Source organism: Macaca nemestrina, chromosome 12, assembly GCF_043159975.1.
Source record: "Macaca nemestrina isolate mMacNem1 chromosome 12, mMacNem.hap1, whole genome shotgun sequence".
NCBI classification, from domain to species: Eukaryota; Metazoa; Chordata; class Mammalia; order Primates; family Cercopithecidae; genus Macaca; species Macaca nemestrina.
In genome coordinates, this window is record NC_092136.1 from 127,797,340 (window position 1) to 127,869,428 (window position 72,089).

At 40.9% G+C, this 72,089-nt stretch overlaps 1 long non-coding RNA gene across 7 annotated transcripts; it reads right to left on the reverse strand.

Moving 5' to 3' along the window:
- Positions 1-23,330: 23,330 nt before the first annotated feature.
- LOC112425664 (uncharacterized) lies at positions 23,331-49,107 on the reverse strand. Of its 7 annotated transcripts, none has more exons than XR_011611159.1 (5): positions 48,714-49,107; positions 38,934-39,033; positions 34,822-34,969; positions 30,351-33,677; positions 23,331-29,472 (listed from the first exon to the last, which is right to left on the reverse strand). It is a non-coding gene; the product is annotated as an uncharacterized lncRNA (long non-coding RNA). The 7 variants fall into 7 exon arrangements; XR_011611161.1 differs by having other exon boundaries at positions 30,351-30,505; positions 31,275-34,969; XR_011611163.1 differs by having other exon boundaries at positions 30,351-30,508; positions 31,275-34,969.
- Positions 49,108-72,089: the final 22,982 nt, after the last annotated feature.

Below are 72,089 nucleotides of genomic sequence, written 5' to 3' on the forward strand. Positions count from 1 at the left end.
AAATTATGAGAATTAATATGTCATGTTTTTGTTACACCCTTTTAATAAGATTTAATATCAAATTTATTTCTTTCCCAAATGAACAGAGCCATTATGGTCCAAAAAAAACCAAAAAAACAAAAAAACAAAAAAAAACCAAAAACACCAACAGGTATTTTGTGAAATTTAAAAAGTAATCTTAAAATTCTTTTGAAAATCTAATGTCAAGAATGACAAAGCCACTCCTTAAGAAGAAATAAGATTGGCCTTCTGGATACCAAGGTACAAAGCCAGGTGTAAAACAAAATCATTAAGATAATTGGCCAAGGAACAGACGATGGAACAGAAGTGCAGAACACACATATAAACACTTAAATATGACCAAAATTATATTACAGATCAGTGAGAAAGTTTGGATAATTCAATAAATGGGGCTAAGGTAAATGCTTTTTTATAAAGGAGAAAACAAAATTGGATATCTAATTGATACCATACATTAAAATAGATTCCATGTTTCTTAAAAGTTTAAATTTGAGAGTTGGAGCTTAAAATCTTTTAACATTAGAGAATACTCTTACTACTACAGGACTGAAGATAATTTTTAAGACACATAATCTGGAAATCTATATGGCAATACTAATATGTTTGTCTACATTAAAATTTAAACATATTCATCAAAGAGGCCACGAGTAGAGTGGAACGATAAGCTATAAACTTGGAAATTTTTAAAATACATATAACCAAAAAGAGACTTTTTTCCAAAATAGATTACATTGAACCATATGAAATTGCCTCCTTTGTCTATCTAAAATAATAGAATATTGTTATTTCTTACGGTTCAACCTAACGAAAGAATTTCTATGAATCATTCAGAATAAAGATAAATAGACCAATAGAAAAATAAGCAAAAGAGATAAACTAGCTCTTCTCAGAAGAAGAAATAAAGAGCTAACAAATATTTTAATAGATGCCAATTTCACTAGAATCATAGAATTGTAAAATAAACCATAATTACATATAATTTCACATCCACTAAATTGACAAAATGTATACAATCTGACATTGTCCGGAATCCCAATGTGTTCTAAGCATTGTCAATGATGTGGGGCAAAAAACATTGCATTCACTCTGGTTTTCCTTCTCGGAATCATGCAGGATTAAGTGCACCCTGTCACCCTCTCAGTGTCCTCTCTTTTCATTACAACAACACACAGTTGAGAGTTTTCCTGGGTAAGCTATTTACCCTTGTGAATTTGAGTCATGTCCACATTTGCACTGTAAACTTTCATCCCTGGCACTCCTCAATCCTTCATGCAAATCTGTGACTCCAGTGACTATCATTCTTCTTCAGCTGGAAGAACTTCCTTTGATATTTCTTTCAGTACAGGGCTGCTGGTGATGAATTTTCTCAACACTTTTTGTTTGTTTGTTTGACGACACCTTTATTTGCCTTTTTTCTGAATGATAGTTTTGATTGATATGGAATTGTTACATGACAAGTTTTTTTTTTCTTCCAACACTCTAAATGTGGATCACTATCCTTTGGCTTGCATTATTTCTGATGAGAATTCCGCAGTCATTCTTGTGGGTTTTCCCCTATAGGTAATGTGTCTTTTTCTCTGGCTTCTTTTAAAATATTCTCTTTATCATTGGTGTGTCTTTCATTCACACAAATTTTTGGTCTGTTCATTTTGTTTTTGAGCAAGCTAACATTTTACATTTTTATATTATTACTATTTATCTATCAACTCAATAATTTTGGAGAAGCAGGGAATCTCAAAGTATTTACTTATTAAGCCACCTTTCCTGAAGTTGTAAGTACACTTGTGTTGTCACCAATTCCATACTACTTTAAGTATTACTGCTTTATATAAATCTTAATATTTGATAGAGTTGGTGAATTCTGGTTGTTCCCCTTTTTCAAAAATCTTCTTTAATTATTTTATCAAATTATTTAAAAAGAAATATTAATACAAAAAGACTTAGGCTGAATGTTTTTGGAATCATACTATATTTATAAATTAATATATGGATTTTATATGTTTGAGATATTTAATCTTTATTCCCAGAAACATGGTGAGATTCCCTGCTTCCGCTCCAAAATTATTGAGTTGATAGATAAATCATAACAACAGAAAAATGTAAAATGTTAGCTTGCTCAAAAACAAAATGAACAAACCAAAATGTTGATTCCAGGTTAATCTAGAATGGTTAAAAACACATTTATGTGGATTCATACCCAAATGCTTTTTGTTGCTGTAGCAAACTAGATCACATAGTAAATGTCTATGGTTGTCCAGTGGTTTGTCACAGAGCCCTTCCCACAATCTTGTTCTTTTTAATAATTTTACCAGTTTATCAGAAATCAAAAATAATTTCAGGTTTATCAAAAAACATAAAAGATGTGTGTCTGCTGAGGAATAACTAATATACCAAATTACAAATCACTATCACAATGGTGAATATCTTGGTTTCAGGAAAAAGAGATCTGGACTTGGGCAATTCTTTTCAGTAAATGCTTGGTACCATTTAGAGGACAAAAAGGCTATTTTATCTAGTAAATACTATTTTCACTCCGAAGATCCAGCCCTCCAGAGAGGTGGAGAATCAACGTTAGTCATTGTTGGGGTTTCCTTCCATCTCTTGGGTTACGCTGAGGCTCTGGGGTCTTGTTTAGGACCAGGGTGACATTAAGACCCCCTTGCGCATCCATCCATAGATTTATTCCTGAGTTCCCATTATTCCTGCAGGCATATTCCTTTTAGGTTTGTGTGCTGTAACTTCTCTGCCAACTTACGGCACTGAATGTGTATCTGGAAAGAGCTTCTTTAGTTAATTTGTGTGTCTGCTAGAATTTTATTCACCTTCATTTTTAAAGTATATTTTTGCTAAGCTGAGAATTCTGAATAGCAAGGTTTTTGTTTTTATTTTTCCTTTCAGCACCTTAAAGGTCTTATTTTATTGTCATCTGGGTTTTATTGTTCAATTGGCATGTTCACCATTATCCTTATGCTTGTTCCTTTACAGGTAATGCACATATTTGTAATCTGTCTGCTTTCGAAATTTTCTCTTGGTCTTTGCTTTACAGAAGTTATAATACCATGGCACAGAATATTATGAATAGGGCTTCCTGAGTTTCTTGAATCTCTTTCTTGATGCCTTTAGTCAATTTGGAAAATTCTCTGCCAATATTTCTTCAAATATTGCTTCTGTTTCATACTCCTCCCCCTCTCCTTCTGGGACTCCGAGAGCAGATATGTCAGTCTTTTTTTTTTCTTTTTCCACCATGACTCACATATCTCTTATGCTCTTTTCTTCAGTTGCCACCCTGTCTTCTTGCTGGCATTCAAATTGCGTACTTTCTACTATTCTGTCTTCCAGTTTAAAGTTCTTCTGGTTTTGCTGTGTCTAATTTTCCATCAGATCCATCTATTGAATTCTTTATTTATTATGTCTTTCAATTCTAGAATTTACATTTGATTTGTATTCATGGATTGAAGTTTTTACTGAAATTCTCCATTTTACCCTCCTTTTTTAAACACAACCATCATAATATTTTACAGTCCCTGTCTAATAGGTTCAGTCCTGAATCTTTGGGGGTATATTTCTATGGCTTTAGATGGTGTTTTCTTCCTCTAAAGAGGGCTATGTTGTTTTGTTTTGTTTTTGTTGTCATTTGTTTGCTGGTTTGTTTTTCTTGTAGGCAGGTAGGGTACATAGAATCACTGTAACCCTTTTTATAATGGTAGGCAAATACACTGTGAGGTGTGCAGATCAACTCAGTAGAGACTAAGCTGATTTAAGACTTCATATTAAATTTAGCAAGGCTAAGCCTATTTCTAGCTCACCTCTTTCTGATGGTGTTAATCAGGGCTTTTAACCAAGAGCTTGTGTGTTCACCAGGTCTCCTCTTCTGGTTAGATTTGTCTTCTCTCATTAGCAGAGTGGAATCCTCTTCTTTTTAGAGGTTGCTGACTTAGCTCTTAGGGTTCCATCCCACACGGCTTTGTAATTCAGTGTCCACATCAAAGACTAGTCTAGATGTGTGTTTTAGGCACCTTAAGTCTTCCATCTTGTCACTGTAGCCCAAAGCTTCGATAATTACTCTGCCTCCAGTCATACATCACTTCCCTGACTCAAGCCTAGGGTTGCTAGGGGAAAAAATACAGAATACACAGTTAAATTTGAATTTTAGGTAAACAACAAGTTTATCTGCACCAGAATCAGAAACTACTTCCCAAAGTAGCTGAAGATGATGAGCTCACCTCCCTGCAATTCCTCCTCTCCAGAACCTTCTTCTCTGACAGCTTTGTTGCATCCACTGCTCCCTACCTTTAATTTTTTTTTATTTTAATCTGGCTTTTTATGTTATAATTTATTAGAAACATTGCTTTGCCATTCATTATTCCATCTTACTGGAAGTTAAAATTCACCCTTACATTTTTAACTTACATACTCATATACACATTCTTTTCCTAACAAGATGTTTTTTGATGTCTCTGTCCTTCTCTGACAATAACAGAAAAATTAGCATGCTTCATATTCCCCCTCCCCTATCACATCCTTGTTGCCTAGCAGTATGGGGTTTAAGCCCATGGAACCCCTGGGACTCCCTTCAAGAAGTAGAGTTTATATTAGCAGTTCACACACGCTGTTCCATTGTGATATGGGTGAAATTTCCAACCTAATTCATGAGCCAGAGAGCAGCTGACAGTGACTGTCCTCCCATTCCTATGCTTAAGTCATAAACAGCAAATAGAGCTATTTTTGTTCATTCTTATTTCATAAGCTTTTTGTCCCATCCCTGCTGTTAAATCATAAGCAATGCTCTGGCATCCACAATGCATAGGGCAATCGCAATCCCCAGAACCCCAAATGAGTTTTAAAAATCCAAAGAAATGTTCCCACCCCACCCCAAGCTATCACACACAGCAGACTTCAGACTTCAGCCCAGTCACTGCTCATTATTTTCTCATTGATTTCTAAACTCTCTTTATACACGTTTATTCTGCTTTCTCTCTTTCTCATTAAGCTATTTTAATTTTATCTGTTACTGCTAAGTGTTAGCAACGCAGAAGGTTTCTCGAATTACAAAATAACACTACTTTTTTTTTTTTTTTTTTTTGAGACAGAGTCACTCTTGTCTTCCAGGCTGGAATGCAATGGTGCAACTTCTGCCATTGTTGCAATGGCAACCTTTGCAACCTCTGTTGCAACCTCTGCCACCCTGGTTCAAGTGATTCTCTTGCCTCAGCCCCTTGAGTAGCTGGGACTACAGGTGCCTGCCACCACACCTGGCTAATTTTTGTATTTTTAGTAGAGACAGGGTTTCACCATGTTGGCCAAGCTGGCCTCGAACTCCTGGCCTCAGGGGATCCGCCCACCTCCACCTCCCAGAGTGGTGGGATTACAGGCGTTGAGATACTGCGCCCGGCCTAAAATAACACTACATCTTTTTGTTGTTCTTCGGAAAAAAATATTTTATTACAGGAATAAACTATTTTAAAGAGAAAGTGGATCATTTAAACAGATACAGCTATTTATGGGCAGTGCCAAGATCAGAGCTGAATCTTCTGACTTCTAACTCCTAGTCTATTGTACCATGTAATAGGGCTGAAAATAACACTACATATTGACTGTAAGTTCAATAGAGTTTTCTTTACTTTCTTTTATTCCTTTACTGACTTGAAAGACATATATTCTACTTCTATTTTGTTGGAGTTTACATTTTTAAAATTAACAATTGGATCTTCTACTTTTACTAACAAAAATAAATTATTTTTTATCTTCTCTGTGAAGAAAGTAGTGACTTTAGAGTATATTAATGTTCCCCCTAAACCCTCTCTTTGTATCTCCTAAGCTGTATCTGTCTAATGTTTTATTTCAATCCTGATTTTAAGCAGAAACCATTATTTTTACATTCTATATGAGTTTAGATTGATTAATGTTTTACCAATATTTTTATCTACCATTTCTCTATGAAATCCATTTTTTTCTCTTCCTAATTTACTTTCTTCTTGCTGTAGTATAACTTTAATCATTTTTTAACTGAAACTTTATGAATTTTTAGATGTCTAAAAATTTTTTCATCTTTTTCTCATGTTTAAGGCTCAATTAGGTAGGTATACAATTTTAGTTTCAAAGCTATTAACACATTAAATATATCCTTTCCTTTTTTTCTATCATTCAGAGTTCTTTAGGAGAAGTTTTATATTCTCCCTTTATAGGTAATATTTCTTTTCTCCATTGTAGTTTTTAATACTTTGTTTATCTTTGATATTCTTATATTTTATTGTAATGCCTACAATGTGGACTTGTGAAAATTTGTCTCCATACTTTGGGCACTTTTCAAATGTGAATATTCATGTCTTCAAATCTGGAAAATTCTCTTTATTTAGCTTTTCAAATATTGCTTCTTGCCTATTCCCTGTGCACTCTTTCTGGAATATCTATGAAAGAGTGCTGGATTTTCTGTTCTATGTGTTCCCTAACTTCTGTTTCATTTAGAAAAACTTTTTGATATGGATTTTGGATGATCCCTTCATGTCTATCATTTAAGTCTCTAATTCTTTTTCAATATGTAAAAAGTCTCCATTTTCTAACCTATCTATTGAGTTTTCACTTTCGATGACAACATTTTCCAACTTTAATATCTTTTTTGGTCCTTTTCTATGTTTGTTTATCCCTTCTTATAATATTCCTCTTGTTTTATGAATTATATTTCTTCCAGTAATTTTGATTTATTATAAAGTCACATATCTCTAGGTCTTTGAATGTAAATTATTCTGTTTATTGGATCAGTAGACTGTATTTTCAGGTACAGTCATTCCCTGTTATTTGTGTATTCATTAACTCACTAAAATTTATTTGTAACTCCAGAGTCAATCAATATTAAAGGCAGTTTTGCCACAATCCATAAACATGTACCTGTGGCAAGCAGAGAGAAATGGGAGTCGCCTGACATCTGTGCTTCCAGCTGAAGTCACAAAGGGTGTGACGCTCTGCCTTCTTGTTTGAACTTGCCTACTGCCAACAAATGTCCTTTTCACAGAGTATTTAGTTCCATGCTCTTTGCGTTTTGTGCTTCTTGTTAGTAATTACTCTGTTTTAAATGGCCCTTAGTCTGTGCTGAGGTGCTGTCAGTGTTCCTAAGTCAAGAAAGCGGTGATGTGTCTTATGAAGAAATATGTGGGTTAGAAAAACTTCCTTCAGGCATGAGTTAGAGTGCTATTGGCCATGTGTTTAATGTTAAAGAGTTAAGAGTGTATATTAAGTAAGGTGTCTTTAAATAGAAACATACATAAAACAAGGTTATGTATTGTTTAGTTGACAAAAAAAAAATGTGACCAGCAGCTCAGAGTAACAAATCCTGTATTTCCCCTGTGGGCAATAATTCAGTATTCAGTAATGTGGTGTTTGTGGCTACTTCATAGAAAATAACTAGCATGACAAGTGGATGAAGAAACTGTGGTATATATATACAATGGAATACTACTCAGCCTTAAAAAGGAATGAATTCATGGCATTTGCAGCAACCTAGATGGGATTGGAGACTATTATTCTAAGTGAAGTAACTCAGGAATGGAAAACCAAACATCTTATGTTCTCACTCATAAGTGGGAGCTAAGCTATGAGGTTGTAAAGGCATAAGAATGATACAATGGGCCGGGCGCGGTGGCTCATGTCTGTAAACCCAGCACTCTGGGAGGCCAAGGTGGGTGGATCACGAGGTCAGGAGATCGAGACCATCCTGGGTAACACAGTGAAACCCCGTCTCTACTAAAAATAAAAAATAAATAAATAAATAAATAAATCAGCCAGGTGTGGTGGCAGGCGCCTATAGTCCCAGCTACTTGGGAGGCCGAGACAGGAGAATCACTTGAACCCAGGAGGCGGAGGTTGCAGTGAGCCAAGATTGCACCACTCCACTCCAGCCTGGGTGACAGAGTGAGACTCCATCTCAAAAAAAAAGAATGATACAATGGACTTTGGGGACAGGGTGGGAAGGGAATGAGGGGTAAAAGACCGTAAATTTGGTTCAGTGTATACTACTCAGGTGATGAGCACACCAAAATCTCACAAATCACCGCTAGAGAACTTACTCATATAACAAAATACCACCCGTTGCCCGAAAACTTATGGAAATTAAAAATAGCTATATTTAAGACTGTAAAAAGAACATAACTAGCATGAATAAAAATAATCAACTGTGTTAGATTTCTCTATATGCATTAAGGATTTTTTGCCTAAGTGTTTATCTTCTATTGGTACCATCTGCCATAAGGGTCATGTAGAGTCCCAGATAGTGACATTCCTTAGGGGACAGTTTTACAGTTTCCCTGGGCTGGGTCCTTTGTATTTCAGGAGACCTGGACCAGTATTGAGGTGAGTTTCTCAGCTCAGACTTTCCCCACCTCAATATTGTTGTGAATTGGGGCCCTAAATCTTCTCATAATACAGAAAACAGATTCTGATCTCCCATGAGTGGTTCTATTTCCATCTGTGGTCTAGAATGGGTGGCTCGCATCTTAGCTAAGGTTTCAGCCCAGTTCTTAAAGATATTTCCATCTCAGTTTACAGACAAGCCAATGTTTTGCCTTCTCCTGGTTTTATTCAGAGTTCCAGATTCAGAATTCCTGACACATGAGAGATCTGTGCTTCAGCTTTCATTCTGGATGGAGGTTTACACTCTGGCCCTTAGTAGTATGCGGTCCGTCTGGCTTTTCCCCATGGCTGTGTAGCGCCAGCTCCCTCCCATCACTATCACAGTGGATTTTTTCTTCTTAACATGGAATTGTCCATTTATGCTTGTAAGGCCAGTTACATTATCTATTTAAAACTTTAAGAAATCTGGCAATGCCATAGCTTTGGAACAGAGTCAGAGAGATTTCTATATCTGCTTAGTCTAAAATCTTTAACAAAAGTCCTGTAAGGCACTTAAAAAATTCCGTAATCAGAGATCAATTATCTGTCTTATATATCTTCCAAAGTACCATGCCAAAAGCTCATATCCTTTCAGGTCATGATAGCTAATACTTTTGAGGACTTATTATGTGCCAGACACCATTCTAAGCACTTTATGTTCTTATTTAGCTTTACAGTAATACCATGAGGTGAACTTTACTCTTGTACTCCATTTTGCAGATGGGAAAGCTGAGGCACAAAAGGTTGAAAACCTCCCCAAGCTTACATAGTTAATAAGGAGTGGTTGTAAAACAACCCAGGCTTTTAAACTGCTAAGCTATCCTGAAAATATATTTTCAGGTTATTTTTCTCTCTTTCTGTAGTATCAGTCACCCCATCTGTCCTCCTGTCTTTTACTCATCTATTGAGACCCATCTCCCTGCCGCACATGTCACATCCTCTGCAACTTAAAACAGATACCCTCTCCCTTCTCTGGATGCCATAGTTCTGTGTTCTATTCATCATTTTACATTGTTATTATCTACTTATAAGTTTGTTTTCCCCATTAAATTTTGAATTCTTCTAAGGCATGGAGTTAGTTTCATCTCCTTTGATTGGCAGTGGTCATACGGTGTATGGCCACAGAGTAAGTCTTTGGCAAATCTTAATTGGACAAATAAAGTTCTAGAGAAGCAGCTTGCTCAGCCATTTTTACAACCATATTGAATTATTTTAACAGTTCAGATACAAGTTTGTATATGACTGTCAACATAATAATATTATATCACAGTTAAATGTGCTAGGAAACACACAGATTTTTGGAATCAGGCTGATTCCAAATTGACACATTGATTTTTGCTCCATTTCTGAGAGGCATGGATTTGGGTAAATCAAACTCCTGACAGAGTATCAGTTTCCCATCTGCAACACGCGCCTCATATGACTCCTTACATGTGGGAGTCAATCTGTGAGACGGTCCCCAATGGCCCCCACCTTCTGATAGTCATAACCCAGGTACTTCCCCTCCCTTCAGTGTTGGGAGGACTTAGTGACTTGCTTCTAATGAACAGACTACTGTAGCAATGATAGGAAGTCACTTCCAATATTTGTTTATACGAAAACCATGCCTTCAATCTTAGGTTCTCTCTCAAAACTCTCTTAGAGCACTTCAGTTTGGGGGAAGCCAGCTACCCTGCCCACTTGGCATGCAGTTGAGGGCTGCTAACAGCCATGTGTGTGATCTTGGAAGTGGATGCTGTCTGAGTTGAGCCTTGAAATGACTGCAACCCTGGCCAACATTTTAGTCACAACCTTTTAACAAGACCCCATGTCCGAACGATGAGGCTAAGCCAGAGTCCTGATCCAAGGAAACCCACGGAAAAGAAGTGTTTGTTGTTTTCATTCAACAGCTAAGGTAACAATCAATAACTAATAGACTATGCCAGTGGTATGCTTATTCAAAACCTATATGCTAAGCCTTTGAGAGAGAAAAAGCAAAACAAAACAGAAAGAAGCAGGCCTTGGGAAACTTACAAAATTAGAAAAGAATACAAACACCAATTTATGTCAATTTAGAAACATACTTATTACAACTTGCTTGTAGCTCATCAGTTAGCGAGGTGCCACCCCACCCTATGTGTGGGGTTTTAAGAGGAAATGGCAGATGTTTCTGTTAAGATTTCCAGGAGAGGCTGAACTAAAGAGAATGCCTAGCTTCATAGGACAGGATGGTTATCCACTCATTGAAGGACTGATTACCTCGGAGGGTTGCCCAGTAGGTCATCTGAGGTCCTTATTGAATCTCTCTTAATTTTATTTCCACTTTTAAACTTGCATGAATAGTTCTGATGATAATTACCAAATGTTGATATGTATGGAAAATCAGCATTCCACAAATATCCAACTTGGGCAGCTTTCATACACGTGTGGCTGCTTGAAATTCAGCAAATTTCATTAGAATCACATGTTTGCTTAGAGAAATAGTAGCCAAAAGCTGTGCTGGAAACACACACACAAACACACACACACAAGCAGATGCAAAAAAGAAGAAATCTTAGGTTGAACGTGTGCAAATTGCAAGCTCCAAGCTGGATCTTCTGAGGTCCCTCTCTGCCACTCTCTTAGGGTGTAAAATTTTGGATCGATCCCTTAATACTCTGCCTCCATAGTTACTGTATTAATGCTTTCACCTACTGTAAGGTGTCTCACTCCCTACATTTGATTTTTTTGTGCACCAATGCTAGCAAGCACTTTGCTCAATTGCCAAAATATTGTTGTTGATATTGTTAAGGAAATATATTTAATTTCTATCAACTGCTACTATATATAGAGTCTACCTCCATATCCCTTTCCCAATTATCCATTATCCACTAGCCTTTAGGATGTCATTAGGACATTCAACCTTTGTTCCTTGCAATTTCAATTCAAGTTTATTGTTTTAGTTTTGGGTTTTTCTTCTCAACTGGCATCCTGCCCGCATCTGTAACAACCTCAAGATATTGAACAAGAACGATATTTATGATTCATATTGCAAGCTAAAGTTCTTTACTCTTAATACTCTGACCTTAAAATCCCTTGGCCTTCATCTATGCTCTCTTTGTGCCTAGAACCATTTTCAGGACCAGCATTTGACATCTTAATGTGGCAAAAGAGAATTCCTGATTTTCTATAATACCAATCCTCACCCACTTCAAATCCACTCTGTAGTCTTTCTCATCTCCATAAACAGGACCTGCAGTTGTTTGAGCCAAAAGTTTAGAAGTTATCCTCGATGCCTCTGTTACTTTTATCCTCCAATGCTAGTGCATTTCTTGTGATCTCTTATTACATGATTGCCTCTATCTAGTCACTCAGGTGTTGACTTAACTGCTCTTTGAGACCTTTCTTTCCCAATTGGTATATGGTAACCCCAACCACCTTCAGTCACATCACTCTTGTTATATCATCATCACCACCTGATATTTCTCTACTAATTTTTTCCATATTGTCTGTTTCTTTCTGCCTCCTGCCATTGCTATAGATCACAGCTCCGTGAGGACAAGGAGCTTGCATGTTGTATTGACTATTAGGATCACGATAGTGAGGTGCAGTCGATGAGCAAAACTCACATGCATTCATGCTTTTGGAATTCACCTTAATCTCAGGCCTCCCGCCTTCTGATCACAATAAGTCCACAGCAGTTTCTCTCCCTTCATTGTGATCTGTTGTCCTTCAATGAATCCCTGATTTCCCATTTTCCTGCCCACTTCTGGTCCTGAAGTCGCCTTGTCAATGCTTCTCTCTTTCAAACGCTGGAATCCTCATGTGCTTGGCAGTTCTTCTTACTTCTAGTGCTATCTTCTGCCTCCTGTTTTCTCTTTTCCCACTCCCCAGCAGCCAAGAGTAGCTCAAGAAATTCACAGCATGGTGCTGATTTGATCCATAATAAGCACATGTTATCTAAGGACCCTTCTTCGTTATGCTTTGTCAGCTCTTGTTACTAACAAATGAACTATCTTCAGACCTTCCTCTCACGGTTATCCAGAAAGAGGATATTTATGGTTCTGGCCTCAATTGTCTTACTATGAATTCATTCATTGACACCTGGCTATTTTGTTTTACGAAAGCCCTTGACTATTTTGGGTTCCTCTAACCTTTGAGTTCTGGCTAAGTCTTGCCTGATAATTTTCTCTAATGTTCTGGTTTGAGTCCACTTTCCTTCCTTTTTTCCCCTTGGATATTGTGCTCACCCCGATGGCTTCAATTACTTTCATTAGAACAATTCCAAAATCTATATGTGTCACTCGGACTCTCATCCTTAATCTCAATACTAAGCCTACAACTCCTCATTATTTTATTAGGAATGTTCCTCGGATATCTTAAATATGTCAGACTTCACTCCAGACTTACAGTCCTTATTTCAAAGATACCTCTCCTTTTTCTTCTTTTTTTTTTTTTTTGTTGTTGTTAACGATTCCCTCAAATTCTTGTTCAACTAAGTACAAAACTTGGGAGCCATCATTTACATCACTTTTTTTTTTTTTCTTTTAGCCTCCTAATCCATCATGTTTTCAGGTAAGCCTGGAACACACAGGTTGTAAAGTGCCAATCTTAGAATAATATCAGACTTGTATATAATGGTTACATGTTCATAATGCAATGACAAAAATAAGACAGTCCAGTGGGTTAAACACAAAACTAAAAACTAATATTAACCTAGAGGATTGCCCTTTGTAGCAAGATTATGTCCTGTCTGCCTTTTCATGTGTTAACACCATCTTGTTTTCATAAAGCAGAATTGATAGTAGTGTTCATTTGTTTTAATGTCCTCATGGGACAAAATTACACAGTTATTTAAAAAAATAATCAGTTAAATCTAAAAATCAGGTGAACTCTGCTGTAAATTTCTCATTCTTGGTTTCTCTCATTGGTCCTTTCTTTCCATTCCCACTGCCATCACCCAGCTCAGGCTTTTATTACCATTTTTCTTAATAATTACACAACTTTCTAACCAGTATCTTGGTTTCCATGGCTTTGCTCTTTTCCAGTATCCTGCAAATAGAACACTATCAGAAGAAACATCTAAAACGTAACTTTGGTCATATTACTCTCTTTCACAACATCCACTGCCGCCACCATCAGAGCCGCCGCCACCAACGGCAATCTCTTGCCTACGACGATTCAAGGTTCAGCTAAATGCAAGAGCTGGCACTGAGGGCTCTCCATGGTCTCTGTGCTTTGTCCATCCTGACATAGTTACTCCCTGGCTCACTACCTTGTGTTAGTGTCTTCATAACATTATCACTGTCAGGAATACTCATGTGTTAGTCGCTGTGTACCATCTGTCTCTGTTGTACACATATACCAGAATACAGGTTACTTGACAATAGGAATTTATCATTGTTCACTATTGATCTCCAAGGCCTACACCACAATTTAGGTCTGCTATAATTGTTGAAAAATATAAACAGAAAAAAAGAAAGAATGAAATCTCTCTCACTCCCAGTACCTCTCCTTAAGTCAGTGGTTTTAAACCAGGGACAATTTTGCCCTCAGGGTAACAGAGTATATAGGTCTTCCTTTCTACTGCAGCAAATGAAGACAGACCAATGTTCCAGGGAAATTAGCACCGACATGTTCTTTGTTATGATCCACTCTAGAGGACAAAAAAGTATCATGTGCTACTCTTATGCCATAGGGAAACCGCATTCTAGTCTCCCCATCAGTAGTTGTTGAAAGTTGGATGAGCTGTGAGCAGAAACATACAAAAACGGTGAATGTGAATACAGAGAAAAGGGCGGTCAGAGACGAGGCTGTTACTCTGGAAAACCAACCAGTCCTTCCGCAAAAGAACTCATAATGAATCAATTGTCAGTTTAGCTGAACTCTTTGTGAATGGAATGCTTTCTGTTGAATGAATGAATGCAGTTCTGTAATGTGCAAAGTCTGAGTCAAAATGGGCTGTGATATGAGCATGATTTAACTGATTGATGACTTCACGCGTTTTCCCTCTGGTCACCCACAGTCGTTTTGGTTTTAGTCTGCAGCTCAGTAACAGCCAGGTTATAGGAGAAATCCAGTCATTTATGATATGACTAGATAATTGTCCATTGACTATTTTCCACACCGATAAGCTCTGCTAATCAGAGGACTAGCATCTCCAGGCCAGTGACAATCTTTTCATTTACAGTTTTCTTCCAACGAGAGAAATGGGGCTGGCTTGTAGAATCCTGTAATTGAGAAGGAATGTCTACAAAAAGTCATTTCACCGTGTTAGCCAGGATGGTCTCCATCTCCTGACCTCGTGATCCGCCCGTCTCGGCCTCCCAAAGCACTCCAGCCTGGGCGGCAGAGCGAGACTCCGTCTCAAAAAAAAAAAAAAAAAAAAAAAAGTCGTTTCATTTTGTTCTGTTGTCATTTTGTGATTGTACCAAATTCACTAAGAAATAGAATGATTAGAAATATGATTACAACTTTCAAAAAGGGACACTCTTTGATGTCTCTTAGTAAGGTGTTTCTAGTCTCTCAAGTCTTACAGTCAGAAAGCTTTATGTTGTTTTGTTCTGTTTTCTTCCCAACATTAGACTCACGAGTCCCTCTTCTAATTTGTTCTTCCTTATTCCATCCGCTTATTTAGGAAAGTGATACATAGTACAAAATTACACGCAGGTCTTGTTTAGGGAATAAGTTTTATGTAATCAAAGATATCCAGCAGTTTTACTGTAACCTTTTTTTCAACATAGAATTTCATTCGTCAAACCTTCCAGGGATAAGACAATGAGGCAGAAAGGTTGTCCTATTATTCTTAACACATGTTTGTACCTATAAACTTAGGATTAAACTTGTCCTTACTTGTCATCAAACTAGAAGCCTAAATGTCAAGTAAAATTGAGTTATCTCAAATACCCCAGCCATTACAGAATACGGTTATTAGTCTGGGTCAAGGCTGTGACATGTCTTCTAAAATCATGCCGCTAGAGGGAGTAAAACCCAGCAGTCTGCAAACCATCCTGGGCCAAAAGAGCAAGGTTGTCTGTTTCACCTTTCTCTTTAAACAAATGATCCTCAGCTTGGTTGCCCCAGAAAAACACCAGCATCTGGTGAGTGGTGTTTATTCTGAGGTTACTCTTTCTAAAAATAGTTTTCTGAAAACTCTCCCTGGTCGGCTGGGAAGCACACAGGCGGAGTGGCGAGTCAGTGAGTGGGAGGCCGTCTTGCAGTGGGGGCACCTTAGAGGCTGGCTGTGTGGGCCAAGAATGCACTCGAAGAGCAGGAACAGGGTTTACAAGGGAGGCTGCCGGTGTCCACGAGAACGTGGCAGGCCAGACACACCCATCCCTGGAGAAGCAGAAGGTCGGCTAGGAGTTACAAACATCCCTGCTGAGCCCCAGACGTGAGGAGCAACAGGGCAGGAGGGAGGCCCCTATCTTGAAGCTGTTGGGCACCTACGCAGGTGGCACAGGGAGGGGCAGGGTGTTGGCTCCGAGTGAGAGATTTGCTTCAGCCAGATGGTGGCCGAGGAAGGAGGCCTCAGCAACCCCGTCTGGTCTTCCAGACACCACCACAGGAGTGTGTGTGTTGTGGGGGTCTGTCTGTCCATCCACAAGCACATGCCAGAAAGAAGAGGATGGAGGAGGTCAAGATTGTGGGGGTTTATCCTTATTTTCCTTTTCTAAGTTTCATCTTTATCCATGCTTCTAATCACATGGAGACCATTACCACTGGAGGAGTCATTTTCATTTTTCTTTAGATTCCATTTTAAAATCCCCTAAAGACCTGAAGTAAAGAACGGCAGTAGTGGCATTTCTGTTCCTCTGAAGGGTATTCTAAACGGTAATTTTGGATAGCCCCAAAATGCACAAAGTAGGGAACTGCATGCCCTTCCTGCTCGGGGAGCCCAGCCCTGCCTCCAGCAGCTCCAGCTTCCTTTCCTCTCTATCATGGTGCTGCCTTATGATGAGCAAGAAGTTAGACCCGACTGGTCCTTGGCGAGCTGGGGCTTCTAAGAGAAGAGGGGCTGGCTCCCCCATGTGAATCCTGGATTATGGCACACAGGGAACGGGAGAAGCTGATGCACAAAACATGCCATACCCCGCTGCTTTCCTCTCACTCAGACCTCAAGTCAGGTCGGAAGCAGCTCTTCCAGACCTCCCCCAAGGCAAGTTGCGAGGATAAGGCTTTCATGTGTTTCCCTGATAAATGTATGGGAGAATACAGCCTCCTTGGATATTGGAGACGTCCCCTATCTGGAATTGCAGTGTTATTGCTGAACTGTGTAGTTTCTGAGCCTTTGTGTTAAGGCAGAAAAAATAGCAAACTTGGTATTGAAAGAATTCTGAGTTCTCATTCTTGCTCTGTTAACAGCAAACTCTGGTTTCAGACAATTCATTGAACTCTTCAGGCCTCAGTTTCTTTGTTTATAAAATAAAAATGTTAGGCAAGACTTTCTGTGAGGGCCTTTCTGGTTCAAAATGTCCATGATATCTGTCTGGTGAATGTACATGGGGTTTTATTGTTGTTCGTTTTTTGTTTTTTCTTTAACTATGTCTAGCCTACTACCCCACCTAAAAGTCAATAGAGAGAGCTCTGGGGTAAAGTGCATGCCAACCTCAGAGTGCATAGCCATACTGTGTAGGAGGAAGCAAATTTAGAAGGAAACAGGCTTCATTTATTCTGCCTGATATGGTTATCTCTCTGAGACTTGTGCCCATGCAAGCGAGATGAGAGTGCGGAGGAAGGCGGGGGGGACACACTGTCAAATGTCAAATGTTTAGCAAAGACTTTGAACGCTGACAATTGAGTCTTCCGGTAACTTTTGTCTCTACTTTTGCAAAAATGGAAGAGAGGGGGAAAGAAAAAGAGCGATAGGGAGAGATAGGGAGAGAGAGGACAGAAATGATTAAATATGAGACCATGGTCCTGTAGGTTTCTTGCAAAAATTAGGCAAATAATATCTAAATTACTCGCAAGGAATTTCAGCCTCATTTCTTTGGCTGACTTTCAGAAAATCCCTGATAATAGCTCTGAACTAACACTGAATTCCAGGCCATCATGATACTCTTCCCAGCACATAGACGTGGGGCCACCGTACCTGTCCATGTGCTGGGAAGAGGCACAAATGTCCAAACCTACTGAGAATCGTGCCAGTGTAGGATGAGAACATTCCTAAAGCCTCTGCCCTTGTGGGCCACATATCTGTTTGAGGAAAATAAAACATGTGCATACACTAATGAACAATAAAGTGGAACAGTGCAAGGTACGATACGGGGCAATGTTTTATAAAGGTCAAGTACACATAGGTAGGAAACGCACCTGGGAAGTCTCATGAGCAGGGTGGGAATTAAATGTTAGGGTGGCTGTGAGTTTATATATAATACAGAAGGGGTGTATTTTGAAGAAGAAATCATGAAAAAAAAATCACATTTAGTTGTCTGCCACTTCCTCATCTGCATGTTTTTCCAATCAAGGACATGAAATCTATCATTCTGTGCTTCACATCTCCACGTAGTAACTAGAAGACACAGAAAATTCTTATTCACTTTGAATTCTGATAATTTGGTGCAGGAAATGGGTGATGGCAAAACTGATTGTGTATGAAGAGCCCTCATTCTGTCGGTGAAGCCTGGGTATGCCCAACTACTAATAACAAGTGGCTAGGCAGCTATGACAGCCTTTCTTTGTGAATATAATGCTAAATGTATCTAAGCGAATTTAGGACCACCTGCTCTGAATTTTTTTTTAATCCTTCAAATACAGCATGGAGTTAGATGGCTTATCCATCAAGATTTCAATCTCAAAGGGCAATACTGTGTGGCAAAAGAAGAATTGGCTCCTGGAGGACCTCTGGAGCCCCAGGCATGGAGCAGTGTTGGCATCAGAAAAGAGAGCCTGTCAGCAAAGGAGGCGCTGGAGGATTTCTGGAAGAAGGGGCCTCATTCGAGACCACCAAGGGACTGCTGACTGTTCTTGTTCATGACGCCTCTCTTCAAGGAAATTGACCCTCCCAGAGTGCCTGATGGAGGAAAAGGTTCTTAACCATTTCCTCTGGAAATCACCACTGAATGGATGCCAGACAATTCTAGAATTTCCACTCTCTGGCTTTTCGGGCCTCTTGGATGGGTGAGCAGTGATGTGCAGATCTGATGGGAAAAATGGCAGGGACCACAGCTACTCTCCTAAACCCTCATTCGTTGCCCACCAGACAATTCTCCTGTTTCTGATCCTGTAAGGTCACAAGGATTTCTCATTTTAGGTAGGCCAGAAAAGAAGCCACTGATGGAATGCTGCAAGCGGGGGTTTACCATGCAGTATGATTTCTGGGACCCCTTCTTCCCTGTTGAAAATATTTCACAGCCCCCCAGGACTTCCCCCAAAGGACAAGGGCAGAAACCAAAGAAAATGTGCTGTTCCAATTTTGTCCAGGCTGCCTGTGGAATGAGGAACCCATGAGAAAGTTATTGAGACGTCAGTTTTCTATTCCTCTCCTTATCTGGCCTCATTACCTCCCCAACCCCAGAGAGAAAAAATAAATAATTCGCAAACAAAGGACGAGGGTGTGGTGGATTGAGAGCAGGTTTGCTTGGCAACAGGAGGGCTCTGTAGAGGGGTCTCTTGGGAGGTGGGCAGGAGGGAGTGGCTGCTCCAGAGCCCACAGCTCCATCCAGAAAGGTGGAAGTAACACAGGCACCATGAAGGCTTCCGGAGGCAGGGGATGAGCCCTCCCACCGCAAGGACCACAGAAGCCAGGGCTGGACTCCTGGCCGGGGAAACTCCAGTCCCATGGACTCTATCCCACTCCTTTGTCTCTTTCTCCCTCCTGCGCCTGCCCCGCCTGCCCCTTGCTCTGTCTTCATCCTGAGGAGCCAGCTGCAGCATGTAGGAGAGAAGGGCCCTGTCACGGCTGTCTCTAGTGTGTTATTGTTAGTGTTACGTTACAAATCCCGTTTCCATGCCAGGGTCCCTCGGGGGTCATAACCAGGAGAGGCCATGACCCTGTCAATAAACAGAACCCCAATCCTTAATGTAACCATTTTGCATTCACTGGGCCGGCTCCATGGGTTTGTATACCAGATTCTGCTCCTAGGCAGGATCACTTGAGAGAGGCTCCCATGGAAGTCAAGGTAGAGGGCACGTGGAGGTAGACCAGATGCTACTCCTGCTGGCAGGTGGAAGTCAGGCATAGGTTAGCTTGTGCTCCTCCAGAGCCCCCAGCTTTTCAGACCAAGGTGCCTTAGGGGTTCAACTATCACTCTGAAGTCTCTCTTGCTGCTTCCTTGGTGAAGTTTCTTTTCCCTTAGAAGACCCTGAGCAATAGAGAGACCTTTGCTGATCTGTCAGAGGTTTAGTGATGGGGATTGTAAGTAAGACCATTGAGCAAAAAGGAAGCAGGGCAGGGAATGACCTGGCACACATTACTCAACCAGGAGATGTGGTTGACTTCAGCCCACTCGCAATTTTTTTTCTTTTTTTTTGCAGATTAATCTGCCCAATATAGTGTGTTTTCCTTCCCAATGCAGAGCCAGCTGATGAATGATGGGTAGGACCAAGCAAAAAAAAAAAAAAAAAAAAAAAGGAGAAGAAGAACAGAAATAGAGTCTGCTCACTCATTCAACAAATATTTCTTCAGTACACAGTTCTGCACATGGATACCAGACAAGGAAAAGAATTATAGGGCAGTTTGATTGGCGCTATGTGTTGGGAAGCAATTTCTCTTTTTTCTGTCTTGCATCCAACACCCAGGTATTTCAGAAGCTCTTGATGCCAATACTTGGCCTTCATAGCTATGACTCTCCATAGATCCCGTCTGCTTGGCCTAAAGAGAAAATATTCCTGGGTGTCTGTTGCAGGGACTGAAATATTCACATTTGGAAAGAGATAGTAGTGTTAGACTTTGCCCATCAAACACAGCCTCAAAGTTAGCTACCATTGCCTGGCTTGTTTCTAAAACCACCAAGTGCTTATTTGAGTGTTTGGGGGGAGAATAAGAGAGTTGGGCTAAGTGAGGTACTATTATTTCTGCTGAATTAATTAGACTCAATTACAGAGCTAGATGGGGCCTTGCAGCTCTAGGGACCAGTCCTTGTTTCTTAAATATGGTAGCCAAAGCCTGGAAGGAGAAAGACGTTTGTCCATAGTCACAAACACAGTTCCTGATCCTGGAAAAATGTGACCTAGGTGGAGAAAGAAACAACCAAAAACAGAAAAAAAAAAAATGGAGGCAAAATAGAGGAGCCAGTGACCAAAGGCAAGTTTCACTTCTTTATCCTGGGTCTGCTCAGGAATCTAGCATCAGACAGTAAGAGCCAACATGGAGACAAGTCAGGCCAGTGACCTCAGAGGCATGTGACCACTAGAAAGAAGCCCCCGATGGCATGAAGCTTCGTTCTCTGACATACTCTAAGCATCTAGCACAGCACCTGCCTACAGGAGGTGCTCAGAAACTAGGGAATTGACAAAACTGCCTTGCAGATCTTTGTGGCTGAAGATGAGGAGTGAGGGAAGAGAAAGAAGACTACTTAATTAGGCCCTCAGCCCCTATTTCCAAAACAGCTCTGAGAGTGTCTGTTTCAGAGTTAGAGTTCCCACAACTGCCATTGTTAGCAGGAGGGATCTATAAAAAACCAATGGTTTGGACCAGGGGCTCCCACTCTGAAAGTCTGTGACTACCAGGGGCAGTGGAGTTCTTTCACAATTCGCCTAACATTGTTGTCTTAGAAATAATACTGCTTATACAAAAGCAGCAGGACTATTTCCCAAATAAATGTAAACGAGGCTGGAATTAATAAAGATAAATTCATTTTTTTTAAATTACAAAATATATAAAATCCTTTTGCTATTAAGTGTCAATGAACCATCATGAGTATAAAAATTATCGTATGTTTTATGATTGTATTGATATTTGGAAGGGATTTCCCTGCTCATAATGTTTGGAAATCGCTGCTCTGGACCTGTCCCTTAATTTCATAGATAACGCCTTATAAACTTCTTCCAGAGGGGAAGAAGGATGTGGCCAAAGCCACTCAGCTCTCTAGTAGCAGAGCTGGGTATCAAATTCAGGTCATCTCTGTCCTTTCCTCTACATGACATGCCCTGCAGTGGCATTTTCTAACACCTTGATCCAAAAGGACCACTCAGTTCAACTCAATTTATTTCCAAACTGGTGATGTTGGTAGCCTAAATGGTGTGCCAGGCACTGCATCCTCTACATGCATTATCGTCACCACCCTTACATCAACTCAGTGAAGCAAATCCTATTATCATTTCTATTTTAAATGCTAAAGAAAAACAGGGGGCCTCAAAGAGTTACACAGTTTTTACCAGGCCACGTGATTAGCAAGTTGTACAGCAAAGCTCAAATTCTCTGGCTCCACCCAGGCTCTCATGCACTTTACTGCACATAACTTAAGGAACACATTTATAACAATCACTGGTGTCCACTGAAATAAAATTTAAGGGCATTAAAGGCAGCCCTCGTCAGTGGCAGCGATGACCCCACAATGACTGCTGTGGGCAGGGAATGGCAGGAGGCAAGAGGTCCTAAGAAATGCCCCTTGGGAGGTCATTTCTCAAGTGGAGAATGTGGACCTCAAGACCAGAATCACCTGAGTGTTTCCTGAGGATGTCATATGTTAGGTTTCATCCAGAGCAGCTCAAACAGGATCTCTTGAGTGGATCTGGAGTATCTGCAGTTACTACAAAAACCCCAGATGCCTTTGAGCACACCCTAGTTTGAGAACGAGAGGGCTCAGAGACCCCAGGAAGGGTGCCAGTGTGAGGAGATGATGAAGCAAGAAGTAAAAGTCAACAGCAGGCCCAGCTGTAGTGCGGAGGAGCCTAGCTGAGCCTCAGACACACGACTGATACTTCACACGGGGCCATTCCCCACAGCCCGGCTTTCTCAGAGGGAGGAGGGGTGCCTTTCGTGGTTCTGGGTGTGCAGAAGGTTTGCGTGTGTTTGTTTAGAACAAAGCCTATACTTAACTGGCACAAGTGAAACAGATTTTATAAATAGATGTGAGCATGAATGGTTTTTATGATTAGCTTGTTTTTAATCACCATGCTTGACCGGTGTCTGTGTTCAACTAAGTAAATATTTCTATGGTGATAGTATACACAATACAATGGCCATTATTTAATGTTAATACAAGTACCATATGGGAGGTCTTATCATGCGAGAGCCCCAAAGCATAATAAAAGCAGATAGGAATAGATAGGCAAGGGTGGGCCTTGCTGTACAGTCTGCTTGATAAAACATCTGCTCTTGCAAATGTTGGCCATGCAAGTATTTATGCAAGATGGTTCTCCTGGAGGATTTTGGGGACAAGATCAGAAAGCCATGGATTCCAGGTTTTTTCTGTTACTCATTTGGTGACCTTGGATAAGTCTCTATACTAATTGTTTAAACATGTGCGCCTCAATTTCTCAATTCTTAGGTCTTTGCCTGCCTCTCCAGAGACTAATGAAGATTAATTAACACCTGGCAGAATCCTTGAGTTCTATATTTAGAACAAAGAAACAGGGAAGGGTGGTGCTGAAATAGTGCCTCATTATTTTAACATCTAAAAGGGAGACAATTCAGTACATTTTTCACTTACAACTGGAAATTTGAGAAAAGTTGAAGCTTCCTGAGATTAGTAAAGCAGCCTTGTCATGAACAAAGCCTCTTAGGAAATGTACTAGGTTGCAAACTTTGCCAGCTGACTTTTCACTCAGGAGGAACAACTAAGATGATAAAGGGCATGAAACTAGAATGATTGTCTCCTGAAAAAGGGCAAATGGGAAGGTTACAGCTTTTAGTGTCCTGGAAAGGGACATTTGCCTTTTCATAAAAGCGTTACTACTCTGATTTGCCTTTCATTTTTTAACTTGATGATACTACAATATTTAGTGCAATCCAGTGCTTCTAGCCTGTTTATATATTATCTGGCATCATCTTTGGCACTTGCTATGAATAGATAAGAGTGTTCTATTCTACGCCTTAGTCTTTTGCATCTATATGTTCCAATGAAAAATATCAACAAGAACTTTTAGTATTTGTTTTACACTTCCTGTCTGTAATACGTGTTTGCATTCATGATGTCATTATAGGAGGTGAGTACTATCACCACCCCCAATTTAAAGCTGAAATGACCTCCAAGAGGGGATTTATCTAAGTACGGGGTTTAGTCAGTTAGAACTGGAGCTCAAACCCAAGACCTGTGCTCTCTGAGCGCAATGCTTAAGGAGACTCTGCTCATTTGTGAATTAGAAACTGGAATTTGGCCCTAGGAAGAGGAGCCCTCCTGGGTGGTCAGGCTTACTATGAGGAACTCTGAATTGGATTTGAGGGTGTGGGCTAGTGCATGTTTTCCTTCTGGAAGTGCTGGCCTCTCGCAAGCATCCCATCCTCTCCCTGACCACTCTGGCAAATTAACAGAGGGTTACTTTGTTTCATTTACTATCAGGGCGCAAGTTAGACATAGGTGAGAAGAGACAGTGCCTGACAAATGCTTAAGGAAAGAGATGTGAATTCCCACTGTGTTTTCTAAGGTCATAAGATTCTTTCCAGTTGATTTACTACAGTGACCATAAATCTAGAAATGATATGTTCTTAAATATATTTGGAAGGGCCACTGGGGAATGGCTGTTTGGTGTAGTGCATGGCATGTGGGCTGAGAAGGGAATTATACATATCTAGGTGGGTAGATGTCTAGGTTAACCAATTGTTCTGCCTCATTCCCTGGCTTAAATATACTAGCGAAAACTGAGAGAAGGGCAGGCAGGTGTCCACGTTCCAGGCAACATCATGGTCCAGGCCCTGTTCTGAAGGCGTGTGCCTCATTCTTAGTCCAGAGCCTGCAGTCAAGAAAATCACCCTGTCTGACCCAAGGAAACAGCTCAGCCTGGTCAGAAACAGGGACTCCTTTAAGTGGCTGTGAGAATCATGTGTGCTTGTATGTTCACATGCTTGTGGCTCATTTAGTCCCAGAAGGAAAGAGGGGGTGGCAACGCAGGGTATTAACAGGATAGGCTGAACAGCACGACCGATCTGTTGCTGATTTCTGCTCTGCTCTGCCTTCTTGACCCAACCTCCATGCATGTTTCTTATTATGCTGTGGATTTGTTTTGCACTGATGGGTGGGAAAAGACCGGTGAAGCAATAATCGTGTAAGTGAAAGCAATGACTCTCTGGTGTCCTCTACAAATTTCCCACAGTCTTTGCTAAGGCCTCAGGGCCCTTCAGGGTTTAGAATTACAGCTTTCAGTAAATCTCCTTAGACTCACACTCACATGTGCCGTCGTGAGACAGCACCAAATCTGTGCTGACAATTCTTCACAAAGCCAGAACCATGCCCTGTGTCCAAACACTGATCAGAGCTGAGGAGTAACTGTGACAAGAGCAGCTGCCATTTATTGTGCAGGGAGTGCGTGGCAGGCCCTATTTGAATCCCTTAAATGGATTCATCGGTTTAACCCTCACAACAATTTTTGGTAGTGAGTGCCATCGTTATCCACCTTTGACAAATGAGGAAACTGAGGCACAGAGAGAGATGAAAGACTTGCCCAAGCTAGTTAACAGAAGAACCAGTACTCAGGCCTGGAGAGTCAGATCTCAACCTATAAGCACTACCTCTTTTCAAGGACCCAAGAATGAAAAAAACACAGAGTTGGGAATTATTTCACTTTAACCTTAACATCACCCATTAAGGAAATGAAACATTCATTGAATAAGAATAAGAATGTTTTCCTTTACCAATGGAGACATTTTAAAGTAAGAATTGTGCTTAGTTTCTGTTCCAATAGGGTTGCCAGCCATAGTTTATGGTGTGGTTATCATATTTCAAAAGATTTTAGTGGAAAGATCTATGGGAAAGCTGTTGAGTGGAGAAATCAGCTGTGTTTTGCCTATCAAGATGACACTATTGACCCAATGCAAGTTAGGCTTCTACGCTAAGTAATTTTTCTAGTTGTGTTGACAAGTTATCTTGAACCATCCAAGCCTCATCTTTTCTTCCCTGTTGATTAGTTGGGGATGAGAGACAGATGATCTTGGTCTTTGGAGAAGTGTTTTATTTTCTTCTATTCAAAACTAAATAACCCAAATGAGGCAGTTTTGCCTTCAACTAATTTTGTGTTTGTACCCACTGAACTGTCCTCTTGCTTTCATAGGAATGAAGGAAAAGAATAATTTTGTGATGATAGCTGGCAGCCTCTCAGGTATGGAACTTGAGCAAAATGCTTCTAGGAAGCATTTGGAGACAGATAACAGCAGGTAGAATGCCAGTTAGAGGGTTCAATTATAAAGAAGAAGTAACAATTTTGATGTTTTCACAAAGCTTTTCTATGGTCTCTTTTTTAAAAAATGAAAATACATACTCTTGAGAACCTACTTTATCTTAAGTGATAATATTCATTTAACTCTTGATGAGGTAAAGTATATCCTAGGATAATATTATTCTAACCTGATTCTAAATCTTATGTTTTTAAAAAAATGTTGTAGTGTTAATCAACTTTGCAGATCTAATCAATATAGACAGCTCTGATGAGTAGATCGTTTCCCTACATTTTTCTTATTTTTTAAGAGCAAATGTTCTTAAATTATTAAGAAGGTATGTGTCACATTATGCTTTGTCTTTAGCCACATTTCCTTTGAAATTAAAAGGAGATAAAAGTCCCATCTATATACTGCTAGCAGAAAAAAATTGCCATGAACTTTCCCCGAAGACAATATTATGAAAAACCTTAACAACAAGCATATGCAAGAAAACAACACACAAAAAACCTTAGAGTCAACCTAAATGTCCATTAATACATAATATGTATTTAAGTCAATAAAATAATATATAGCTGTGAAAAATAGAGAATAGTTAAATAACATAGAAACATGGCCATACTGCACTGTTCAGTGAAATAGCAACTTACAAAGCAACAGTATGCTAGCCCAATTTTTAAAAATAAAAATATTTGTGTGTGTGTTTGTGTGATACGTGTTGTAATATGTGTAGAGAAGGATAAACTCGAAGCATACTAAAACAGTTTTTTCTTGGTTGTAAGACTGTATGATTTTCAGGCTCTTTTTTGTTTTGTATTAATTTTTGACAATAAAATGTAAAGTAAATCCTTGAAGATCTATATTTAGAATTTTATTTTGCAGTACTTGCACTTCACTGTAATTCTTGGTGTTGCTATAAAGCTGGCTATATTTACTACCATAATTGATTCTCAACATTCTGTCCCATATTCAATTCTATGTAATGATCCTTATTCTGACGAGGCCTTTTAATAAAGATGGTTGCTATCTGGCCAGCTGTATCATTTAAGTTATAGCTTCTGCTGCTGATCATCATTAAGCTTCAAAAACCAATACTTTCATTAACATTTATAATTTTTTAAATTTTTTCGAGGTGCAATAAATCATTAATTAGCCCATCTTCACAGTATGTTTTCCCATTTCCTGGACCATGTGTTTTCAGTCTAGCTGCAGTGACTTCAAACTGCAGCCTCCTAAAAGCAACAGAGTGATTCAACTGAACAACTATTCAACTATTACTTGACTATCCACAGGTGCAAAACATGACACCAGGAAGAGTTATAATGACACCAATAAACAAAAATGAGCCACTGGTGTCAAGGAGCTCAGTCTAGGGAGCAAGAAAAACACAGGCCTAAGTAATCCCAATGCAATGATTTGAAAAGCAGTAAACAAGCACTCATTCCAATTCCTAAATGCATTCTGCACCTCTGCCAACTTCTTACAAAATGCCCATTTGCTTTACTCTTGTTAACATATTACAGATTGGAAATGTCTCAGAAAGGGAAAGCATGATATTGTACATCTTTAATAGAGGTAAGTGCTCAGAAAGCAGGGACCTATTTATATTTTCCCGTGATGGTGATTTATTCACTAAAATCCAACCCACCCGTTTGGTAGCTAAATTAGATAAGTTATCTCTTTGTGTCATCCCAGTTCACTGGTGCACCACTCTTTAGCCATATGAACACTCTGTTTTATTTTGCAGATGAGGAAATTAGAAGACGGGGGGAGCCTGCAGCTTGTCCTTTTCTCCTCAAAAGCCTATTTCAAAGTCCACATTCGATAGCGGTGGACTTTAAGAGGTGGGCTTCAGATCTTCAGTTACTTATCCAACTGCAGGATCTCCTGCACTCCAGTCGGTGTTTGAGACTGGACAAGTGAAGAGTCTTAGGGCAGAGCTGACTCCACCTACTGTTACACTGCTGAGCAGATGAGAAAACCAGGCTTAATGTTTGTTACCAGTGTCTCTTCCTATTTCTTACTGTGTGACAATGATCGGTATCTGGTTGCCTTAGAGACTGTCAGGCCTGGCATCTCTGCGTATCTGCAGAACAGTCAGTGGTTTCTGAAAACAGGTGTGGCCTGGTTAAGAGTAGCACAGCCACAAGTTTTTTTTGTTTTGTTTTGTTTAGGTTGCTTTGACTCTGGCGGCTTTTACCAACTTTCCAAATGTCACTCACTCTACCTCAGGGGCTATTTGTCAAAGTTATTGGTAAACTAGTTTCTTACCTGTTTTTTTTCTATATTTTAAGAGATAAAATACTAGATAGAAAAAAAAAAAGCTTACTGAAGCAAAAACTGGTTTTAAGTGACAATTGTGTGTTCGTTGTGGCTTGCACTTTGACAATTAGATCTGGTCCTCTTGCTGATGGTGTGGCTTTTGAGGTAAATTGCATGAAGAAAACCAGTTCTCATTTGGTAAGCTCCAGTGGGTTGCAGAGTTGAGGGAGCTGATACTATCACCCACCACCATATATTTGGCCTCACTGGTATAGAGCTAATGACCAGTAAAGGTATTGAAAGTACATTAATATTGGGTCAGATTAGGTAGGAAAAATAGACCCTATTCAGTTATGAACATTTCTCCACAAAAAAGTACAAAAATGGGACTATTTGTAAAAAGTCTTGAAAATCAATGAATTTAGAAAAAGTTGGAGAAGCTGGGTATATTTTGACAGAGAAGAGACAGTTTAAGGAAGTCAAGAGAGCTGACTTCAAATATTCGAAGAATAGCATGTGAATGCACAAATAACCATAATCTTTAAGGCCAAGAAAATGGACTGACAGCTTAAAAGGGGAAATAATTTGATTCCAAGAAGGCAATCCATTCTAACAACAAGAGCACATCTCACAGCAGTGAAATGGGTGCCTCGAGACAATGAAAATTCCCATCTCAGGAGCCAACACCAGGTGGTGATTTGTCAGGCTTGCTAGGGAAGGATTCTTGTAGTAGGAGGGAGATTGGATGAGACCTCTAAGGTCTTTCCCATATAGATGCTATCTGTCTAATTAATTGCAGTCAGACTCTTAGGTATTGTCCTGGGCTCTCATCTCTGTGTCGTTGAACTATAGATTCACTTCTTCCTAACTGTGAGATAATTGAGTGGATTCACATCTTTAAGTCAGCATTCAGCAGAAGCAGTGATGGTGGTGAGATAAATTCCCAGACTTTCCATCTGATTAATTACTGTCCCAGAGCCTTGGTTTAGGAAGATCTAGGAGACCATGAGGCTCATCAGAGTTGAGAGCTAATCCCATATGAAATCAACCAAGTGTCTGTTTCCACTTGCTTCCCCTGAGGAAAAAAAAAATTTCCTTTTATTTTCTGGATGTTTGGGTTCGAGGATGGGTTTGATCTTTAGTGCTTCTTTGTTTTGTTTTGTTTTATATTTGTTTATGTTTGGTTTTAGCTCTGGAGTTTCAAAATGCAACATAATAAACACTTGCATGTCCAAAGCACTTTTGTCTGTTTTGCTGGTGAGAGTTGAAAGTAGATAATCTGCAGTCAAGTTTTGGTATCAGATCAGTCCCCTGTGCAGCACGTGGTCTTGTGCATGCTGCTTTATTTTCTGAGCCACCATTTTCTCATTTCTGAAATGGTGTAAGCACCATTTTATAGGTTTATAAGAATCCAATGAGAAAATGCATGTCAAGGTACTTTCTATGCTTTGAAGCACCTTTAAAATTTTAGTTAGGGTTATTTAAGTTTTCTGAACTGTGTGTTGTGGTCAGTGAAAGATATAAAAAGCTCTCTTCACTCTTTGCATTAGACATTTTTTTTTTCTCAGAAGCGACATTTCTTGATCTTCCCATAGGTTCTGTAGAAAAACACATGATTGATTAGAACCGTTGTTTTGAGTCTGCACTTGTAAGTAAAACAGAACATGAGTGAACACCTGGAAAATCATGACTTTCTCAAACTTTCAACTCTAGGTTGGTATAAAATGACCAAAGAGACAAGCAGTAGGAACTATTGAGTTTCATTAGGCAAGGCTAACAACTAAGGTAACAAACCTGGAAATTCACAGGGAAAGGAGATTCTCTGGATCAAACCCAAAGCTTTAAATATTTGTGTGTATTAATGATTAGGATTTGACATCCCATAATCAGTTTTGCTCTAAAGGGAAAATGTTCATAGAGAGTCCCTCAAACACGAGGCAGCAAAAGCAAACTCCCCCAGCAGAAGATAGAAAGCATTTCACAGAATGGGCTTAGCAGAGCTTCTCACATGCTTGTGGAAAATAAAATGTGTGACCACACTGTACTAATAATCTCCACAGACAGATACATTGTTGCTTGATTCAGGCCTTGTGTGCATAATAATGTCTATATGTTTTGTTTTCTTTAAACAGAATCATAGAAGATAAGGAGCCACAAAGTTTCACTCTGTTTTCAAAGGTGCAGTCAAAATGTTACACTTCTAAATTGTGGCAACGAGACACACCCTGAAGAAAAAGAGCCTTACACCTTCACAAGAAAGCAGAGAAACCAAGATACCTTGTGATGTCTTGTACATACCAAGAAAAATATGTCCTAACCTTGAAAGCCCATTTTGGATGTGAGCAGACCCACATCATCACAAAACCGAAAAGCTGTATCTTTCTCATCCACTATACCCCTTCTTTTCCAAATGGACACCTGAGACTTTGAGCTACTTCATACAACAGAGTTTCACACTGGGGCCTCCCACCCCTACCTGCATTTCAGGCCCAAGTATTTGCTGGCGTCAGATTCATCATCAAGAACCTTTCTGTGGTCCATTTCCTGGGGCACAATTCTCTAGCGATGGGGACTAATCCCGTCAAATCATCCATTTTTGTTAACGTTAATTGCGATATCCATTCCAGGTATCTGCTTTGTGTATAAAAAGGAAATTTCTGAAGATACAGCTTTACATGAAAAGGACTGATTTTAGTTGCAGAGGTTTCATACATAATGGGAGGTCGGTCAAAAGATTATTCCTTGCTGAAAAAAACTCTGGAAAAATCATGCCATGCAGAAAGCTGCGCACATGGCCTATGCGTGGATCAGTGTTGAGGGGGAAGGACATTCTCTTTACACTTTTACAACTTCCTGATGTAAGTGGTTCACCCACAGGAAAAGGAGCAATGCCTTGGTACTGACACTTTCACCCCAAGTTTCCAGCCTGTGGAGTGTAAGGTAAAATTAAAGGATGGGTAATCAGACCATCATGAACAAAAACAGAAAATTGTGTCTTGGCATGCAAATACTGTGAATTTCATTTCTCTCTCTCTCTCTCTTCTGTCTCTCTCTCTCTGTCTCTCTCTATCTCGCTCTCTTTCTCTGCCCCCCATCCCCCAATCTTTTGAACAGTTCCAGTGTTGCTAGTATATAATTATGACAACCGGACTTAATTGAATACTAAGCTAATGCATTTTGACACTCTATTATTCATTAACTGAATTTCAGTTATTTAAGCATGAGATTAACAAACACTTTTGACCATCTACTATATACTAGACATTATGATGACTATTGGGGATATAGAAAGACAAGATATGGTCCTTTCCCCAAGGAGCTTACAGTCTACTGGACAGACATAAATGAACAGTAAATGAAAATGCAGTTGTCCTGAACTCAGGGTACTATGGGAACTTACAGCAGAAATAGCCAGCATAGTCTTACAGAGTCAGGAAAAGCTTCATGGAAGACCATGGTGTATATGTTGAATCCTGAAAGAAATAGAACAGGAAAACCTACAAAGAAAGACCAAGGATTTGCATTCGTGGCAATTACCCAGCCTAAAGGTAAGAGATATCAGGGTACCTGATGGGAACTGTGAGTTTCCAGCTTGACCAGACACAAACACAAAGAGATAAGGGAGAGGGGAAAGAGAAAGTTTGGAGAGCAACGCATGGGGAAGATTATATCAGATTTTGCATGTTTTTTGTATCATTTCCAGCCAAAGGCTTGGTTGGATAGACCTTCTCAAAGGGTATGGTTTGAATGACTAAGGTCATAGAATTATAATATTGTAAGGAATTTAGAAATAACTTAGTATTAACACCTGCCGTCTGTGCGTAAGTACTCCATACAACAACCAGAGAGGTACCCAGAGCCTCTGCACTACCTTTGGAGGTAAATACCTCCAACAAGCAGGGGCACATTATTAGACAAAGCAGCATTCTCCCTCCCAGTCTAACAGCCTGTGATGTATTTGACCTTTCTTTGAGGAAAGATAATCTTATGGTCCCTGACCTCAAGATGTTTACATTTTAATGATTGTGTGGCTTATCCATTAATCTGAAAAGAATCACAGATAAAGTAGATAATAACATAGACCAGGAAGTAGCATTACCAGGTATTTCAGATTTGGGGATTTATTTCGTCTTATTTCTGTGACTTAGGATGTGACAGAGGACCTGATACAGTCCCTGCCATCAGAACCCTTATGATATAAAGGCCAAACGTATAAGTAAGCATGTAGGCCAGGTGCGGTGGCTCACACCTGTAATCCCAGCACTTTGGGAGGCCGAGGCAGGAGGATTGCCTGAGCTCAGGAGTTCATGACCAGCCTGGGCAACACGGTGAAACCCGGTCTCTACTAAAATACAAAAAAAAATTAGCCAGGCATGGCGGTGTGTGCCTGTAGTCCTAGCTATGCAGGATGCTGAGGCAGGACAATCGGTTGAACTCAGGAGGCGGAGGTTGCAGTGAGCTGAGATTGATCCACTGCACTCCAGCTTGGGCAAGAAAGTGAGACTCCGTCTCAAAAAAAAAAAAAAAAAAGTAAGCATGTAAAGACACTTTATATAATTCATGTGTGTGAACAATATGAATGCATGTGAACACTGACCCACTAAAGTAAAGGTAGTTCAGAAATCTCGGGCAGTTCCCATTAGAGCTGCCTGAAGGGAGGCTGGGAGGATAGAAAGGAGATTGAGCTACAAAACACATAAATGTGAGCTACACAGAAAAAGGGTCAATTAAACAAGTCTTGTTGACTCTGGAGTCTGGCTCTGCATCCCTTTTAAGTGAAGGCCAGCGGCTTCCCACTGGGTTTAGGCTGAAGCTGGCCTGCTGGATAGCTTGTGTACTCAGATACTATTTGGAGGACCTATTAACGGGCCTCATGTGGTGTTTTTCATAAAGAAAATCACCCTCCGTTATTTAATGGAGGTCTGTAGACTTTGAGTCTGTTTTATAGTGGGGATGTTCTTTGTAGATGATAACTACAGGGACTGGAGACATTACTTTCGCACAAACACTGTGGCTGCTGGGAAAGGAAGATTTTTGGAGCAAATGGGACTTGGAGAACACCTCACATCTCGCCATATAAAAAGCTGTTCATAGATTCTGTTCTGCACCTTCCTTTATTCTCACTTTGCATGTAAGTTACTTGTGGATATTCTGCTTCCGATCCATGAATTGTAAGTCAACTTCCATTTTAGGTTTCTCAGACCAAGTTTATGGGGTCAAAATGAGCATGGAGTTACAAGCTCTTAACTCTGTACTTCTGCCTCAAGGGAACATGTTTTTCTGCAGATGTTTAGAAAACTCAGCACTCAGTGTGTGCTCCACATTACAGAGCTCCCTTTTCTTCTCAGATAATCCAGTTCTTCCACCTTAGTGTTTCAGAACTACCATTATTTATACATTTCAGATTATACTGCCAGACCCTGAGGTTGTTCCAAGAGCTCTTGGCTGCACTGGACCCTTGTATTCTCTTCCTAACAGTGCTGTAAGAAATGGCCAAAAATTAGTGATTAAAACAAAATAAATTTACTATCTTCTAATTTGTAGTCAGAGGTTCTAAAAATCAATGTGTTGGTATGGCTGCATTCTCTCTCAGTGCTCTAGAGGAGAACCTGTTTTCCTTCCTTTTTTAGGTTGTTGAACCTACCTGCATTCCTTTGCATCCTTTGACTTGTGGCTTCTTCTTTCATCTTCAACGCCCACAGTGTATCATCTTCAAATTTCAAGTCTTTCTCTCTCCCTCATTCTCTATCACTTTTATAAGGTAAACAGTAAAAGCATATGGTCCAGCCAAAACATAATCATTCTGAAGGGCAAAATAAGGCATACAAATATTTTATATGTGGCCTCATTCTTTGGCTCAATAACAATCTTTTCTTTAACTTCAGCTTCTTCAGGCCAATTAGTGGGTATTTCTAGACGTCTACAGGAAAGCTTTGGAATTCTTGTATGTTGCACAATGTTCCTAAAGATTGGTCATGCTACAGATTGTGTGGATTGTTTCTGTACCAGCCAGTCAGTCAGCCAACGGATAATCAAGAAATATGTATTAAGTTTCTATTATTATACCAGGTACTCTGCTGCATGTAGAGGATACAGTGGTGAATAAGACAAATGTTCAAGCATTATCAACAGACAGCATCAAAAAAAGCAAGCAGAGTAGCAAAAAGTGAATTACAGCTATTTACAACGCATATCTTCCGGAGCAGAATAGCAGAATGCAAACTAACACAATGCAAAGGAGGAAAGATTGGAGTCTGTGTCTATAATAAAACTCCACTGCACTAGTTGTTCAAGAATAATAGATAAAAATTAAAAGACACAGACCCTGCATTCAGAAAGTTTTCAGTGTAAGTGGGCAGACAGAATATTATACACAAAATGACAAAAAAGTTAGTCAATTATAAATATAAATCAAGGGCAGGAACAAGGGTACAGAAGGAAGAATTGTCTAGCAAGGTGAGGGAGCAATGAGCTCAGACCTGAAGGACTGCTGTGAACCGTCATGGACAGAGACTGGAGGGTGCCACATGTAGTGGGAGTAACGAAAGATTTGGACTTTCAACAAAGCATTTTCAACGCTAAGGAATAATCACCGTTGGTAGGGCAAAATCAGTCTGCAAAGTACATCTGCACAGGTGTTGACAAATCTAGATGAAAGTTGCTGCATAGATGTCAGGTGTGGTTACAAAATCTAAGCTCCTTGATGGACAGGACTTTGCTTTATTCACCACTCTACCCATAGAACTCAAACTACTGCCTGGCACAGAGTAGGCAATCAGTAAACATTTGTTGGTGGATAAGTGAGTGAACAAATGCAGAGACAGAGGAATGAGCAGGGAGTTGCACTTTGGACCAGGGACGGTAATAAGTAGACCCCTCTAGCTTACCTCTCTGGAATGCGATACTAATCACCCAAAGGCAGGTTATCATCACTTGCCTTTGCCTACCTGGAGAGCCAAAGAAATCAAGGCCAGACGTGGAGGGTCTTAAGTCACAGACACAGCTTGTCCCTGCACAGCGGAGCAGGAGTGGAAGCTGGGAGTCTTTTTATTACATACATCCTGTAACAGTTCTCATGGGCTTGGCTTAAAACTCCTACAAAAATAAGAATGAGTAAAAGAAGTGGGGAGTATTTCTAGGGACTCCCTTGTTCTTCCAACACCCTATTCTTGTCTTTTTCAAGCGATCTGCTAAACAGCTGCTCCATGTGGTATAAATCCCCCACCCTAGCACTGAGAGCCACAGTGTCACTATTGGAGGAAAAACCTGAAGACGGAGGAACTGACAAAGTCAAGTGCATTAGACTAAATCACAGCATCTAATAAGGTTCCACAGCAACTACTTGCCATGCTCTTTAGGGATACAGTTTCCTGTCTCCTTCTTGTGGCTTCAGCAGGCCTTTCAGTATGTTATGCTGTACAGAGTCCCTGTGAAATTTTCCCTCAGCCTTTCTCAGGGTGCTCCCGTACACCTTGGAGTTTCTTTCAGCCAACATCACAATCAACTAGGGCTTTGAAAATGAGTTTTTGTAAATAAAGTGAATTATGTGACACTATTCTTCCACAGGACAATTTTTCATCTATCAGGCCAGGCCCTTGATGCAGGAGAAGGTGGCAGTGAAGGATCTGGAAGGGGTGTCTTTCTGTGTCTCAGCTGTTTCCTGGAAGTTTGCTCCTGGGCACCTCCAGCTTTTCTTCACCTCTACCTTCCTTCATTAGGAGAAACCAGAACGGTCCCTGACTACCCAGAGCAGGTGCCCAGCAAGGAGCAAAGAAACAAAATACAAAGTAAATAAACACTGGGACAAGAGGGCAGCAGAGTAATGATAATGCTGTGAGCATGAAAAGCACTGTGGCCTCTCACTCCGCATCTGATATGTTCGGATATTTTATCCCCTCCATACTCATGTTGAGATGTGATCCCCCATGTTGGAGGGGGACCTGGTGGGAGGTGTTTGGGTCGTGGAGGTGGATACCTCATGAATGGCTTGGTGCCCTCTTCACGGTAATGAGTAAATTCTTGCTCTGTGAGTTCACACAAGATCTGGTTGTCTAAAAGAGCCTGAAACTTCCAGCTCCCTCTCTCTTGCTCACTCTCTCCCTCATGGGACATCCAGGCTCCCTTAGACTTTTCACCTTGACTGTAACCTTCCTGAGGTCCTCACAAGAAGCAGATGCTGGCACAATGCTTTGTGTGCAGCCTGCAGAACTGTGGGCCAAATAAGCTCATTTTTGTTATAAATTACCCAGCCCCACATATTCCTTTATACCAATGCAAAGGGACTAATGCACCATCCCCAGTGGCCTCCTCCCCATTCACAACCTGCTAGCCAAGCAAGGGTGGTGGAGGCAGATTTGAGGATGAGCCCTGGGATATGAGGCAACTCTCACATGTGACTAACTGTGGCTTTGAAGCAGCTGCAATAACTTTTGTCTCCTGGGCAGACTGAGGTTAGGAGTTCAATCCATGCTACGGGGTGAGGTCAGAACACCTTCCCTTGCTTTGATCTCATTGGGCTCCAGCCTCCCTTGTAAAGGTCCTATTAAAGGGGGCTCTAACCGTCTCTGTCTTGGCCTGCCTACTCTTTGGGGAATTTTCCTATAATTTTGAATTATTTCAAATCAAAATGTAGTATTTGGAATGGTTTATTGAAAACCCTTCTGAAGGAAAAGGGAAGGGCTAAGTGAGGTCTTTGGGGTTCTCCTGTACTGCTACTTTCAGTGGGGCTCTTTCTGCCCAAACCCTTTTTCAGTAAATTGCCCTGGTTGGCTAAACCCAGTGGGTTTCTTCCTATCACTATATACTCCTACAGGATTTTCAGAAGAATTATTCCTTTTTGCTTCCTGAAATGAACATTCTATGAGCCTGTGTTTTTAAATAAAATAGCCTGAAATCATTTTCATTAAAAGATAGTTCTGAGGTACAGTGCAAACATTTAACTTATGAAAACTAACAAGCAGATGAAACAAAAAGAGTCGAGGGCTCTCAGTGAGGAATGCTCACTATAGGGGTGTTAGTCTTGAAGCAATGAAGAGAGTTTGAGAGAGTTAAGGGAGGTGTTCTAAGCACATCTGCCCTGAGCATGTACTGTTTATATAGGATGTGAGGTTCTGGACCAAGTCTCAGCAAGGAGAGCAAGGAGCAAGGGAATGCAGTGAGGTCTCTCCTCATAGTGCCCAGTCCAGGGGCAACCTAGAAAGGAGAACTTCAGGGTCACCCTAGGACTATTTTTGAGGGGGGCACCAAGCCATTCATGAGGGATCCACCTCCACGACCCAAACACCTCCCACCAGGCCCCCCTCCAACATGGGGGATCACATCTCAACATGAGTATGGAGGGGATAAAATATCCGAACATATCAGATGCGGAGTGAGAGGCCACAGTGCTTTTCATGCTCACAGCATTATCATTACTCTGCTGCCCTCTTGTCCCAGTGTTTATTTACTTTGTATTTTGTTTCTTTGCTCCTTGCTGGGCACCTGCTCTGGGTAGTCAGGGACCGTTCTGGTTTCTCCTAATGAAGGAAGGTAGAGGTGAAGAAAAGCTGGAGGTGCCCAGGAGCAAACTTCCAGGAAACAGCTGAGACACAGAAAGACACCCCTTCCAGATCCTTTACTGCCACCTTCTGCATCAAGGGCCTGGCCTGATAGATGAAAAATTGTCCTATGGAAGAATAGTGTCACATAATTCACATTATTCACAAAAATCCATTTCAAAGCCCTAGTTGATTGTGATGTTGGCTGAAAGAAACTCCAAGGTGTACGGGAGCACCCTGAGAAAGGCTGAGGGAAAATCTCACAGTTGCACAGGGCATCCACTCAACACCATTTTAGTTCAAAAGAGACACTTGCTTAGGAGCCTCCTTGCGAGTAACTCACCTTGGATTCACCAGAGAAAGGGAGAAAACCATTAATCTAGAAGTAAAGGGACCTGTAACACAGAAGCTTCTGTACGACACGGCCAAGGCTCAAATCCCAACTCTATACCTCATAATGTCCATGCTTTGAGGCAAGTTATCTGATGGTTCCATGTATTCTTTTACTTCTTTATAAAATGGTAATGATAATAGTGCTGGCACTGCCAATTTATTTTGAAGATTACATGTGATGACATATTTAGAATAGAGCTTAGCTATAGTTAGAATTCAATAAATTTTGGCCATCACTACTATTAATCTTTCTAGTAATATTTCTTGTGTAAGAGGTATCCTATAATCAGGTTACTAGGAACTTGACTGCATCATTTTCTGTGTATTTTTAATTAAAGGAAAGCTTCAAGAGAGCTCTTTTAATATAAAAGCTTTTTAAACCTCCAGCATCTATCCTTTCTGTTGGACTCTAAGGAAATTATAGATTGTTCCTTACCAAGTTTTTTTTGACTGGATTAGGCTGTACCATTGCATGTGACCTGCACAAATATAACATATAAACAACATTAAGGTTCACTTTCAAAGGACCTTAAAAAGTTGGGGACCAGTCTTGCATCTTGATTTTACTAGGTGCAAAGGAATCGTTTGAGGTAGGAAAACCAGTTGATAACTGCCCTATGCACTGTACTCACTTTCAAAAAAAAAAAAAAAAAAAAAAAAAGAAGTTTACAATGGTATAGCAGTGTGGGAACAGACAAATACATGATTATATGCCAGATAACAGACAAATACGTAATACTTCTATGATTACTTGAGTTTAAGAGCCTAGTTCACTCTGCGTTCTATCAAAATTCATTTGTTTCATGTTTAGGAAAGAAACAGATTAAAACCATCATGTAAAAGGGAACTTTTTCTACAACCCTTATTCCTTATACAGTAATTCCACCTTATCTTAAAGGGATATGTTCCAAAGCTTCCAGTGGATGTCTAAAGCTACAGATAGCATCAAATTCTTTATATACTATTTTTTTCCTATACAGACATACTCATGATAAAATGTATAAGTTGGTACAGAAAGAGATGAACAATAATTAAAAATAATATAGAACAGTTACAGCAATATACTGTAATAAAATTTACATGAATGTTGTTTCTCTCTCTCTCAAAATATCTTATTGTACTGTACTCACTTGTTTTTTGGACCACAGTTGACCCTAGGTAACTGAAACTGCAGAATGCTCAACCTCCCCTGATGAGGTGGGACAAATTAAGTCTCTTCTACCTATAAGCCTGCAAAGTCAAAAGCAAGTTTGTTACTTCCAAGATACAGTGAGGGTACAGGCATTGGGTAAATGCTCCCATTTAGGAGAAATTGGCCAAAGCAAAGGGGCTACAGGCCCCATGCAAGTCCAAAACCCAGTAGGGGAGTCATTAAATCTTAAAGCTCCAAAATAATCTCCTTTTACTCCCTGTCTCATATTCAGGGTATGCTGATGCAAGAAGTGGACTCCCAAGGCCCTGGGCAGCTCCACCCATGTGTCTTTTCAGGGCACAGCCCCAATGGCTGCTTTCATGAGCTGGCATTAAGTGTTTATGGCTTTTCTAGGTGCATGGAGCAAGCTGTCAATGGATCTACCATTCTGGGGTATGAAAGATGGTGGCTCTCTTTTCACAGTTCTACTAGGAAGTGCCCCAGTGAGGAATCTGTGTGGGAGCTCCAACCTCCCACAGAGTCCTAGTAGAAGTTTACACTGCCCTAGTAGAAGTTCTCCATGAGGGCTCCACTCCTGCTGCAGACTTCTGCCTGGACATCCAGGCATTTCCATACATCCTCTGAAATCTAGGGAGAGGTTCCCAAACCTCAGCTCTTGCCTTCTGCATACCTGCAGGCCCAACACCAAGTGGAAGCCACCAAGGCTTGGGACTTACACCCTCTGAAGGCACAGCCTGAGCTGTACCTTGGCACCTCTTAATCATGGATAAAGCTGGGATGGCTGGGATGCAAGGTGCCATGTTCCAAGGCAAAACCATTTTTCCCTCCTAGGACTCCAGGCCTGTAATGGGAGAGGATGCCATGACAGTCTCTGAAATGTTATGGAGACATTTTCCCCCATTGTCTTGGCTATTAACAAATATCTGCATCTGGTTTGAATTTCTTCTCAGCAAATGGGTTTTTCTTTTCTACTGCATGGTCAGGCTGCAAATTTTCCAAACTTTTATGCTCTGCTTCCTTTTTTAATATAAGTTCCAGTTTCAGATCATCCCTTCATTCGTGTATATGAGCATACATTTTTAAAAAGAGTCAGATTACATCTTGAATGCTTTACTCCTTAGAAATTTCTTCCACCAGATACTCTAAATATTCTCTCTCAAGTTCAAAATTCCACAGATCTCTAGGGCAGAGGCAAAATGTGCCAGTCTCTTTGCTAAAGCATAGCAAGAGTGACCTTTACTTCAGTTCCCAGTATGTTCCTTATCTCCATCTGAGACCACCTCAGCCTGAACTTCATTGTCCATATCACTACCAACATTCTGGTCAAAACCATTCAACATGTCTCTAGGATGTTCCAAACATTCCCACATCTTTCTGTCTTCTTCTGAGCCCTCCAAACTGCTCCAATCTCTGCCCATTACCTAGTTTCAAAGTTGCTTCCACATTATCAGGTATCTTTATAGCAGTGCCCCACTCTCTGTACAAATTTTCTGTATTAGTGCGTTCTCACACTGCTATAAATAACTACCTGAGACTGGGTAATTTATGAAGAAAAGAGGTTTAATTGACACACAGTCCTGCAAGCCATACAGGAAGCAGAAAGTTCCTGGGAGACCTCAGGAAACTTACAATCATGGTGGAAGGCTAAAAGGAATCAAGCACCTTCTTCACGTGATGTCAGAAGAGAGAGAGCAAAGGGGGAAGTGCCACACACTTTTAAATCATTATGTCTCATGAGAACTAATTCACTATTATTAGAATAGCAAGGGAGAAATTTACCCCCATGATCCAATTGCTTTCCGCAAGACCCTTCTTCTAATTCAACATGAGATTTGGGTGAGGACACAAATCCAAACCATATCAAATCGTTATTCTGATTTTCTCAAGTTTAACTCAATTCTCAAATGATACCGATAGATTTATCTTAAAGTTTATATTGTTGTCATGTCTCAAAGTTATATTTCTCTTGAAACAAATAAATGTAGGTTCTTTAGAGGTGCTATCTCCATTTTAAAGTCTGTACTAAAAAACTTATTTTCTGAAGGCCCACTCATCTAAAATGAGTGTGTTAAATCATAAAAGGAAACAACTGGTCAAACTCACCAGTAAGCATAGCATAAATGAGTGTCCATGTAACTAGTGTAATGGTGATATACTCAACACATTTGATAAATATTTTCTGCATCGGTCAGTGGAATATTAAGATGATGATATGTTGAACCTATCTTCAAAGAGTCTGTAGTTTTATGAGGAAGATGACACAAAAGCAGTTAATTTCAACATCATGTGGTAATTTTCTGATAAACAGCAAAACTGGGTGCAATAGGTGAACAAAAAAAGGAACCAGACCCAACTGGTTAGTGTGCGTGTGTGTTTGCAAATGCATCATGTAGTGAAATGATGGAAGAGATAGGGAGGAACAAATGTTATAACTCCAATTAAGAATCAATATTATTGATTATTGAATAGTTAGACTTTTTTGTTTATCATCATCTTGATATGCTAGATTAGTTTGAAAGTGATCACTTCCTTCTTACCGGGACTTTCACTATAACTGTTCAGAGTCTTCTTGTGTTAATAAGGAGTAATGAGATCAAGTAGATAAGATAGCTGTGATGAAGATTTTCTGCATTTCTTTACTTTCTAAGAAACGCTCTACCGTCAGAGAAGGAAAGACAACTTCTTCCTTGCTGCTAATGGCATGTTTTTACTCTTCATCCTGGCCAGGTCTGTATGATCTTGCTCAAGCACTTTCCTGAGCATTGCATCAAACCCAAGGAAGCTTCCAGAGAAAGTCTCAATCCTGCCTGTAGGATTGCCCTGGGACTCATCTTTGGAGGAGATGGAAGAGCTTATGTTTAGGTGAAAGAAGAGACCAGCCTTCTCAAATGCCAAAATATCCAAAGTGTCTCATATGTAGGTCTGGTATCAAAAGCCTATGGAAATTCGTTCATTTGGGAAGCAGTTTCTGGATACTGCTGGAGACTCGAAAGTCAAGTTAGGGAATTTCAACTGCAGTCATAATCATCATGCTTATTCATAGATAAATGAATTTCCGTTCAAGGAAAAGAAGTTCAAGGTATTCTAAATTTAGTGATTTCTATCAAACTAGACTATTAGAAAGCAACAGGCCTACTCCCCTTCTCCCAATGCAAAATGTCTTGTACCCAATATTTGATACAGTAAGAATAAAAACATAGAAAATTATTCTACATGTACAATTAAACCATTTTTAAAGGGATACTTTATTATGTGTCATTATGTGGTTCAGTGACTCTTTGCACTACATAACTAATCCAAAAATTTATTTACAACTTAGAATCTGAAAAAAAAGATAGACTTGTATCTGTTTATAAAACAATAGCCCATCATGTTTCTCTAATTATCTTGCCTGCCAAGAAGCACAGGCAGTGCTACTGTTCAAGCAAGCTAGTTCAGTATTTCCCAAAGGGTGCTCCACAGAGTTCTACTGCACGATGATTTTAAAAACATTTGTTTAATGACATAAATGTGAGAAAAGAAATGTACAATTCCATCAGCATATTAACAATTGTAAGAGATCTAACAATAAATGTTTATATTTGTGTATTTGCTTGTTTATTTATTTATTTTTATTTCAATAGTTTTTGGGAAACAGATGGTTTTGGTTACATGGATAAATTCTTTATTGGTGATTTCTGAGATATTGGTGCACCTGTCACCTGAGCAGTGCACACTGTACCCAGTGTTAGACTTTTATTCCTCACCCTCTTCCCACCCTTCTCCCTGAGTCCCCAAAGTCCATTATAACATTCTTATGCCTTTGTGTCCTCATAAATTAGCTCCCACTTATAAGTGAGAACATACAATGTTTTTTCCTTCTTGTGTTACTTCACTTAGAATAGTGATCTCCAACACCATCCAGGTTGCTGTGGATGCCATTATTTTGTTCCTTTTTATGGCTGAGTAGTATTCCATGGTACACACACACACACACACACACACACACACACACACTACATTTTCTGTATCCACTCATTGGCTGGTGGGCTGGTTCCATATTTTTGCAATTGCGAATTGTGCTGCTATAAACACAAATGAGCAAGTGTCTTTTCTCATATAATGACTTCTTTTCTTCTGGGTAGATACCCAGCAGTGGGATTGCTGGATCAAATGGTAGTTCTTCCTTATCCAACTATAGACTTCTGCCTTTGCATAATATCTGCTATTTCAAAGCTCACAAAGTTGGGAAAGGCCATTGACTGATTTATTTCCCTCTTCCTTCTAGAGGTCCATTTTGTTTTTCTCTACTTCCATGCCTATCTTCCATATATGGATTATAAGGCACAGATAATAAACTGTGAGTGGGGGCAAGTCTGTATGTATACTATGTAAACACACACACACACAAAACGTGTACGTTCTGCTCTGCTTCTTTCCTCCCCCTACCCCCGCTTTAGCTATTGAGCTCAAGTTTGTTCCTGGCAGGACCTGCACATAACAATATAGCCTTCTAGGGAAAACCCAAAGCCCTTCAGGAAGTGGTATGCGATGATGTACTATAGTAGCTGGTGTGTTTCCTTCTGAGTCAGGGCTGCCACAAGGGGGTCCCCAGGAATTGACACCTCTCTGAAAAGATGTTAAGATGCTAGTGCTGAGGTCATGACTGCCTCTCCCTTTGTTAAGGGCCCTCTAGGGCTTTTCCCAAGACACTGAGATTAATAGAATCCAAACCAGATTTCAGCCCAGGCCCTCCCCTCTCTTTGAATTACCGTTGCTTCCTTATTTTTTTTTCTTCTTCTTCTTTTTTTCTTTGAGACAGAGTCTTGCTCTGTCACCCAGGCTACAGTGCAGTGGTGTCATCTCAGCTCATTGAATCTCCGCCTCCCAGCTTCAAGCGATTCTACTGCCTCAGCCTCCTGAGTAGCTGGGATTACAGGTGTGCACCACCATGCCTGGCTAATTTTTGTATTTTTAGTAGAGATGGGGTTTCACTATGTTGGTCAGGCTAGTCTCGAACTCCTGACCTCACGATCTGCCTGCCTTGGCCTCCCAAAGTGCTGGGATTACAGACGTGAGCCACCGTGCCTGGCCTGCTTCCTTGTTTTAAAGATTCCTTGGAGTACCTTTGGTCACCAGTTTATGGTTTCACATCCTTTTACCATAAAAGGCACACTTCTGTGCTGCATCCAAAGCAGTGTCATAAAAATGTTCCCGTGGGTTCATTTTGCATTTGCTCCCAAATCTTCCTCATGAGAAGACTAACTTAAAAGGGTGCCTGAAACATACCATATGCCTGGAGCAGCAGTAATGATGTCGTTTCACGTGTTTAGAGATCTTTAACTCTTCTTCCCTGTGCTGGTCAGTACACGTCTTCAGAGGCTCAGTTCTATAGGGCTCTGTCAGGCTGATTCCTACAGAAAAATACTCCCATGCTGCTTTATAAGGAATTAACACTAATGTGAAAGAATCCTAGAACCATTGTCATTTAGTTGAAATCTTGCTTCTTTTATGTAAAGTAATAATAATACCATTATTAAGAGAGTTCAGAAATGCTGGCCAATTTCTCTTTTGTCAGCAGCTGTCTGGAAAGCTTTTACCTAGAGAACAACTTTACATGCTAGAGCTTCTTTTCTCTAGAAGACTCCAGATCATTCTCAAACCATTCTCTTTGAAAGATGGAGAAAACTAGGCCCAGTGGAAGGCAGTGAATCTCCACTGGCTGCTTTTGAACCTGTTCTGGATTCAGCGTACAGAACCTCAGTCCGAGGTCAACTTTCCAACATATGGCACTGCTTCCTGGACCCAATCTGTCATTTAAAAAATAATGCTTATAAAACTTTGACCCGTGAACCAGAATCTCCTGGAGTGCTTATTATAAGACTATATTTTAGTGGAAAATTTGGTGAAATCTGAATAAAGTCTGTAAATAGTAAGTGAATAGTATGTGAAAATTAAGTGAATAGTAATGTACCATAGTTGTATATGAAGTTAACATTAGGCTTTTGGATATTTACCCAAAGGAATTGAAAGCACGGACTTGAACAGATATTTGCACACCCATGTTCACAGCTGCATTATTCACAATAGTCAATAGGTAGAAACAATCCACATATCCATCAACACACAAATGAAGAAGGAAAACGTGGTATATACATGCAATTGAATATTATTGAGCCTTACAAAGGAATGAAATTCTGACACATGCTGCAATATAAATGAACCTTGAAGATACTACGTTAAGTGAGATAAGCCAGATACAAAAGGGCAAATATTGCATGATTCCACCTATATGAGGTACCTAACAGAGTCAAATCCGTAGAGACAGAAAGTCGAATGATGGCTGGCAAGAGAGAATGGGGTGTTATCATTCAATGGCTACATCGTTTCCATTTGGGAAGATAAAAGATGGATGATGGTGATGGTTGTCCAGCAATGTGAATGAATATTCTTAATGCCATTGAACTGTACACTTAAAATAATTAAAATAGTAAATGTTATATTATGTATATTTTACTACAATTTTTTAAATTAAAATTAGGGGAAATGGAATGGAGGTGAAGGGTATACTAAATTGACAATACTATGTGTGCAACTTTTTTTGTAACTGTAAAATGATTTTCCAAAATAGTTGATTTTTTTAAGCCACTAATGGAGTACTAGACATTCACCATCAACAACAACAAGAAAAATGTATTTCTGGCCTCCACACTAAACTATCAGAATCTCTAGAGTTGGGAGGTGGGCAAGGCACTTTATTTTTAATAAGTTTCAAAATTTAAGAACCACCTTTTCTTCAAGATATTTCTAATAATCATCTTCTTTCTCCCTACCTCTTTCATCAGTGAAGGAATGAAATCTGTGCGTGAATTTCCGGGCCACCAATTTTGTAGGTAGATGTTGTTTCATGACTGTGCTCTGGTTAGGCTTCGGGCTCAGCGAGGGCCACTGGGAGTGCATGTAACCCCGGAACTAATGGTGTCGCCAGGCCCCTACCCCTTCCCCAGATCCTCTGTGGCTCCTGCTTTCTTTCCACCTCCACTTCTCTACCTTAGAAAAAAGGCTCCATTCCTGAGAAACTCAGTAACCATGGATTGATCAGGTCACGCCCAAGCTTATTTGCCTCTCCTTCCTTACCCTCTCTCAATGACCCCTTTCGAAAAGGGTCAGGGGCAGATTTGTAATGGAATACAAGAACAACAGGCAAGAAAATGTGACAAGAGCATTGAGCTTTAAAGCTTTCTTGTCTCAATGTTACACTCAATAAAAAGAAAAAAACAGTGGTCATGGGCATGTCAGGCCGGGGGCTTGGAGGCCAGAAGTGAGTCCTGTTTCCTCCATGAAAGCTACAGCACTTTACTTCTCAGTGACTCAGTTTCCCACTTGTAAAATGGGAAAGGTGGAAGAGAAAGACTCTAAGGGCTTCCCCAGCTTTGAAAGAGTGTGATTGAACAAAATAAGACCAACCTGACCTGAAGTAGCCACTATCCTTAGGAGCAAAACTTATACATTTAGCAGCTCAATGATCAACATTTCTTTTCTTTTATATATATATATATATATATATATATATATATATATATTTTTTTTTTTTTTTTTTTTTTTTTTTTTGAGACAGGGTTTCACTCTCTTCAGCCAGGCTGGAGTGCAGTGGCATGATCTTGGCTCACTGCAACCTCCACTTCCTAGGCTCAAGCCATTCTCCTGCCTCAGCCTCCTGAGTAGCTGGGACTACAGGCGTGCACTGCCATGTCCGGCTAATTTTTATATTTTTAAAAGAGACAGGGTTTCACAATGTTGGCCACATTGGTCTCAAACTCCTACCTCAAGTGATTCACCCGCCCTGGCTTCCCAAAGTGCTGGGATTACAGGCATGAGCAACCACGCCCAGCCAGCAGCTCAACATTTCTTAATAAAGATGGAACACTAAGATGATTCAAACTAAACTTCTAAATGAAGAAGATGATATGACTGAGTCAACTTTTCCAACACCTCTAAAAGAGAGAGTGTTGGGAGGAGAGAGGCACCGGTGGCCTCTGAGACACCATGAGGCGACTCCATTTTTTAGTGTGTATGTAAGTGGCTCCTGTCTTACTCTTTATTGAAGACAAAGAAACTGTGACAGGAACGAGTTTGGTGTTTAGAAGAAGAAAAGAGTGTGGGGACTTGCTGAGGCCCCCATGCTCTCTTCTCATTTTTCTCCTCACTCGTGATTTCTGGCCAAGCAAACAGTCCCCCGGAGGACGGCATGACCTTGAGTGTGCTCGTCTAGTCTTTGGGGCTTTGGAAGCCGGGATGCTGAAGTTTGGAGACAGCATGCTTGCTGCTCAGGGTTGGAAGCTTAAGTACTTAATAAAGTCTGAAAGCTGTTGTTCCAACAGGGATAGCCAGTGTCCCAAAGCCACTCTGAGCAGCACTGAGCTGTCAGCTCCAGCCGGGCCTAGAAGAAGGGAAGCAGGTCAACTGAGAGCTGACACAGAGAGACCAAAGCAGAGTGGGAGAAAAGGGTGCAACACAGACAAATTGAGGTGAGAGGGCTCCCTTCTGCCAGGGTTGCCCTTCCCACATGAGCCAGTGATATCCAGGCACAGCAGCTTCCTTAAGCATCCCCAGATTTGCCTTCTTGGGCTCTGGGGTATCCAAATCTTGTAAGCAGTCCCATAGGCCTGCCAGAACTTTGTCATTCCTCCTGCTGCCTTGGCTAACGCTGGGAACTGGATGATCCTTCTGCCTGGTTTATGGACTCTTGATTTTATTCTTGCTGCCACTAAGGCTGCTATAATGGTTGTCGGATTTCCTTGGAACTTGAAGATGGGCAGGGGGTGCTTTCATAGTTACTGACAAAGTAATCTCAGGAGCACTCATTTCCCTGACTCCAGAGATGAAAGCAAACAAAAACAAAAACAATAAGCAGTTTATATTGGGCCAACCATCTGTGGCTAAGGAGAAAGGCCAAGCAATGACTACAGCTTCCCAGCCCAAACAGGCTCCAGGAGAGAGGGCTCAATTCACAATCTGGGAACATGGACAGCCAGAAATGCTAAGGCTGATTATGAGCTTTCATGAGTCTGAGCTGGAGCCTCATCTGCCTGTTTTGCATTTCAGACAGGAGGAGGCAGTGTGGATGAGACTGTCAGACCTCGCAGCGTTTCCCTTGCAACTCCACGACTTATTTGCCGAGTGACCTTGGACAAGCCCCTTAACCTCTCAGAGCCTTCAATTCTTTGCCTATAAAACAGAACTAGCAACATTTCATTAAAATTTAAGTAATCTGAAGTATAATGGCATTTCTCTATTAGAGCTTTCTCTGCTTGACCCTTGGTAATTTTTGCCTTTCAGCACCTTTCTGGAAAGAAATGAAATGAGTAGCATCTTCTTGTGAATAGGAGTCTTTTATAGAGTTATGGAAAAAATAATTCCCTTGCCCCGGCACCTTTCTTTCGTTACTAGTTGTGCCACTGACTTGTTGCATATCCCAGATCCAGTCAGTTTTCTTTTCCTTGCCACTAGACCAACACTAGATCTTATAGCAGCCCCTATATAGAAATGATTTCCACAGGATGCTCATGCTGTGGGTTCTCAGGCTCCTAATAGTGAGTGTTGAACCATCAGGCCATTCAGAGTTCACTGAATATGACTTTTGCAATAAAGATTAGATCCCAATAATCCCTGCTCACAACACGATTACTAGCTAATCCATCTCAGTCGAGGGTTTCTTTTCTCCTTTGAGTCATGAGGAATCCTTATTACATGAAAGATGAAAACTTGAAATGCCTACCAGAAATATCACCACATGCACCATCCCCCAAAGCAGGCCGTGGGGTCGGTCGATGAGTCTTCCCTGTGGTTTGGATGCTGACGCCTGAGTGACTCCCCTCATGAGCTCAGAAGCAGAGAGAGGCAACTGTTTTCAAAGCAGAGAGGTGGCTTAGAGGAAACAGGTACAGGCCTCAGCAAAGAACTTGACTCCATGTGAATGCTTGCTCTGTGTGAAATTGTTCTTATTATAGTGATTTGTGGGGAAGAAATAACCGAGGAGGGAAATAAACAACCACACTGACAAGATAAAGGAAGAAACCTAGGCCCTAGAAAGGAGATTTTTCTGGGCTGATTTCTGTGCCTGAAATGCACCCATCGACTCTTCTGGAAACTCAGCTGTGTCTCCCACCCCTGAGGCCAGCCCCTCCCACAGCTAACTGCAGCCCAAGCAAGCCCCCGTGGCAGGAGTGTAGCAGGGGCCTACAGCTCACCCACCTCTGCTCTCTGATCATGGCACACCGAGCCTGTCAGACCACTTGCAGCCCTGCTATTTGATCTTATCGGGCCCTGTCAGGGAGGTGAAGTGCATGCGTCAAGAAGTCCGTGGCTGTTCATCATTGTGGTTGCCCTGAAGTGGAGCAGGCAAGGTAACACTTGAAGCCATTTTTGCAGAGAATTGCACAAACAGCAGCGGGTGTCATAGACTCAGTGGTTCCATTTCACATCGAGAAAACACCCACAGAATGGTAGAGGCTTCTAAAGAAACACCACAAAACACAGAGCAACATATACTCATGCACACACACCAGAGCTGTGTGAACCAAAGCCCCGGGCGGGAGGACGTGCTGTGCGCCAACAAAAAACAAAGGGGGAGATGCATTATTTGTTGGGGGGTAGAAAGGTTGGGAGACTGAGGCTCTGCTGCAGACGAATGGGTGCTACACTTACTTGTTGGGTGGCAGAAAAGTTGGGGGACTGGGGCTCTGCTGCCGACGGATGGGCACTTTATGACTTTCTTTGAGGAAGGCGGTTCTGAGAGTGAGAAAAAAAAAGACTGATAGTTCTTGGAGCTTGAAACTGAGAGTTTCTACTTTGGAGAATTGAGAACAATTTCCTTCTGAGGGAGGTGGTAGATGGAGCAAGGGAAGTCCAAATTAGGGTGCTTTTGGAGGTGACAGATACTTTCAATCTGCTAAGCAGTGCAGCGGGCAGGACAATCGTTACAATTACTGACAATCGTTACAATTATTCTTGTATAAAGTAAATAAGATTTTCCTCAAAGTAGAAAGCACCTGTTGACTTGGCTAAGTTAAGCATTAGAAACACCTAAACTTGCCATTACACATTTTTCAATTTGGCAAATGCAATACAAGAGTGAATGAGACAAATCTTGACTTGTTCTCATATAATTTATTATCTAGTAGAAGGGACAGACATTAAGGAAACAGACACTGAAATACATAATTATGAATTATGATTTGTGTTTTGAAGAGACAGTATTCAGTGTCTATGAGACAGAATATCTGTTTTCACCTAGAAGTTTGAGTGTCTATTCAATATGCATTTTAAAAGTAGTTATTCCATGTAAAACTGTAGGGATATACAGGAATTATTGATATATGATCCTTACTTTCCAAGAGCTGAAAACCTTTTAAGGGACTCAGGCATGTTGATAGATAAATAATAGTATTCAAAAGTAAAAATAAGACCGGGTGCGGTGGCTCATGCCTGTAATCCCAGCATTTTGGGAGGCCGAGGCAGGTGAATCACCTGAGGTTGGGAGTTTGAGACCAGCCTGACCAACATGAAGAAAGCCTGTCTCTACTAAAAATACAAAATTAGCCGGGTGTGGTGGCGTATGCCTGTAACCCCAGATACTCCTGGGAGGCCGAGGCAGGAGAAACGCTTGAATCGAAGAGTTGGAGGTTGCAGTGAGCCGAGATTGTGCTATTGCACTTCAGCCTCCATCTCCATCTCAAAAAAACAAAAATCAGAACAAAACAAAACAAAAACAACAACAAATAAAAGTAGAAATGAGATATTTATCACTAAGTTATTTTAAAACCTACATTTTTTTCTAGAAAAAAAAATGTGAATAGGCTTTGTGCTATATACTTCTTCCTGTTATCCAGATCTGAGTTTTTTCTTTTTTTTAATACAATCAAGCTTAACAAACATAAAAGATATTACTATTCACCTGGTGGAAACCATCCAAATATGGGCACTGCGTTTTAGAGTAGCGCTTCTGAAACTTCAATGGATGTGTAATTACCTGTGGAATTTGTTATTAACAAAATGCAGATTCTGATTCAATCTGTCTGGAGTGGACCCTGGGATTTCACATTTTTTGTAACAATTTGGCAGATAACGTGGATGCTAGTGATCTACAGAGCATGGTTGGAGTAGCAAGGTCTTAAAGGAGGAATCAAATTCTACAACCTTATGTCCAATTAGCATTCTTTCACTCAACATAGATTTATTGAGTATCAGCTATGGAGTCTGGTTCTATGAAGCCTTAATCATCCCTTCCCTTACAAAAGCAATTAGAAAACAAACTTAAGTTTTTTACAAAAGAGTTCTGAACTGTATATTGGCTTGACTCATGGTTGTGTTGTGGTGGATGATACAAATTTGTATTGACTTATTTGTCAGAGGTTGTTCTGAAACTCAACACAACTCACAGACACTCTCGAGGGAGCAGAGACCATCCCTCTGGAGCAGAGAGCACAATGTGCCTTCTCCGGCAACTCATCACCTTCCCTCTCCACATCCTTCTGCCCAGCTGCCCCTCAGGCAGGCAGCCCCAGAGGCCATGGGCATGCTGCTATCCCTCCCCAAAGTGACACTCATCACCAAAATGAAACCTGACACCAGAATTGTCATGTTACTGAGAAGATGATAAAACTCATTTCACCTTTCCACTCAATAGGCTGATAATTCCCTGTCCTGATGAACGTTGGTGAGGTTCACTGAAGACTCAAGTTACCAAGGGCATGCTAATGCAAGGTTTCCTTTTCACATTAGGAGTTTGCTTCCACCCAATCATTTTCAAACTTCACGGAAATGGAATTTCCATACTCAGATTTGAAGAAAGCACCTTGATTTCCTCCACCTTCACATCATGAAGACCATCAAAGCTGGGATGAATGATGAAAGGAGGTAATATTCTAGGCATAGACAAAGCCCTTTCTCCACTGCCTTCAAGCTGTCAGGGAAGTAATTGATGTGTCTCCCAGAGCACAATCGCTTCACACTGCCAACACCTTTTTGTCCTGCTGGGAATTAAACCTGTCACGTTGTCTAATTCTCCATTGGTAAGAAGCATTCACTGCCTTGTCTAATTCTCCATTGGTAAGAAGCATTCACTGGGGGTATGATTACTTGCACTCATAGCAGCTGTAATATTTAATATTCCCCAAATGAGGGAAAATCCTGAGAAGATAGAAAAAAAAACTGGCACATTTTGTAGAAGGAGCAGTTGTTTTTCGTTGTGTAACTTCAAGGGAATTACTGTCTACACTGTCTGAACTAACTTGATTCAAATCCAAATTTTTTAACAGGAAGAGCTAGCCAGAGATTTGAGAGACAATTTGAGTAAAATGACCCTAGGTGTGTAGTTGGTCATTCATGATGCTTACGAACCCTTTCCATGGGAAGGCACTATTACAGACCCTTTCCATTGTTTTAGGGGAAAATACTTTGAAAAGGGGGAGGGTCTGCTAAGAGAAGATATAGAGAATAGGATATACATAAAGGAGAATATGATGAGGCTGTGGGTGAGGATGGTTGGACTCTACCTCGAGTTCTACCCTCAGCAGGCTGTGAGAATTTGAGCTCAACCAGTTCCCAATTACTCCATTTGTTTAATGAGGAGAACTGGATTCTTGGTAAAGCTAATGTTTTATGACTTCATTTAATTAAAACCTTCCCATCTTCTAAGGAAATTGTGTCTCTCCCAGTTCTTTATCTTGCAGGTGATTTCTGATCTGGTACTAAACCACTCAACATAAGAAGCCCGGGGGTAATTAGCCAGGCATGGTGGCATGCACCTGTAATCCCAGCTACTTGGGAGGCTGAGGCAGGAGAATTGCTTGAACACAGGAGATGGAGGTTGCAGTGAGCCGAGATTGTGCCACTACACTCCAGCCTGGGCCACAAAGCGAGACTTCATCAAAAAAAAAAAAAAAAGCCCAGGAGAACATGATATGAACTTCACAACCAATAACTCATCCTATACTACCTACATATCTCAGTGGGTGTCTACTGAGGGCAAACTCTATCTGCTTTAAGAAAATAAAAACTAACAAGATAACCAAGGGGAAAATAAAATTTCATTCTCCTATTAATCTTACTATGAATCAGTTTGGATACTCGGGATAGAGCAGCTTGAAAGAGGCACCCTGATTTCGCCCTGTGCCAGCTTTGGTTTCTGAGTTTAACAGGACAGTTGTGGAAAGAATATAGACATAGCAGAGTAGAGTTAAATGTAGATTTAAATGACATGATGTATATAAATGTTTAACTCAGAACCTGGAGCATGGGAGATACTCAAACTTTATTCCCTTTCCATATATAAGGAGATTAGGCCCATAGCACAAAACTGGGAGATAAACATTCTCACTACAGAATGGAAAGGAAGAAAAGAGCATTGATGAAGCAGCTCAATGAACTCTTGTAAGACCTTTCTCCAAGTGAGTTATCATTGCAAGGTTCCTGTTGTTACTTTCTGAAGGGCTTTGTGCTTATGAAGCAGATAGGGACAGAAGGGTGGGCCAGACCCCACGGCCATCCGGCAGCCTTGCGTGTGTTGGGTCAGCATGCCAGCACTCGTGCCTCTGGGGGCGTGAGCACCCTTTCTGGAATCTTGAAAGGAAATGCAACCTCCCCAAACCCCACCACTCTTTCAAGGAGTCATGGGTGATGAAGATGTTTCCTGCCATTCTCTGCAGGACAGAGAGTTGCTTAAGCCTTGTTTCATTATCAGTGGAGGAGCCAGCAATTGGACCCCCACCCCTTAGAGTGAGCCAGCAGCCAGAACTAGCCCTTTGACATCCCCCTGTCTTGATTGCAAGCAAGCAAACCTGTCACCTTCCTGTTTTATCTACTCATGGTGTTTGTTTCCTTTGACGTGGATTCTTACACTTAGGGTGGGAGGGATTTCTCGAAAAACATTTGTTGTATGCCACTGATCCTGGCCCCACAACACCCCTTTCTCTTTCCTTTTCAAGGCTCCAGGAATTGCTAAATGGCACATCCTGAACACCCAGCACTCTCGGGCTAAAAATACCAGAGGGTGTGTTTATCTAGATTGGGGCTTCCTCTCTAGGGGCTTTACAGACGTTATCTCATTTATCCTTAAAAACACTCTGCGAGGCAGCATGTAGTCAAATAACTTTACCCCAGAAAGGTACGGAAGGCTTGAAGAGGAAAGGTCATCGGTGGAGGTTCTATTCTGAGGCCCAGTAGACAAGCTCAGGTCTTTAATTTCTCAGCTTAAAATTCCATTCACTCTGCATTTCCCCCTTAAAACTGTGGGAATCCTTAAAAAGCAAATACAAACCCATGACTCCTGGTACATAGAAAAAGGCCAGGTTGACATGGTCAGAACCCCCAGGCTACCTCCTCTCGGGTGTCTTCTTCATTATATCTTTACAAATCTGAGATCCCCTGGCCTTCGGTCATCTCTTCTAATTGCTCCACATACATATGCTCCCCAGAGACCTCATTTGCCATCGTGGTTTAAACTCTCACCTATCTAAACTGATGGTAGACACTTTCTGTATCTGTCACACCCTCTCCATTGTTGATATAAAATAATTACCTACTAGAAGCTGTACATGAATTTGTTACATACACAGCATTTTCCCCTCATTTTGCACATCTTCCATATTCCCTATCTTAAGACTTAGAAATAATGGCCCATACCCAAAGATCTGAGACTCCTGGCAGATTCCATCCCCTCTCTGACTGCCACATGCAAACAGTTACCGAGTTAGCTATCTTCCAGGTGCACCCTCAGATGAACTTTCCCTCCCTCCAAAGGGCGTGCCTAAGGAGCCTGACTTACAGGCTCCGTCTTTGCCCTCTGGCTGCTCCCTGGGGTTGGTCTTTGGTGAGCACTGGCAGGAGAATGGGAGGAGGCAGGAGAGGGATGATGCTGTATTTATTGTCCCACTCTTCTCCCTGTGGGGTTGCCATGGACCGGCTGCATCCTGGACACAAGGTCAGGTCCCATCAGGCATCCTTTTCCACACAGCTGCTTTCCTGGTGGCCATTGGGCCTGGAGGCGGTAAAAGCTGCTGCCTGCTGATGGCATCAATTCCAGGGCACCGTGCAACCCCTGCTGCATGTTTTAAACTCTACCTACACATGCTGTAAATAGTCCTTATATGACAGTTATTACAACATCCAGCTAGAGTAGGGTCCCCTCTTTCTGGATGCTACCCAAACTAATAGTCACCAATTTCTATATTTTGCCATTCAATTCAGATGACGTTTTACATAGATATGCACATGTGTACAATATATATGTACAATATATAAACATGTATATATATATATACACACATATATGTTTATATATTTACTTGTTGAATTAGAAAAGCCAAGATGGCATTATATTTTAAGCCAATACATCTGACTTTGATATATGTGTTACTTCCAAACCTCTCTCCCTATAGTCTCCTCACCATTGTTCAGATTGTCAAAGTGTCATTTCCAAAATACCTGTGAAATTACATTAATCTTGCCTAAGTTCATCAGAGGTCCCAGTATCTTTCAGCATATCATTCACTTTTACTTATATCTGTCTTTCTAGAGTAAGTCTTTTATCTCTACTTCCAGGACATCCTCACATGTTTATCGAACATTTGTTAAATAGACAAATACTGAATGGAACTTTAGGTCTTAAATAAGTGTAGCTATTTCCTTTTACAATATTATTTTCTTTTAAACTGCAATTTCTTGTCCTACTGAATGAGTTCCCCTTACGTGGCTACAGGAATGCAAACACTTGGGTCTAATGTGACGCCTTTCTAACCGTGCAGAACTGTTATCAATGAGGGCTTAGACTGTGATGTAAAAGTAAGGGCTCTAAACTAGATTCCCTGGATTCCTGATTTCTCTACTAGTCGCGCAACCTTGGGCAACTTACTTAACATTCTATGCCTCCATTTCCTAACCTATCAAATGAGGGTAGTAATATCATCTAACTCATGGGTTTGCTGCAAGAATTAAAGGAGTTAACACACACACAAAACACTTAGAACAGTGCCTGGTGAAAACACAATAGAGTTAACTTATTTCTCAACTCATTCTTAGTTTACCACCATCATCCTCAGGCTGTTCGCCTGTAGTTTGTTTAGCTTACCTTGCGTGAAAACAGACCTCTACCTGAAAACATTCCGATATGGAAACCCACAGTTCCTGGCATTTGTGACCATGAGCATTTCACTGGAAGTCGGTTCATGCACTTCCCTTAGCCTGTGCTGCAGGCAATTCCGCAGGAACACTCTCAGCAGTCCCCCCTTCAATGGCTTGTCAGAAGCCAGGGAAAAAAATTATGAGTACTTACAATGTCTTTGTATATTACGTTTACGACCCCCCCATGAATTTTTCCAAAACAAAAAGAAAATTTCCTTCCACATGCCTGCCCTTTTTCTTCTTCTCCCTTCCCTTTATTCACTTTTTGAAGAGATTCACTCCCAAGTCTTCATTCCTTGCCAAAATCGATAGAGTAACCTAAATTTGGAATTTCAGAACTAAACTTACCGAACCAAAGTTTTACATAGTTTTTATTAACTGATTATAAAATATAAGTTTATTATTTGAATTTTAGAGAAAGTATCAAGAAAAACGTAGAGAACTCCCATTCCAACACCCTGAAAAAATCATCACTAACGTTTTACAGTATTGTTCCCGGTGTTTTTAAATTCACATGTTTTTTATCTTTGAGAATATATCCTATACCCAATTTTTATGTTGCATTTTTTTTTGTCAAATAATATCACTGATCTGAATTATATATAACAGTAATTTTAATGATGCCATTAATTTAACAGTGCTGTCATTATATTCTATCATTTGTTTTTAATTAAACATCCTGTTATTAGAAAACTTTTCTACTTTTAAAATTATTTCTATAAAGCTGTGATATGATAAACCTCTTTAGTTACAAATTGTTGTCCAGATTTTTATGAATGTTTCCAAAAATAAAATTGCTGGGTTGAAAATATGAATATTTTAAGACTTTTGATAAACCATAATAGAAGAAAATTGCTTGCTTCGAAAGTATAAGCATGAATTTCATTACCAGGTATTACCCAGAGGAATACAAATTATTCTACCATAAAGACACATGCACGTGAATGTGCACTGCAGCACTACTCACAAGAGAAGAGACATGGAATCAGTGTGAATGCCCGTCAGTGACAGATGGGATAAAGAAAAGATGGTGCATATACACCATGGAATATTATGCAGCCATAAGAATAAGATCACGTCTTTTAGAGGAACATGGATGGAGCTGGAAGCCATTGTCGTTAGCAAGCTAACACAGGAACAGATAAACAAATATGGCATGTTCTCATTTATAAGTGGGTGCTAAATGATGAGAACTAATGGATACAAAGAAGGGAACAACAGACCCTAGGGGCTACTTGAGAGTGGAGGGTGGGAGAAGGAAGAGGAGAAGAAAAGATAACTATTGGGTACTAAGCTTAGTATCTGGGTAACAAAGTAGTCTGTATAACCAATCCCCATGAGATGAGTTTACCTATACAGCAAACCTGCATATGTACCCCGAACCTAAAATAAAAGTTACAAAAAAAAGGTATATGTCTGTTTATAGTTTCACCAGCAGCATATCAAGGTTAAAGATAGAGTTAGGATGCCCTTAGTAGGATCTAAATTTACATACTGGTTAATCTTTTCTCACTGGAAGTCAAAATCTATGTATTTTAAATACATGTTTTAAATAATAAATATTAAAAGAAATATAAAGTGGCTTGCTTAACCTCCATTTGAATTTCATATGTCTTACTTCACTAAATGGGACTTCGAATGAGACCACATTTTAATTTATTATATGTGCCAGGGGATACTGAAGGAACAGTGACTCCCATCAGAGACATCCCTGGCACGGTGAGCCCTACAGTGGCACCCTGAACACACACCCGTGGTTAAACAGCCCTGGATGACTATGCTCAGACACCTGGAATACACATGCACCCCAGGTCCCAGCTTCCAACTGGCCCCTGGCAGAGACTGAATACAAAACAGAGGCACTTAGAGAGCATTTGTTCTCCTGCTCACTCACTCAATACCTGCTAAGGGCCAATTCCATGGGAGAAATTATGCTGAGCACCAGGAAAACCATATCAGCAGGAGAGGCTCAGGGCCTGCCGTTGTAAAGCTTACCTTTCAGAGAAAGAAATGACTGTTATATAATCGATTATCTAATTCGATTTTTAATCATGTTTATGATGAAGCACTCTAAAACAGAATAATAATTGATACAAGGAACATTCAATCTAGGGAGTTCATAATTTCTGCAAAAGGTATATTTTATGTCACAAATATCTTTGTACTTGGAAATCATAACTTATAAACACCTGGTATGCTTTAACATGGCATTTGATGATAACTCTCCTCTTTTATCCTTCTTTGATATTCCCTCAATCACACATGCTCCACGAAGAAATGGAGCACGTGCTAACTCCCCTAACTCAGTCTGTGTGTCAGGGTAAAATATATATATTTCCAGTGCTGAACAGGTACTGGCTGGGCAAAGATGGAAAAGAAAAATAAGTTGATCTAAACTCTTTTCATTTGTGTAAGTTTAGCGTCTCATAGATCCTCAATGACCAACCCTATGTGGTGAGGAGAAATGAAGCCTAAAGAATGTCAGTCGTCTATCTTTTGCATAGCTAATCATAGAAAGAACTGTCCCACACACAAAAAAATAATCTGGGTCCTTTAGGCAGCTTTGCAAATAGCCACTTACTCGCCTGCTTGACCAGCAAGTAATAATTCATGCTGGACAAGTAACGAAGAATCCCACTTTGGTTTATTGCCTTTCCCATAGCTCTTCAAATGTTAGATCTCATTTGCAAGATTATATTCTGAACACAAAAATGCATCTCTCCCCATGGCCAGTGAAGGGCGGCATACTAATCTTCCATTCCCATCCACACACCAAGTGGATGTGGGGAGACTGAAGCAAAGTTCAGCTCTAGGGCATTGTTTGTTTCCCTGCAGATCCTCTTTCCCTTCCTTTGGTGCCTATTTGCTTACCAGGGTGAACACAAGGCAGAAAATGCAACCCCTAGCTCACTGTCACCAGTGGTGAGGAATGGTGTCCTCTGAACACTCAACTAGCTTCCACCAGCTTCCGGTAAGCGAAGCAAATCAGAGACCTTTGACATGTAGAGACCAGGAAGAGGTTCCTGAAGAAACAAGGGAACATACTGTGGACTGTTTACAGACCCTGCTACCCTCTGTTGTGGCCACTGAGTCACCAGCAATTTGTATAGTTTGATTCACAACCCCCAGGCCTCCATGGACCGTCAGCGCCAGCGTCTGCTTCTGCTCCATTATTGTCACTGATGGACTCATCCTGGCCTTCCCCACCCCCCACACCCACTGCCGCCATCATCATTTCCCCTATTGTTTGCCGAGCCTGGCCCTGACCCCTGGGTATTTATAAAGGCCACTTCCCACTGCATCATTGTGTGCTCCATGGCCCTCAGCTCCCCACATTTCCTGACAATGTGGGGGTGGCAGGGAAGGGCTTGTTAACAACCCAAGTCCAGCTCCCAACTTCCTCCATGTCCTGTTTACTGCACTCTGCAAGCATCTCCCTGGCCACTCCTCAAGCGGAGTCCACGGGCTCTGACTTATCCAGCGCGGGCTGCAGTGAGGGAAATTCTATTTCAGCCTAGCAGTTTGCCTGCAATAAAACAAGCCAAAGACCAAAGGGCTTCTTGTGTAATGGAATGGGACTCAAAAGGTGTTTCTGTCTCTGGATTAAACCACTGGTGTTTTGAGTTCAAGCTGGAAATGTTACACATGCAACCTCTTTCCCTGTGTTTCTCAGTGTGTGGAATTGCTGACTATTGCAGTGTCCACTTTACCTCTTGGGTTCTCTGGAGCTTGGATCCTGAGGGTATACACTGCCAGGGCTATCATACATTTTGACAAAAGTCCTGCCCTGTGGGCAAACATGAGGGAAGGTAGACATGTCCTTTACAGAAATACAGCATTTCTATATTTTCTAGAATGTATTTTCTTTTTTCCTGCAGCCTTTCCTTGCTTTCCATTAGAAACGTCATCCCTTTTTGTGGAATGATGCATTAAATTATACACATTGGTAAATGGAACGAGGAGTTGCTTTGTGCATCTGTGACTATAATCTTTCAACATTTCAGTTTTTTGTTTTCTGACTTAATTTGATAGGGAGCTCTTTTCATTTTTCCAGACCAAGATGAAAGAAACAAGGCTCACTCGGAGAGTTTAAAAACTCACTTAAGGTCATGAGCCAGTTGCAAAGCCCCTTCCCTATCTAAAAGTGCTAGAGTTTATAGCTTTGGTCATTTACTGTTTCTTCCCTCGGTGCTTTGCTGTGCCCGATCTGTCCATCCCTCCTTTCACCATTCATGTACCCTTCTGGGAGCTTGATGGGATACCTGGGGTTACATCCACCCAAAGCATGAACTCTGTTTAGAAGGATTCATGGCTGAGCCCTTGAGACTCTCAGCTGTCAGACAAGAACTTTCAAGGCTCCATCCACTGGGATGAGTTTCCCATTAAATCAGATGCCAGCCCAGGCTAGCTGTAGTGATGTGTGGCCTCTCCCACCGTGGAGCCTCTCAGCAACTGAGGTTTTGGCTGCCCCATGTTGTTTATTATTGCAGTCAGACCTCTGCCTAGAGTGGGAAACAAGCAAAAGTTGGAGCCCCCAACGTACCCTCCAAGACTACCTTCATCCCTGGATTGTTTGGTTGGGCAAAGCCACAGTCTTTTCTCAGCATCCGGGCACCAATAGCCAGACACTTCTCCATGCATTCATTTGGCCAGTCTCTCTGTCCCTGATCATCCACACTTTCTTGGGCACGCAGCTGAATATGGATGAGTGTTTGGCCTGAGCTGCCTCATCCTCCCAGTCCGATAGTCTCCACCCCTGCCCTCTCTCTCAGTACGCTTCCTGTTTCATTCCCAGCCCAGCAGCTGTGCCAGACTGTGAGGCTCCCAGCAGGCAGTGGGCCAGTCTCAGGACCATGACAGGGTGAGTAATGCACAGGCCAACCAGCAGGTCAGAGGGCAGCTGCTCCTGGAATTGCATCTCCTTAGATGAGGAGGCCAGTAACTGTGATCACCCAGTGGAATGAGTTCCCAGAGCTGATGGGCAAGATAAAGCACATTAGCGAAATGTGTCCTCTTTGACTTTATACCACAGGGGGCAGGGCCTTGCCTGGAGGACCTGGAGTCACCACTGACTCTCCCCTAAGGCTCCCGCCACTACATGATAATCTTTATCAGCACCATCGTAGTCATGTAACTGTCATGTAACTCTAGAATGTCAGAGCTAGAAGGGGCCAGACAAACCCCTTTTATAAATGAGGAGACGGTGCCCCAAAGGACTCAAGCAGACTCCTGAAACTTGCACCCCACTGTCCTGTCTATCTCGGTGACCCCTTTGCTACATTTCGCCACCATGATTGTGAGAGAGCTCCCTGGGGTAAAAGGAGCAGGTTGGAAGTATGAGCTACAGAGGTGAAGATGTCCATATTTCTCAGATTAGCTTCAAAAGAAGGAAATGCCAGGAAGGAGCTCCGCACCCCACAGACATATCCTTACTTGCAGGCGGGGGGAGAGACAGTACACATAGGATAGAAGAACAGCCTGGGCTCAGATGCGGTGGGAAGAAGGTGCAGAGGAACTGGGGAGATCAGAGTCTGGAGGATCCTAACAGCAGACTCTGCACGTGTTATGACTGGCTGTGGGTCAGCTAGCTGAGTAAGTTTATAAAACAGAAGAATTTGCTGTAAGTCTTAGAATTTTCCGTTAACTCATTTATTCACTCATTCACTTATTCAACTCACATTTAATGAACATTTACTCTTTTCTTGGCGCTTGATCTCTAAGAATGGAGATATACAGCCTCTCCCCTCAGTTTGTTCATGAAAAACTGGGAAATCGACCAAAAAAACAGAAAGAGAGAAAAGCAGGATAGGTGCCCGTAAGATAGTTAATACTGTACTGAACTGAATAGTTGCCACCTGCCAGATGCGGCATTACATGAAACATGGCATGAAATATCAAAAGACACCTCTGTTTGCTACTGTTACCTTTTTTTTTTTTTTTTTTTTTTTTGAGACGGCATTTTGCTGTTGTTGCCCAGGTTGGAGTGTAATGGCGCGATCTTGGCTCACCACAACCTCCACCTCCCTGGTTCAAGCAATTTTCCTACCTCAGCCTCCCAAGTAGCTGGGATTACAGGCATGCACCACCGCACCCAGCTAATTTTGTATTTTTAGTAGAGATGGGTTTTCTCCATGTTAGTCAGGCTGGTCTCAACCTCCCGACCTCAGGTGATCCACCCACCTCGGCCTCCCAAAGTGCTAGGATTATAGGTGTGAGCCACTGCGCCCAGCCTGTTACTGAGTCAGGCAGAGAATGGCAATCAATCCAGGAAGAATGTGGGAAGGCCAAGATATGTGTAAGACAGTGTGAGAAAACGTGTGAGGCTTGAGAAACTTGAGGAAGATGTTTAGACTCTAGAAATATCTGTCATTCCAAATGGCACTTCCACACATACAGAAATGTAGCTTATTTCTTATACAGAGTTTTGTTTTCTAAACCAGAGATGCCAGAATAAACCAGTCACATAAGAGGTTTCCTCTTAAGGAGGTCCAATCTGTATTTGGTTGAATCGTGTTCATATTACATAACAGAATTCTAAACCTAATCATTTAAAATTGCTCCCAAAGTCTGAAGCATACTGTTCCAGATATATCTTCTAGTGCTTCATTTTTATTCTTTCAAGTATAAATTTGATTTACAGAGATAGCCTAAATCTGTTAGAGCTAGGTATGAAGAATATTAAGAACAACTTTGTGGGATGAATAATGTTTGGCAAAAAAGAAGAGCAATAATTATAATCTGAAATTCACCGAGTACTTTCTCTGGGTCCGATACTGTAGCAAGTGACTTTTGTTCTCAAAAAAATCTATGGTATGGATATAATTATTTTTATTCCTACTTTATTGGTGAGAAAAAGATCTGAGAGGTGATGAACTTGTCCCAGGTCATATAAAGATTCTGAATCAAAATCTGTGTCTGAATCTAGGACTTGAGTTTTTAACCATTATGTCGTTCTATTCCTCTGCCATACGAGATTCTAAAATGAGGGCTTATAAGTTAGACAAGCAGCAAGACCATTTTATAAAGCTTCCTTGAACTTAACATTCTAACTTTTGGAGACCACACATCACAATACATTACACGTATGACAGATGAGTAATGTACCTATATTTTGCATAGATATGGCTTACGGATAGTCTCTTGAAATGGCCAAACTACATAAACAGGTACTCAGCTTTACTAATCTTTAGGGAAATACAAATGAAAACTACAATGAGATATCATCTCATACCTGTTAGGATGGCTGTTATCAAAAACCCGAGATAACAAGTGTTGGTGGGGATGTGGAGAAAAAGGGAAATTTTTTTCACTGTTGGTGGGAATGTAAATGGGTACAGTCACCGTGGAAAAAAGTATGGTGTTTTCTCAAAAAATTAAACATAGAACTACCCTATGACCCAGTAATCCCTCTTCTAGGTATATATCTAAAGGAAACAAAATCAGTATCTCCAAGAGATGTCTGTGCTTCCATGTTTACTGCAGGATTACTCACAATAGCCAAGACGTGGAAACCACCCAAGTGGCCCTTGGTGGATGAATGAATAAAGAAATTGTGGCATATGTATACCAAGGAATATTATTCAGCCATAAAAAGGAAATCCTGACATTTACAACTACGTGAATAAAACCTGAGGGCATTATGCTAAGAAAAATAAGCATAATGAGACAGAAAAATTCTATATGATAAGAGAAAGACAAATACTGTATGATCTTACTTATACATGGAATCTAAAAAAGTCAAATTCATAAAAACAGAAAGTAGAATCAGATTGGTGGTTGCCAGGGGCTGGGGGGAAAAAGAAAAGGAGAGATGTTGGTCAAAGGGTACAAACTTTCAGTTACAAGAATAGGTTCTAGAAACTTAATGTACAGCCTGGTGACTATAACAATACTATATGATATAATAGATTTTTTTTTTTTTTGGAGACAGAGTCTTGCTCTGTCACCAGACTAGAGTGCAGTGGCATGATCTCAGCTCACTGCAACCTCTGCCTCCCGGATTCGAGTGATTCTCCTGCCTCAGCCTCCCAAGTAGCTGGGACTACAGGCGCGCACCACCACGCCCAACTAATTTCTGTATTTTTAGTAGAGACAGGGTTTCACCATGTTGGCCAGGATGGTCTTGATCTTTTGACCTCATGATCTGCCCACCTCAGCCTCCCAAAGTGCTAGGATTACAGGTGTGAACCACCACTCCTGGCCTTGAAATATTTTTAAACAGTAGATCTTAAATATTCTCACAGCACACATACACAAAAGATAACTATGAGGTTATGGATCAGTTAACTTGTTTGTGGTAATCATTTCACAACGTATACATTTATCAAAACATCATGTTGCACATGATAAATATACTCATATTTTATTTGTCAGCCATACCTCAGTAAAGTAGGGGGAAAAAGATAATTGTGTTGAATTGCGACAGTCTCTGATAAAATTATTAATACAGTAAATATGTGTTTATTTTTATTTACAGCTGTATTTTTACATTTTGGGACGAGTCATTTTTTTTCTAGTCTCATATTTTGTGGAGACATTGAAAAACATGCAGACGGTAGGGGCAGCATGGCTGTAATGCCTTGCCTACAGTTTGTTTCCAAGGAAAAGCCTTAGAAAGGATCAGAATCTCACAGTTGGATTACGTTTGTAGACGCTTAAAATGAATACTGTACTTTGCCAAACAACCTTTAGTCTCCTTGCTTAAAAGCCTCAAAAGTCAGATGTGTGGTATCTCTTACTCTGAGGAAATGCAGGGGCGTGTCCCTGGTGATCATCTTGGTTGAGTTTCCTGTCTTGGCTCCGTTGCCTGAAACCTCATCCAATGTCACCTTTTAGTGAATCTAAAAGCCACTCAGAAAAGAGGCAGAATCTACCTAGTACTCTGAATTATTCATGGGCAAGGCATAGTGTACCCACCTCCCAAATCACACGTCAGTTTTAGGATTTCTACATCCTACCCCCATAGGTACTTTCAGGAGCAGGGCAGCCTCTATCAGGGCTTCATTTATTTTGCTTTGGGAAGTGGAAAGAGATTTCCCTAAGCACTGGAAAGAATCTGAGATAGGAAAGAGAACACCAGAAGAGAAACAAACTTCAGACAGCAGCATGGAGGAAGGAAGTGGAAACAGAGACCAGATGAATTCCGCTCCCCCACTTTCAACCCAAAACTGCCTCTTGAGCTGCAGGGTCCCAGAGGCTCCCGGGTCCTCCAGCAGGAATCAATGTGCACATTTCCATATCAAAGAAACAAGCTCCCCGCACAGGACCTCAGTGAAAGAAGATCTGCACTGAGAAAAAAGCGAAGCTAGGCACCTCTGCAAGCATTCAGAAATAACTTTAAGCACCAGCAGCTCAGGCCTCGTTTTTCTAATGCTCAGTCACAGATCACCTATTGACCAATCCATCAAACCCTCCGCCCTCAGCACTTTTCTTTCTCCCCTTTAGGAAGTACACTTCAGTATCTTTGGCATAGTGCATGAGCACGACTAAAGTAAAACATGGCAGAAAGCATATCTTTAGTCCACCCTTCATGTCCTAAAAGGAAAACCAGTGGATTCCCAGGCTACTGGAAGGGTAACAACTGTCCCCTGCAGTTTCTGCACACGGGAAGGTAGAGACAGAGAGAGTACCCATTCCTCAACACAGAAACATTTAGAAATCTTTCCTCGCCTGCAACCCAAGCTGAAGTCATTCTCCCCAGAAATAACAAAAGTTGGAAGAGAAGCCGGAGACAGGATAGGTGCAGGAAGCCCACACTTAGAAGGCGGCACTCAGACACCCTCTCCTGTGTGCAGGACGTGCCGAATGTTCAGGTGTAATGAGAGTGAGCCGTGCTTGGCTTACGAGGGCAATCGGGCCCATCCAGTGGCCTTCGCCTCTGGGAGTAACAAAAATGCACTTCAAAATAGCCTCTGTAATCAAGCTGCATGGGTGGAGTATTCCCCAGCCAACTCCAGGAAGTTCCCTATCCAAAGCTATTCATCAGGCCGGAGCTGTGCAAATAATTAGTCTCCCACTTGCTCCATAACCCTCCATGACAGCCCAGGCGTTGAGTCCAGGTGGGACCATCAAGCCGTGCTCTGGCGGCTCATGCATTATCATAGAAATGGGAGGCTTTATTTATTTTACTAAAAAGAACAAAAACAACAGACGGCTGTCCTTTAGACAATAGGATCACGTCATCTGAGCCCTCTGTGCCCCAGGTGACAAGCCCAGCCCCAAGTTCTCTTTCCTCAGCCTCCCCACACATGTTCTGGAGGAGGTGGGCCCAGCAGGCTGCTCTGAGGCCTGGTTGTCTCATCCTGAGAATGTGTCACTCTGAAGTGCCCTTGCAGATGTTTCCTGGGCTAAGCCTGACAAGGCTGAGAGCAGAGACTTTGGCAGCAGGAGGCCAGGGGAAAACAAGAGGCAGCCCTGAACTCAGCCTTCATGGCCCTCCCTAAAAACATGGGCCGGCCGCAGGGAAGAGAAAAATGCCTTGTAGCAAAGGAATCTAAAGCATTGTTGTTGTTCTAGTTAATAAAAGGACTTAGAGATTGAAAAGAAGTACCATCTGCATGGCTGGCAATGGACAGCATGATTTTGTTGACTGACTCTGGGGAGATCTGAGAAAGCAGAACATAATATGTCCTTACCTCTGCGCCATCATTCATGACCCAAGCTCCTGCCCTATCTTCTCAGGAAGATTCTTTCCGTAACTCCAGCTTGGAATTCCCCTTTCATATTTGAAATAACAACAGTAATAGTGACCACGAACACTTACGAGTGTCCACTCTGTGCCAAGCATTGTGTTTTTATCGTCTTTTTTGTCAGGCACTGTATGTGCATTAATATAATTACACCCCACCACAACCCCATGAGATAAGTACTTGTACTATCCTCATTTTATGGGTGATGATACAAGAAACAGGGAGGTTCAGGAACATGCCTAAAGCCACACAGCTACTATGAGGCAAAGTCTAGGTTTGAACTCAGAAATTCTGACTTCAGAGTCACTTATCTTATTATACTTATTATACTTCACTTAGTATCTCCCATTAATTAATTCGTTAATTCTTCCTTTTATTTGTTAATTCACCACATATTCTAGAAAGCTACTTGGCTAGACACTGTGTGAAAAATGAGACTGGATACAAAGCAACCTCAAGCATGAACTCAACGTCCTTACAAGCTTAAGCATATATAATACATTTGCAAATAGCAGTACTGTGAGGACGGCTGATCCTCACAACGTAAGTCTTGGTGGTCACAGGAGATCTATCATAGGGTTTCATGAAGAACCTGCCACTGGAAACCAGAACTTGAGGCAAATAAAACCAAAATAGGAAGCATTGCTCACAGAAACATGTTCAAGCATAGCCCTGCAGAATGCATGTTTATAGACAGCAATTTTCTAGATCGGTAATTATGACACGTGCATGAGTAGCATCATGAGTGATAAGAACAAGACTGGCAGGTTATGGTCAAAAAATGAAGATTACTGAGTTGAGGTTTATTTGTAGACCAAGGGGAGTTCATGAAGGTATTTGAACAAAAGAATGATGCAATGAAATTGTGCTTTGGGAAGATTAATCTGCAGTATACATCATGACTAAGTTAGAAGGGAGAGAAGAAACAGAGGAAAAGTTGAGTGACTATCACATAACAGGCAAGAGATAATGGCAAGTTAAACCAGAATGAGATGGCAGTGGTGTAGACTAGAGCTGCTGGGGAACCCGCAGGGAAAGTTCAATGAAAGGACCTGTTGGTATGCTGTATGTAAAAGCCCATGAAGGGGAATGGTGCCTAACTAGGGGGCTGGAGGAATATTGTTCTATTAAGAAAGAGAAGAGTTATGAGGAGGGTATAGTTTATGTGAATAGTACCAGAGAGTTTGACTTGGAGCCCCAGGTAAGTATGTAAAGTGGAGAACTGAACATCTTCGACTATAGCTTAGGAGAGAGTTCCAATGTCCTGAAAGAAATTTAAGCATAATCCACAAAATAGTGGCCATTATAATGGTAGATGGAGATGGAATTGACATAAAAGAGTACTTGCAGAATTTTTAAGGTTACAGAATGAAAAGGTTACAGGCTGGAAGTTCCCCGAAGGTGTCACATATCCCTGATTTGTATTCAAGGTCGTAGGCTACACAATAGGCTTACAATAAATAGTTTGCTACACAATAGGCTTATAATAAATATTTGTGGAAAAAAATGAAGCCTTTTAGATTCAGGATAAACTAGAAAATTAGTCAGGACAGCTGCAGAAGCTTTAACTCCTACCCTGAAAAACATACTAGTGGACAAATTAAACTAAATTTCTTCTCTAAGCCATTGGTAATTTTCAGCTCTAAAATGTCAAGCCTTTCTAGTCTCAGAAGAGTGCACCTGTGTTTCCCATCTCCACGTCCCATCTGCAAAATGCAGGCAGAAGTTTCACCTTCAGCCCTAGAAACATCTTTTCAGACTCCACAGAAGAATTTTAGACACTGTTCTAAACTGCTAAGTAATTATCAGATGTTGCATTTAATATTTAAAAAAGCAGTAAGTCCCTTTTATCAACTCCTTATAAACAGGAGTTGTTTTTAAGAATTGCTCAGCCTGGTTGACATATTAAAGAGGATGAATTCTGAGTTATGGCTCCAGCTAGCTTTCCCCAAATCAAGGGTGATGGACATGACATGTGTACACTTGAGATGGGTCGATATTCAACAGTGGCCAAAAGCAGACGCTGAGCGGCAGAAGAATTTCCACTCTAATTTTCAGGTCAACCCTCTAAGAGATATTTGGGGCAACATGATGACTCTGCAGTGGTTTTTCTCTGGTGGTTCTGTGTAGATTGAAGGATGGTTGAGGAGATAAACAAGGAGACAAACGAGTGTTACCACAGATACCTGAATTTGTTTCTTCTCATCAAAAGATATTTACCACACGCTGGTTCTTTTGATCTCTTGCTGGTCCCTATCAAAGACATTGGCTTGCACCTTCACCTAATTCTCAAATCAAACTTTTCAAACTTTAAAATTAAAAAAAAAGAATGTAATTCATTATTTTAATTCATCATTTTACCCTTTCTGCCATTGTCTTTGTATTTCCCATCTCCCCAGGTAGTATGTGATGAAATGGCCTCACTTTAGCCTTCTATGTCAGGGAAAATGTTGAAATTAGCTATTTCTTGGGACCTAACACTCAAACCTAGATTAGTTTTTTTGGTCTTATTTTTCAGACCCAAAGTAAGATCAAAGCCTTAACTAAGATCGCCCAGCACTGGAGGGACTGCGGTGGGACATGAAATCTACCGCGTCCATACCCTGGGAGCTCAGAGCATGAGGCAACAAAAGGCCATCACTTCATCATCCTCAGCTTCAGGAAGGCACTAGAATAAAGGGTTAGAGATTGTAATAAGAATCATTTTTAAAACCAGGTTAAAAGGTTAAAGTAGAAATTGGTATTATCGTCTTTTTGTAAAATGCATATGGAGAGGGGGAAGGGAGGGTTTCGGTAATCAGTCTCCAGTCTGTGCATTTAGTAACTAAAATGCTCACCAGCACGTCCACGTCCACACGCTCCTCCTCCTCTCTGCTAGATGTAATCGACTCCGCAAGTCAGAAGCACGGAATCAGCCTGAACGATCTCGCCCCCCATTCCCTTTCCCTCACATTTAATCAATCTCGTTAATCAACACACCCACGTTTAGTTTTAAGTCTGCTCTAAAAACAAACACATACATATCTATCTTGTCAAAACTAGTAATATCAAAGAAGAATTTTGCCCTTGAGAGGAATATTTTATATATATTTATGGTGCTATTACAATTATATGATCAAGAATCATTGTTTCTATGTTTTTAATTTAAGGCATGTTTTCATTAAAGATATCTATGCCTATGAATAAATGAAACTGAATTGTTTTTCCACAAGGAAGTTTGAAATTCTTTCTTGAATGCATTTTGCATTCAAGACCCAGGTTCAATCCACAATTTGGGGTAAAGAGCCCTGTAATCAAGTCACAGAATCTTGTTTGAAGTAACAACCAGTTATCCTACCCAAAGTAAAGAGGAACTTAAATTTTCCCATTGTTCTTCTGGACTGGAAGATGTCAGAAACACACACAGTACAGTGTAGATGTCCTCCATAGTAAATATCCCAGAGTTGTGCTGAAATCCAGTGTTGGATTGTTTCCAACTTATAGTGGGGAACCGCCAATGACGTGAAAGAGCATTACCTTACCGGACTGATTCATATTCTACTTCCAGTCATAGTACAAATGATCACATGTCCATACCCACATGTACTCTGATAAGCAGTCAATTGAGAGGAGTGAGTCAGGGAGCCGTAAGTTTGCAGCCGACCTGCCAAGAAGAACCGATGCTCTTAGAAATTCAGCAGCTTTTATTGGCACAGAAGTTTCAGCCTTAGAGGCCCAGTGTTTCTCTGAGGCAGAGGCAAACCCTGTTGTTATCTCAGGATTCTTAATGTAACAACAGTTCAGTATGGAAAGTGCACTTATGACAGAGCTGTTGCAGAATGTGAAATCACCCATGTGCCTAAGTGTCTCCCTACTGCTTGGAACACTAGACCACATGGAGCAGGCCTACCTCCACGTGTGAAGGCCTCTGTTCAATTGAAGAGGAGCTTTGGCACCTTGGAAACAGAGGTGGAGCCAAGAGGCTGGAAAAGCCTACCTGTCACTATTAAATTTTCAGAACACAACTGTAAATACCCTCTGGGTTTATTTGGGAGAAGAAAGTGTGCACGTTTATAAATGTATAGTTTGTAAATCAAAGCAAAGCACATGAATATGATCTTGTTCACATATGTGCTAAGAAGGGCTAAATATATTTCCCTAGAATCGGCGCGATCCCAGGGCTGAAGGCTGAAACAGACCCCATCAAGCCTAGAAAGACATTGGTAGGTATAGTGGAAACCGTATTTGTCTTAAATTTAAAAAACAAAGGTGGGGCCGGGAGCAGTGGCTCACGCTTGTGATCCCAGAACTCTGGGAGGCCGAGGCGGGCAGATCTCGAGGTCAGGAGATCGAGACTATCCTGGCTAACATGGTGAAACCCTGTCTCTACTAAAAATAAAAACATTAAAAAAAAAATTAGCTGGGTGTGGTGGCAGGTGCCTGTAGACCCAGCTGCTCGGGAGGCTGAGGCAGGAGAATGGTGTGAACCCGGGAGGCGGAGCTTGCAGTGAGCTGAGATTGTGCCACTGCACTCCAGCCTGGGCGACAGAGTGAGACTCTATCTCAAAAAACAAACAAACAAACAAACAGAAGTGCGACTCCAAGTTTGCCACAGTCTATAAGCTATTTATCCCTTCTATATTCACTTTCCTTACGGATAGACAGGATTGAGTTAACTGGCTTTTAAAATTCTTTCTCGCATGAAACTGACTGTAATCTAAGTCCCTTTTCCACTTCCTTTTTATTTGGTTTTTATTTATTCATTCAGCAACATGTATTCAAACACAAGACATTGCTAGATATGCAAATAGCTGTAACACCTTAAGCCCAACTCATGGTCTCCCATAGCTTTTCACATGACTTATTCTCTTTGAGCCTCACAATAATCCTGTGAGTACAGGCAAGCCAATCATGTCTATTGCACTGTAATATGAGGATACAAGGAATTGGTGAGAATAGATGTTTCAACAACAATGATATGTCTAAAAATGGTAAGAAATGGAGTCAGTAACCATATCTTTTTACTCTTGGACTAAACTTTGATCTACTATTTCAAATTTTCTCACCAAAATAATATTCTGCCCTTTTAATTGAACATTATTCTTTATAAAATACCCTCTGAAAAAAAAATCTATTTTAATCTTTACAAAACTCGTACAAAGTTCTGTTAGAATCAAGCCTATCTGACACAACCAGACATGAAATAAAGACTTGAGACTATGTTAACTCAAATACAGTCAGCTACTTAGCTGAATCCTCATAGGCTAAACCTAAGGAAGATTATAAACCACTTATTTTCTGCTATA